A 72,089-nucleotide genomic window follows, 5' to 3' on the forward strand; every position below is an offset into this window, starting at 1 on the left:
AGGTCGTGCTTCTTTGTAGGCTACCTCAAAGGTACACGAGGGGCTTATTTTTATGATCCGATGAAAAATAGGATGTTTGTTTCAACGAACGTTACTTTCCTGGAGGAGGATTATATAAGGGAGCACAATCCACGAAGTAAAGTCGTGTTGCGTGAGCTTTCCAATGAAACGACTGAAACTTCAACAAGAGTTGTTAAAGAGCCTGCTACATCAGTAAGAGTTTTTTTTATAGGAGTTCATCTAGTAGGTCGGTTCCACCTCAAGAGTCGAGGGAACCTCGACATAGTAGGAGAGTTGCGAACTCGCCCGTTCGCTATTTGGGTTTCATGAAAATCCTTGCTATGGTAGTAGATGACGATATTGAGGATCAGTTGTCTTATCAGAAGGCAATGAAAAATGTTGACCGGGATGAATTGGTCAATGCCATGGATCTTGAGATTGAGTCGATGTACTTCAACTCAGTATGGGATCTTGTAGATCAGCCTGATGGGGTAAGACCTATAGGTTGTAAATGGATCTACGAGTGCAAACGGGGTGCTGATGGGAAGGTACAGACCTTTAAGGCTCGACTCATGGCAAAGGGTTATACCCAGGTAGAGGGAGTCGACTATGAGGAGACTTTCTCGCCTATTGCCATGTTAAAGTCGATCCATATCCTCTTGTCCTTTGTAGATTATTATAATTATGAGATCTGGCAAATGGACGTCAAGACAGCCTTTCTGAATGGAAATCTTGAGGAGGCCATTTACATGGTGCAACCCGAGGGATTCATAGCCCAAGGTTAAGAGCAAAAGGTTTGCAAGCTAAATCGATCCATTTACGGGCTGAAACAGGCGTCTCGATCATGCAACATACGATTTGATACTGCAATCAAGTTGTACGACTTTGACCAAAACATTGATGAACCTTGTGTTTACAAGAAGATCATCAATGCTTCAGTAGTCTTCTTAGTGTTATACATAGACGATATACTACTCATTGGGAATTATGTAGGTCTATTGACTCTAGTTAAGAACTGGCTAGCGACCCAATTCCAAATGAAAGATTTGGGAGAGGCTCAGTTTGTTCTTGGTATACAGATCTTTCGGGATCATAAGAACAAAGTGCTAGCACTGTCTCAGGCATCGTACATTGACAAGATGTTGCTCAAGTACTCAATGCAGGACTCCAAGAGGGGCCTACTGCCGATTAGGCATGAAGTCACTTTGTCTAAAAACATGTGTCCTAAGACCTGTCTCTTATACACATCTAGATGTGTATAAGAGACAGACGATATACTACTCATTGGGAATGATGTAGGTCTACTGACTGCAGTTAAGAACTGGCTAGCGACCCAATTCCAAATGAAAGATTTGGGTAAGGCTCAGTTTGTTCTTGGTATACAGATCTTTCGGGATCATAAGAACAAAGTGCTAGCACTGTCTCAGGCATCGTACATTGACAAGATGTTGCTCAAGTACTCAATGCAGGACTCCAAGAGGGGCCTACTGCCGATTAGGCATGAAGTCACTTTGTCTAAAAACATGTGTCCTAAGACGCCTCAAGAGGTTGAAGAGATGAGATGGGTCCCATATGCGTCTGCCATTGGTAGTTTGATGTACGTGATACTCTGAACTCGTCCAGAGATCTGCTATGCTGTGGGCATAGTCAATAGTTATCAGTCTAACCCAGGCCAGGGTCACTGGACCTCAGTGAAGAACATCCTCGAGTATCTTCGAAGAACGAAGGACTACATGCTCAAGTATGGTTCTAGGGATTTGATCCTTACTGGATATACAAATTCTGACTTTCAGACTGATGAGGACTCTCGTAAGTGCACATCAGGGTCAGTCTTTACTCTTAACCTGTCTCTTATACACATCTAGATGTGTATAAGAGACAGCCACTATGGAGGCAGAGTACGTAGCGACTTACGAAGCTGCTAAGGAGGCTGTCTGGCTCAGGAAGTTCTTGACAGAACTGGAAGTTATTCCAGATATGTCTAGGCCCATTACTCTATATTGTGATAATAGTAGGGCAGTGGCGAATTCCAAGGAGCCGAGGAGTCACAGGAGCGACAAGCAAATAGCGTGGAAGTATCATCTGATCCTCGAGTAGGGCATCGAGGGGACGTGATCGTCACGAAGATCGCTTTGGAACACAATGTTGTTGACCCCTTTATGAAGGCTCTCACGGCTACAGTGTTTGAGGGTCACCTACGGAGCATGGGTCTACAGGATCGCTCGCGACTGGACTAGGGCAAGTGGGATATTTTCTTGTACTTGGCATTTATGCTCTACTTTATTGTTTTGTACTAGTTTTATGTACACCCCACTTCGCTTTAGGATAAGTGGGAGATTGTTGTGGTTGATATTTACTTCACATCTTGTTTTATGCTCAGTTGTATGTTTTATTTGCTTTACCACAAACTAATAAACATGAAATTCCTAGTTATCTGTATATAACTCAAGCATGTATGTGGTGACATACAAGTAGATCATGTCTTGAGTGATAACCAAAATGGTCTGTAGTATATGGATATAGGAAGGAAACCTTATCCTGTAACGCTACGGATGCGGCCCATTTTGTGGAATGTTCACAAATGTTTTGACTTGTCACAGATGGTCTGATCCTGATCATTCGTATAGGAGACATGCAAGCGGGGGCGTCCTATACAAAGAGTTTGTATAAGACCTGACCACGAAGTGTTAACATCTCGTTATATAACACCGTTCATAACAGGACTTTACTTCACTAGGATGACCAGAGGTAAGATGACCTCAATCCTAAGTGAGTTAGAAACTCCTACCATTGAGTGTAGTCCTTTGATTTGTATGGGTGCGAGTGGCCAGATCACAGATTCAAACCTACCATTTTAGGGATTCGTCTTATCTGGGAGCTGGGAACTCAGCTACACAAGATGGAATTCACTCCATCCCTGAGGCATGGGTAAGTAGATAGATAGCTCCCTTAAGGGTTGATTCCAGAGCTTGAACGATGTGGCGCCACACACTTTCTCTTGGCCCGAGAGGTGTTCACACATAGTTGGACTATGTTGTATTTTTCATTAGATGAATCAATGGTACTTAAGGAGTGAGATGTAACTACACGGGCAAAACAGTAAATTGGCCCAGCTGTATTTACGAGCATCTATGAAGGGTCATCGTACTCATGATTGGTTATATCCGATGGACACGAAAATATATCTGTGGTAAGAAGAGTTCAGCTATTGGTCTTTAGTTGAATGCTTGACAGTTAATGGATGGTGGATCTCATGGCTAAAGAGTTTAGTCAACTATTCACGGACCATTGGAGTTTGGAACCACAAGTTCATTAGGTCCCCTGAGTAGCTTGGATAAAGTCGAGAATCAGTGTTTGGGTCAGTTTGAAATGTTCAAATTGACTAGAGGGAGTTCGATTATATATGATATAATTGAACTGGTTGATTATATATGATATAATTGACTAAATATATGAGATACATTATTTTGGAGGAATTTAGATATAAATATGATTTATATCATGTGAAGGAGAAATTACTATAGTAGATATGTGATATCAAACTATAGGGTAAGAATATGATATGATTATATTCATAAATTATTAAATTGGTTAATTATATGATAATGGCCTAAAACTTCTCTCGATTGTGCGTTAGTGGGAGCAGCCGTATTCAGTTATGGTGACCGATGAATAAAATGAAAATTATTTTCATTTTGTAAAAAGTTCAAAAAATTTGAAATCGGTGTGAAAACGTAACGATCGCATAGTTTGAGAGCCTATACAATAGTTGCTCATCGCATAAACGATCGCACACCAGCGCCTAAACGATCGCACGCTCGTCCCTAAATGGTCGCTTAGCTTTCATAAACGATCACATAGTGTGCCACATTTTCTAAACGATCGTCTACCTTTTATTAAAGGATCGCTTAGTAAAACCTACACGATCGTATAGCTTCTTCTAAACGATAAGCACATAGCTATACGATAGCTCCTTTTCTCTTCCACTTGCTTATCATCTACACGATTTGGTCTTTCTCCAACTTCTACCAAATTCACTAAAGAACACATTTTGGATTCTCACTCTGAGAATACCGAGGGCTCCATTTGGTGGTGCTGTCCCTTCTGCTGTTGACTTGGTCATGCTTGTTCGTGTTACTGTCGTTCGTGTAGACGATCATGCTGCTGCAGCCGACTTCTTTGTTGGGCGATAGAGTGCGAGTGGAGGTTCTTCTGCTACTTCTGAGTTCAAAGTTTGAAGAGGGTTCTCAACTGGTATGAGAACTCTTTCCTTTGTATTTTTTTTATTGTTCGAAGCATGGCTTTAATTAGTGTGAATTTTCATAACTGTTTGTTAGAATGTATGTGTTGTATTTCGGTCACGATGAAATCGAAAAGATCCGAACGCGCTCGTGGATGCTTTTTGTTAAGAGTTCCTTCACCTATAGATCACGGGCTCCAACGATCCGGACTAACTGATCAAACTTTTTAACCTAGTTAATCAACATTCGTTAACTAACAGAACTGTCCACTATAGCCTGTAGTTGCACTCCCCTCACTGTAGATATATTTTTTGTCCATTTGATGTAACCATCATCGATAAGTTGATCTTTCATAGGTTGTTCGTAACCTCAGATAGGTCAATTATCGTGTTACCCCTGAGTTACATCTTTTCTCCTTAAGTACCACTGTCCTTCTAATGAATAATTGATTTAGGATCTTAATCACTAAATACATTCCCTCTCAAGCCAGCGAGAGGATGGGACCTCTTGTTCAAGACTCGGGATTAACCCTTAAGGGAATAACCTTTCTACTATCCCTAAAATGGTTAGGAGTGAATTTTATCTTGCAAATTCTATGTCCCGAGCTATCTACCCAATCTTATCCTTGAAATGGGAGGCATATTGAGCAGTGCTATTGAGCTTACCTTCACTTATGCAAATCAAGTGACAATTCTGAATAAACAGAAGTTCATAGATAGTTCAAGATTCAGACCAAGTTATGAAGGTCATCAAGAAATGAAATTAATCACTGTTAATAGTAAACAGCGTTAACACATAACAGTGATTATTTTATGGTCAGTCTTACACAATCTCATCATGTAAAACACCTCCACTCACATGTCTCTACATGAACGAACTGATCACATCGTTTATGACACTTTACAACATTTGTAACAATCATAAACCGGGTCGTATTCAAAAGTATTTTCAGAAATAGGTACCCAACCTAATCCAAGTACAATATACTGTTTAGGTTATGTTACTTGAACTTGATCCAATTTATGTCTCCACTAAAAGTCCAAGTATTCATTACAATGGCCAAGGGTTTGTAGTTTATTGGATTTAGAGTTATTAAACAATCAATTCATTCTCATTTAACAACATTTGTCTGAATAAACTTCATATATGTTTATTGTTTAGAAACTACAAGTTTTAGGACATACAACCCAACAAACTCCCTCTTGGACTAAAACTCCTAGTGGGTTACAACAAAGTTGAGTACTATGAGAGAAATCAAAATACAATAAACTGGGCATCTCATACCCATTATTTCTCCCACTTGCCATATTTATTCTACCTGTAGTCCTGAACTCTTCAGGCGACCCTCAAAAATCTTAGCTGGGAGGGCCTTTGTAAAAGGATTAGCAATATTGTGCTCAAACGCTATTTGTCTCACAATAACTTTTCCCTTTAGCACGATCTCAAACCAACATATTCAGCTTCCATTGTGGATTCTACAATGCAGCTCTGCTTAATACTTCTCCATACTATTGCTCATTCATTTAGAGTGAGCACCGATACCAAAGTAGATCTCCTAGAGTCTATATCAGTCTGAAAATCAGAGTCAGTATATCATGTAATGATCAAATCCTTATTTCCATATATGAGCACGTAGTTCCTCATTCTCCTAAGATACTTGAGAACATTTTTAACAACAGTCCAATGTGCATAACCAGGATTGGACCGATACATACTGACAATCCCTACTGTAAAGCATATGTCTGGACGAGTACATAGCGTTGCATACATCAAACTTTCGACTACTGATACATAGGGAACCCGACTCATATCCTCAACTTCTTAAGGTGTCTTAGGACATTGTTCCTTTGACAAATGTATTCCATTCCTAAAAGGTAAATTACCTCTTTTGGAATCCTGCGTCTTAAACCTAGACAACACCTTTTCTATATAAGATGTTTGAGACATAGCTAGCATTCTATTCTTTCAGTTTCGAACTATTTGAATCCCAAGAACATACTGTACCTCTCTAAGATCTTTCATCTGAAATTGGATTGCTAGAAAATTTTTTATATCAATTAGGTATCCTACATTATTCCCAATAAGTAGGATATCATCTACATGAAGGAATCTCAACATGAGGAGATCCTTGAGCGGAAGCGGATGTTCCAAATTCCATTAATTATCGAATATAGAATTTACAATAAACATACAAAAGATATATGCATTTAACATTAAATTACAACATGCTTTTAAACAAGAAACAAGTTCAAGAGAACCCAGGAGTGGTGAGCGCTAGCTATTTTGGTTAGGAGGGATTTTGTAGTTTGGAGGAGGAAGACGATTGAAGAGAAAAGCACTAGAGTTTTTGTTCAATCATGTAGAGAAGCAAGTCTATCACATAGACTCTCTTGAAATCACCTAGTCTTTCAATCGTGTAAATGCTATGATGTGGAATAATAAAACTAAATTTTATTTTATTCCATTTTTCCATAAAACTGCTTAACATCCCACTAAGGTGGTTAGAGAGAAAAAGGAAATTAATTATCATATAATTAATAATTATAAATAAATATGATAACCAACTTATCATATTCTATTTATAACCTATAGTTTTAATATTGCATCATATACAATATAAACTATAGTTTTTTTTCTCTATTTTATGGCATTTAATATAAATCATATTTGTATTAAATTTAACAACTATGAATCTTATTCATAGAAAATATATTTGAATCATATTCAAATATTTGTTCCTCCAATCAAACTATAATGTATCAAATATATTATGTCTATTATATCATATATAATTAAATTCTCTCTTATTAATTTGAACATTTCAAATTAACCCAAAAACCTATTTTCAACAAAATCCTTTTAAGCTACTAAGGGCACCTTATGGACCTATAGTTCAAAGCTCCAATGGTACGTGAATAAATAATTAAACTCTTTAATTACTTTATCCACCATCCGTTAACTGTCAGGCACTCTACTAAAGATCGACAGCTGCACTCTTCACACTATAGATATATTTCTGTGTCCATTGAATATAACCAATCAACAGTACGATGACCCTTCACAAACTGCTCGTAAGTACAGTTGGTCCAAATTACCGTTTTGCCCCTGTAGATACATCTAACTCCTTAAGTACCACTAATTCCTCTAATAAACAATAGATCATAGTCACATTATGACTAAACCCCTCTCGTGCTAGGAGAGGGTGTGCTGCCATATTTTTCAAGACCCGAAATCAACCCTTAAAGGAATAATTTATATACCTACCCCTGCTTTGGGGAAGAAGTGTGTAGTTGAGGTCCCAGCTCCCCAATCAGACGAATCCCCAAAATGTTAAGCTTATTGAGTCGGCGATCTGGCCACTCTCACCCATAAAAATCAAAGGACCACCCTCATAGGTAGGAGTTCACAACTCACTCAGGATTAAGGTCATATTACCTATAGTCATCCTAATGAAATGAAAGTCTTTATTATGAACGGTGTTATATAATGAGACTAAACATTTCATGGTCCGGTCTTATACAAACTCTTTTGTATAGAACATCCCCACTCACATGTCTAATACATGAATCATTAGGATTAGATCATTTGTAGCACTTCACAACATTTCTAACACCTACAAAGTGGGTCATACTTGTAGTGTCACCAGGATAAGGTGTCCTCCTTATCCATATGCTATAAAGTCGTGGTTTGTTCCATAGACCCATACTCTGCAGGTGACCCTCAAACACTGTAGCTGTGAGGGCCTTCGTAAATAGATCGGTAACATTGTGCTCTGAAGCTATCTTCATGACAATCACATCTCCTCGATGCAAATCTCTCATATGAGATAGCATTTTCGCTCAATGTGCTTGTCGCGCTTATGACTCCGAGGATCACGAGATTTAGCCACAGCACCATGATTATCACAATAAAGTGTGATGGGCTTTGACATGTTTGGAACAACTTCCAGATCAGTTAGGAATTTCCTGAGCCAAACGGCCTTCTTAGCAGCTTCACAAGCTGCTACATACTCAGCCTCTATGGTGGAGTCCACGATGCACCCCTACTTGGTGCTTCTCTATACTACAACCCCTTCGTTAAATTTGAACATTGATCCTGAAGTGAATTTTTTAGAATCCCTATCAGTCTGAAAATCAGAGTCTGTGTATCCTATAAGAATCAAATCCTTAGAACCATACACAAGCATGTAGTCCCCCGTTCTCCATAGATACTTGAGGATGTTCTTAATGGTTGTCTAGTGATCATATCCCCACTACATAGAAGATGTTAGGTCTAGTATATAACATCGCATACATCAAACTGCCGAAGACAGATGCATAGGGGACCCGTCTCATTTCATCAACCTCTTAAGGTGTCTTAAGACATTATTCCTTAGATAAGGTAACTCTGTGCCTGAAAGAAAATAGGCTCCTCTTGGAGTTTTGCATCGAATATTTGATCAACATCTTGTAAAGATACAATGCCTGAGACAGTGCTAGCATTTTTTTTCTTTTGATCTTGAAAGATCCGAATACCAAGAACAAGCTGAGCCACTCCTAAATCTTTCATTTGGACTTGGGTCACTAGCTACTTCTTAACTGCAATCTGTAAGGCAACATCATTCCCAATGAGTAGGATATCGTCTACATACAACACTAGGAAAACTATTAAATTATTGATGATCTTCTTGTAAACACAAGGCTGATTAACGTTCTGATCAAAACCATAAGATTTGATCATAGTATCAAACCTTAGGTTCCAAGATCGAGATGCCTGTTTCAGTCCATAAATGGACCGATTCGGCTTGCAAACCTTTTTCTTTTGACCTTGGAGTATGAATCCTTCAGGCTGCACCATATAAATGGTCTCCTCACGATTGCCATTCAGAAAAGAAGTCTTGACATCCATTTTCCATATCTCATAGTCATAATTTGAGGCAATGGATAAGAGGATCCAGATAGACTTCAGCATGACAACATGCGAGAAAGTCTCCTAATAGTCGACTCTCTCTACCTAGGTATAACCTGTTGCCACCAGTCTAGCCTTGAAGGTTTGTATCTTCCCATCAACACCCTGTTTTCTCTTGTAGATCCATTTACAACCTATAGGTTTAACCCCATCAATTTAATCTACAAGATGCCAAATTGAATTGAAGTACTTATAGACTTCATTTCGAGATCCATAGCTTTCATCCATTCATCTCTGTCAACATCCTTCATTGCCTTCTTGTAAAAAAATGGATCCTCAACCTTGTCATCAGCTACCATAGCTAGGGTTTTAATTAAACCCATATAGCGAATAGGTGGGTTCGCAACCCTCCCACTATGTTGAGGTTCCCTCAACACTTGAGATAGATTTGACCTACTAGATGAACCTACTTCAACAACTCTTTTTGAGGTAGTAGGCTTTTCAACAACTCTTGTTGAAGATTCAGTAATTTCTTTGGAAATCTCATTCAACACGATTTTGCTTTTAAGTTTATGCTTCCTTATATGTTCCTCCTCAAGAATTTGTCGATACAAAAACTTTATTTTCTGTAGGATCATAAATAATAACCTCTTATTCCCTTCGGGTAGCCTACAAATAGGCATAACCTTGAATGTGGTTTCAGTTTCTTAGGATTAGCCTTAAGCATATGTGTTGGGCAACCCCAGATCCTGAAATGACATAAACTAGCTTTACGGCCATTCCATAACTACAAAGGTGTTCTGGCAGCACTCTTGGAGGCAACACAGTTCAAGATATAAGTTGCAGTCTGTACTACATAACCTCAGAATGAGTTAGGTAAGGAAATGTAACTCATCATAGGCCGAACTATGTCCAACAGGGTTCAATTTCTCCTATCTGATACACCATTCTGCTGAGGTGTACTAGGTGCTGAGAGTTGGGAAACTATTCCATGTTCTATCAAATAGTTATGGAACTCAGAATCCAAAAACTCTCCACCTTGATCAGATCAAAATGTTTTAATCGTTTTACTTAATGCGTTTTCAACTTCAGTCTTAAATTCTTTGAACTTTTCAAAGGACTCAGACTTATGTTGCATTAAGTAAACGTACCTATACCTTGAATAATCATCAGTGAAAGTGGTGAAATATTCATAACCTCCCCTGGCTCTTACATTCATCGGACCATAAAGGTCTGAATGCATTAACTCTAGAGGTTCTTTAGCCCTATGAACTTTTCCAGTAAAAGGCCTTTTAGTCATTTTACCTTCAAGGCATAACTCACACACTGGTAAAGAATTTTCTTCTAACTCGCTTAGAAGTCCATTCTTCATCGACCTCTCAATCCTGTTGAGATTAATGTGTCCTAATCTTAGGTGCCAAAGTTGGGCATTTTCTGTAGAAGAAATTTTAAGTCTTTTATTTTGAATTATGGTAGTTTTAAATATCTCTAAGTTATTGAGGGCATTTCTTGCTAACGGTCTTAGCACATATAAATTACTTTTCAGATGAGCTTATATATATCAACACCATATTTTATAATAAACACTTTATTAAATGAAAAATGTAGTTGATAATTACATTCAAGCAGAAACTTTAAAGAAATTAAGTTCCTCTTTTAACTGGGAACTACATACACATCATTCAGAATGAAAAATTTATTCTCTAAAGTCAACTGGAGAACTCACACTACCACAGCTGAGACGACGTGTCCGGTACCAACTCACATCGTTATCTCACCGGCACCAAGCTTCCACCATAAACTAATTCCTTGAAATGAAGAGAAAACATGGTTAGTGGCCCCAGAGTCAATAATCCAGGCAGAATCATCATTCTCCACTAAACATGTTTCCAAAACTAGTAAATCACATTTACCTTCTTTGGCCTTCTTCTTTTCTGCCAAATATCTGGGGCAGTTTCTTTTCTAGTGCCCATTCTGGTTGCAATGGAAACACTTTCCCTTGTCAACCTTCACTAGTTACCTACCCGTTGGAGTAGCAAGTTGTGGGTTAGCAGGCGCCTTCCCCTTACCACCCTTCTTATTCTTCTAGACTTAGTTCCAGAGGTCAAACTTTTGTGGAACTTTTTGGATGATGAAGCAACATTTGTTTCACCAACCTTCTTCTCCATGCTTTTCAGCAAAGATTGGAAAGTCTGCAACTCATTGAGTAGAGTTCTAAGGTTGTAGTCAACCCTGTTCATAATAGTGTTGCTAACGAAATGAAGGAAGCTTTCTAGTAACGTCTCCAGAATAATGCTAACTTGGCTGACCTCATCGATGCTCGACCCGTTCATCTCAGCAACGTTGAAGTGGACCATCATGTTGAGAACATGTTTCCAAACAGATGTTCATTCCTTCATCAGCGAGTTGAAGATGTACTTTAGACCGTCGTGCCTAAGTTGCACGGATGGTTGTCTAAACATTCCCCTCAAGGCCTCCATGATCTCGCATGCAGTGATCATGGGCTCATACTTCTTGGTAAAAACTTTGTTAAGGCTGACCAAGATATATGCTCGAGCCTTTTCGTTCACCCATGTCCAGCACTCATACGCTTCTCAAACATTTCGAGCAGCTGTAAGAGGTGGAATAGAAGGACACCCTCAGTAAGGATGAAGCGGAGGTCATTGATGATTAGTATCGTGTTAATGGTGTTTTTCCAACTAACGTAATTTTCGCTAGTCAGTTTATCGATTTCAAGTAAAGAAAGTGTAGCGGTAGCCATAATTTAAATTGCTGAAAAATGAACAAACTTAAATAAGACTACTTGCATTTAACTACTTTTAGAACCAATTAAGTTTTAACAAAATAGTTCTAGTGTACCCTAAGTGACATCTATTTTGCAATGATGCTTCAGTGTGGCAGGACAAAAGTCACCGTAGGGTGATCAAGTGCCCCTTCAATGAAATGAGACAATCTCAACCATCATGAGATAGAAACAACTCCTTGTAACTGAATCTAATAATCACAATTGTTTGGTCTAGAATTTGTTAACATCCTTAATAATTCCGTGTAACCTCATTTTAGGCCCTAGAGTCCCGCCCTAATGAGCCAACCTTAGGGAAAAGCCATTTAGGACAGGAAACTAAAGCAACCCTATCCATTTCTAGAGATGATAAAAAGTTGTGCAAAACTGCCATCCTTTAAGAGGACACCCACGATGCCACGAGGCAATGAACAAAAACTTTATCCAACCTAATGAGAGAGATTGAGGGATATATTGTCACATGTCCTACTCTTATTTACTATGAACATTCTCTCCATTCACCTTGGTATTGACCTACCCAAATGCCACCCGTAAGGGACACTCCCATGGTGCCTCGAGGCCGAAGATAGATCTCATGGAGTGAACTTGTAGGGGTAAAGTGAAGTATCAGAAATAACCTCGAATCTTAGTTAGGATTGTGTATATGCTTATAAAATAACACTTAGTTTATTAACAACAATATGTTTATACAGAGTTTACAAACTACGAGATTACAATGAGATTTAGGACATCATTCCCAACAATCTCCCACTTGTCCTAAAGCTTAGGAAGACTAATGTACAGTATAAATAAAGTACAAAAATACAATAAATTAGGGCATACACTATACCCCAGTAACATCTCCCACTTACCCTAGACAATGTACCGCATAACCCGTAGACCCAGACTTTCTAGATGACCCTTGAACACTTTAGCCATGAGAGCCTTTGTAAACAGATCAGCAACGTGTGTTCCGACACGATCTTCGTGACAATCACATCACCACGATGCACAATCTCCTGAATGAAATGATATTTCCATTCTATGTGCTTGCCTCTTATGTGACTCCTAGGTTCCTTAGAATTTTCCAAAGCACCACTGTTATCACAATAAAGTGTGATGGGCAAATACATATTTGGAATAACTTCCAAATCAGTAAAGAACTTCTTAAGCCAAACAGCCTCTTTAGTAGCTTCACAAGTAGCTATGTATTCGGCTTCCATAGTGGAGTCTGTAATGTATCCTTGCTTGATGCTTCGCCATACTATAACTCCTTCATTTAAAGTGAATAGTGACCATGATGTGGATTTCCGAGAATCCTGATCAGTCTCAAAATCAAAGTATGTGTATCTTGTAAGGATCAAATTCTTATCTCCATACACGAGCATATAGTCCCTCATTCTCCAAAGATACTTGAGGATCTTTTTGACCGCCGTCCAATGATCTATTCCTAGATTGGACTGATATCGACTGACAATCCCTACTGCATAGGAAATGTCTGGTTTAGTACATAACATTACATACATAAGGCTACCAATAGCTGATGCATAAGAAATTCGTCTTATTTCCTCAACCTCTTGAGGAGTCTTAGGACATTGTTTCTTAGACAAAACAATTCCATGCCTGAAAGGTAATAAACCCTTCTTGGAATTGTGCATCGAATGTTTGACAAGCATCTATCAATCTATGATGTCTGAGACAAGGCCAACCTTTTGTTCTTACGATCCCTTATAATCTAGATTCCTATAACAAATTACGCCTCTCCCAAATCTTTCATTTGGAATTGGGCGGTTAGCCATTTCTTAACATCAGTCAGAAAACTTACATCATTCCCAATGAGTAGGATATCATCCACATACAACACGAGGAAAGCTGCTGAGTTGTTGATAATTTTCTTGTAAACACAAGACTAATCAACATTCTGACCAAAGCCATAACATTTTATCACAGTATTAAATCTTATATTCCAAGAAGAGATGCTTGTTTCAGTCCATAAAGGGACCGATTAAGCTTGCAAACCTTTTGCTCTTGATCTTGTTCAAGGAATCCTTCTAGTTGAATCATGTAGATGGTCTCTTCAAGATTACCATTCAAAAAGGCAGTCTTGACGTCCATTTTCCATATTTCATTGTCATAATATGTGGCTATGGACAAGAGAATCCTGATAGATTTTAACATGACAACAGGTGAGAAAGTTTCTTCATATCACTCTCTCAACCTGGGTATAACCCTTTGCCACAAGTCTAGCTTTAAAGGTTTGTACCTTTCCATCTACACCTCTTTTTCTCTTGTAGATCCATTTGCAACCTATAGGTTTTACCCCATCAGGTTGATCTACAAGCTTCCAGACAGAATTGAAGTACATGTACTCGATTTCTTGATTCATGGCTTTAATCCATTTATTTTTGTCAACATCTTCCATTGCTTGCTTATAAGACAATGGATCCTCAACATCATCATCAAATATGATGTTTTGGGCTTCTGTTAAACCCATGTAGCATACAGGTGGGTTTATAACTCTCTCACTACGTCGAGGCAATCTCAACTCTTGAGATGGATGACTAGATGAACTGACATCAACAACCCTTGTTGATCTATCAATCTCTTCAACAACTCTTGTTGACGTCTCAACAGTCTGATTAGAAATCTCACTTAAAACAAGTTTATCTTCGTGGCTTATGATCCCTCATGTGGTCTTCTTCTTAGAAGGTAGCATTTTTCTATACAAACACTTTATTCTCACTTTGATCATAGAAGTATCCACCTCTCGTTTCCATGGAGTAATCTACAAATAGGCACACTTTTGAACGAGGTTCCAACTTTTTGGGGTTTGTCATAAGTACATGGGCAGGACATCCCCAAATCCCGAAGTGGCGTAAACTACCTTTACGACCTCTCACATAACTCAAAAGTTGTTTTAGAAAAACTCTATGAGGGAATGTTGTTCAAAATATAAACTGCGGCCTCTACTGCATATTGATGATATGCAGAAATGCATGTCATCTTAGTCCTTTTATTTAGAATTATGAAGGCTGTTAAGCAGAATATGCGGCGATTATGTTAGGAATTCATGAGAAAATGAGTTTGCATCCATCGGCATTAAGAATCTCGAATAATCCACTATTATGCGTTATTATGTGTTCAATTGTCTATCTTTGTAGCTAACGCATGATGCGGGTGCATACGCGGAAGTCGGGCTATCGCAAAGACGACCGCATGCGGAGAATTTCTCCATCGCAAAGGCGAACGCATACGTTCGACGCATGGAAGTTGCGGCCATCAATCGCATGCGTCCATCGCATAGAAGTTGTGGTTGCTAAGCAAATGCGGTCATCGATGAGAAGTTGTGGTCATCGAGCAAATGCGGTCATCGCAAGGAGATTGTAGCTACATGATGATGACCATAATAGAGGGATGAACGCAAGGTTGGTGAAATGCAACATGAACGCATATCTTGGGAGTATCAAAAGATGATGTTGATATTTCACCTACCACGCTGTTAGCAGCAGAGATTCAGAAAAGGACCATCACGCCGTGAATGTCAAAATAAGAGCAGGTCCATTAATGTTGTCGGCGATCAAGCTCTATAAATTGAAGTCGCTGAGCATAATTTTAGAGAATCTAAGTTTCGACCTTCAGGCGGATCCTTGTGATCTAGACGAAAGTGTGAGAAGAAAGCTTGAGAGTTCTTCATCTCCTTCATCCATTTCGAGTGATGACCGAAGCCTTCGCCGGAGTTAGAGCTCGAGAGAGTCTGCTCCACTGCCCATCCATGGCACCACCGGCAGCCTTGACACACATCTGCTGGAAGCAAGACATTGCTTCCAGCTGGTCCTTTCATTTTCTCTTCTTTCCTTATATTGTATTGTATTACATCATGCTTTAAGAAATTAATACATTTTGTGAGCAATGAATTTCTATAATTTCCTTCGACTCCATCTCCTTCTTCATTACTTAGCATTTTTAACTTTCATTGCATCACTTAGTGAGATTGCTAGGGTATTGCATACTTAGTCATGCGGCATAGGAATATGAAGCATGTAGCAAACCATCGAAAGGTGTGCGTTGCATGAGTGTTATGAGAAAACTTTATTTGCTTAGTGTGAAGCTATAGCAATGCCTGTCTATAGGCAGACGCAATCCTTGTCTATGAGTAAAGTCAGCAACAATTAATTGCCCGGGAGGGAAAGTGGTTGGCCGCATAAAGCAATGTAAGCAAGTATTCACTAGAGATAGGAATAATCTTACGTCAGCTAGGTTTATACGATTACCTTGTCTTATGAGCGTATCATTCATCATTTAGGCATACTCGAGAGAGAGTCTAAAAACCAAATCTAAGACTTAAGAGAGTGGATTGGAACGCATAAGCAAGAATGGAAAACTTAGAGATAAACTCTGTTTGCTATTACACAGCGTATGCACCCTATGGATAGGATATTGCATGCGTCTAGAAGTAGGATACGGTGGTATGCGGTCATCTTGTTTATATGTGGAAGCATCTGAGCAGGAATAGAGACTTAGAAATAAGGCTTCTCGACAATGTCGCATATACATCGCATGCGTCCTAGAAGTAGGCTCATGTGTGTGTAGCATGATCACATAGCTTTGCGCTGGCTGAGGTTGCCCTTGCGGTCAAGTTTAGGGTTGCGATGAAGACATCCTCACATTTTATCTATTTTCCATGCATTTTACTACGCGTCAACAGTTGGCATGTCTCTATCTCTCATTTATATTCCCACTGCTTTGTCTGTTAGTTAGAAGTAGGAGTAGTTTATAGCTTAGAACCCCTATCATTCTTTTATTCATCCGCTACAAACACATCATCGCATACATTTAGCTACAAGTCCCTGAGTTCGACCTTGGATCACCCGAGAAACTTGCATTCGCATTATACTTGGTGAGAGCGCAAGAAAACTTGTGACAAGAACGCATGGTCATCGCATATAAGAGTAACACATATTTTCATTCCAACAGATGACCACCGACGCATGATAGTAAACGCATACCTTAAGACATGCATCGCATATTGCGTTCATCATAATTTTAGCCATCAAGTTTCTGGCGACTAATTTCACGTCACCACCTATCCCCAAAACGAGTCTAGAAGATGAGCATAACTCATCATAGATCGAACCATGTCCAACAGGGTTTTGTTTCTCCTTTCTGATACAGCATTCTTCTGAGGTGTACCTAGGGCTAAGAGTTGGGACATGATTCCATGTTCTATCATATAGTTCTGGAATCTTAAGTCCATATACTCTCCACCACGATCAGATCATAGTGTTTTTATCTTCTTACTTAACTAGTTTTCAACTTTAGTCTTGTACTTCTTGAACATTTCAAGAGCTTCAGACTTATGTTGCATTAGGTATAGATACAATAATCTAGAATAATCATCTATGAAATATATGAAATATTCATACCCACCTTGTGCTCTTACATTCATCGGACTACAGAGGTCAAAATGAATAAGCTCCAAAGTTTCTTTAGCTCTATAACCTTTTCTAGTAAAAGGTCATTTGGTCATTTTGCCTTGAAGGCATGATTCATATATTGGTAAAGAGTTTTCTTCTAAAAAATTTCTAAACCATTTAGAAGTCCACTTTTCACCAACTTCTCAATCCTATTGAGATTGATGTGACCTAATCTTAGATGCCAAAGATGAGCATTTTCTTTAGCAGAAATTCTCAGTTTTTTTATAGTTGTTGCTGTTTTGAACATTTTAGTATTGAGCATAGTTTTTATGACTAACAACCTTAGTACATACAAGTTATTTTCCATTGAACCAAAACCTAATTCCAATCCATTATTAAAAAAACACTTTATTCTCAAATAAGGAAATGGAATATTTTTTTTCAATCAGATAGGAAACAGAAATTAAGTTCCTCTTGATATGAGGAATTACATATACTTTATCCAATAATAGATATAGTTTCTTGTCCAAAAATAACTTAAGCCTACCTACAACAACATCTGAAATAGTGAGAGTACCAACTCTAAGAGTCATTTCTCCAACTTCCAACTATTTCCAGGAACTAAATCCTTGATGGGAAAAACACATGTGGTTATTAGCCCCTGAATCAATTATCCAGGCAGAATCATCATTCTCTAATAAGCACGTCTATAAGACAAATAAATCATATTTATCGTGTTTGGAGTTCTTCCTTTTTTGAAGAGTAGTGGGATCAATACCAGAACCCATATTATAAACTCCAAGTTTCATCTCAGAGGATAATCCTCGTCGATGAACTTCATCAGAGTTGGCAACAATTGCTTTGTCTGTTAGTCTCTTAACATTCAATGTAACTGGAGATTATCTGGGAACTGTCACTAGTGGTTTCATTGTCATCAATCTTGTTTTGCTTGAATAGTGAGAACTTTCGTTCGAACATATCTCTCATTGACTCCATGATCTAATGTGCAATGGCCATCTTCTCAACCTTTTGCCAACACATCAAGTATGCTTGCGAAAAAGTTAACTTGGGCCTACGAATTAGCCTTCATCCACACCTCATATGCATTACAAACATTTCGTGTTGTATCAGGGTTGGGACTTGAGAATAATCCTCATTCAGACAACTTCGAGGTCGTTTACCACAAAAATGTTTTAATGATTCTTTCCACATCACGTAATTAAAATCGATCAAAGTTGAAAAAGGCAACTAACAGAAAATCAATAATTGACATTTTGTTGAAAAAACAAACATATTGATCTATATTAGATTTTAGCATAACTCTTAAAAAAAAAAAAAAAATCAATCAGTTTTAGTAAAATCTAAATGAACCCCATTCAATATCTAATTTGCAATGATGCTTCAGTGATTTAGGACAAAAGCCACAAAGGGTATTCAATTTATCCCTTCACTAAATTGAGATACTCTCAACTAATCATTACCGCAAACAACATAACTTCTTATTCCTATAATGATCAGTCATCATATATTTGGTCAAGAAATCATTAACTTGCCGAATATTTCCCATAAGTGTGGCCCTTCATTTTAGATCCTAGAGTTCCAACCCAATGAGCCAGTCGAACGAAAAATCGAATGAGAACAAAACTAAAGCGATCTTATCCATTTCTAGAGTTTGCCTTGACATTGACCCACTGTACAAACCATCTGAAAGGGGGACGCTCCCAGGGCGCCTCGAGCCATGCAAAAAGGTTTCACAGTGTAAACCAATGAAAAAGACCGTAGGACATGTTGAACAACATCCTCTTCTCCACACTTACTATAAAATACTCTCTCCATTCACCTTGATATTAACCACATGCAAACACCATCCGAAGGGTGCGAAACCGGACTTCCAGGGGCCTCAAGGCCAAGCATGAGTCTCACAGTGTGAATATTAAGGGAGAAATGTGAGTGGAAAAATGACATATCATATACATCTTTTCCTCCCACTGAGTATTTTAACAACCTAGGGTTTAATTTACTTAGGAAAAATACGACTAATTATTTTTACTAAGTGATTGTTTAAGTTTACCCAAAAGTAACACTTACTTTGGAAAATTAAACAATTTTGATTAATATTCATTAAACACTTTAACAAATATTAATCAACAATTGCATGCTTGTAGCAAACTTATCTAATTCACCTTTTCAGGTAGGTTCCTAGGTAGGGGTGTTCCGTTTCTGTCGACTCAAATACTCCAGCCTATCCCGAACCCGCCTTAGACAAAAGGTCCCTTATAGATATATTTGCAACAAATTTAATCTTTTATTGAAATCAATTTAATCCTATTAAACTGGTTTAAAAGATTAATCTAATTTCTAATCTCATTAGAAATTTGTGAACTTAGGTCTATCTCAATCATATTTTAAAACTATTTAAAAAAAAATGATTTTTACCTAGGTTTGCATGCAACTCTTGGTTATTGATTTTAATTTCTAATTTTATTTAATTATAACTCTTATAAAGTAAATGGAACAAATTAAAACCGACATTGCAAGCATTGACATACTTTATAAAATTATAATGCTTATAAGATTACCTAAATTAATGTCATGCATCATGCAATGTTCATTCATTACTAATATATAACTTTTATATAACTAAGTAATGAACCATGCCATAGCATACTTTCCATACAACCATTCAACCTTATATTATAACACTTATAATATAAATGATGCATGAATATGCTATGATGCATGGATACATATAATATAACTCTTATATTATATGATGCATGAGCATGCTTTATGTAATTTAAATCATGCATACTAATATATTATAACACTTATAATATAAAATGATGTATGAAAATAAATGCATAACCTATGGTGGGTTTTAAAACTATATGACATACATTATAGCATATAATATAAACATACATCACATGTATATTAATAATAAAGTTGATGGACTGGGATAGAACATCTCTAAAACGGAAATTAAATGGCTAACTATTACAAAATTTGAGTCCATCGATTCGGAACAAGTGAACCGAGTCTTGAATTGCTCACCTTGAACTACTCCACAAAGAACCCTTGCAGCTGATTGTGTGGCAAACTCCTAATCGTCGAGCAGCGAGGCGTCGAGTATAGACAATCGTTTATATGTGATCGCATAGTTGATGACTATGCATGAGCATGAAAGTCTACGCGATCGTGTAGTAAACAACCATGTGTCGAGTATCACATACTACGCAATCTTGTAGCTAATGACTATTGATGCTTGATTCACCAGAGATTCGAGTAAACAACCATGCGTCGAGTATCACATTCGCGGCCCTTTCTGCCGGTTGTTCCGCCATTCTTGGTGTTCTTTCTGGTTGTTGTTGGCGGTTTCTTAATCTTCTGCTGAATGTCCTCTGAATCTTCGGGTCATAATTTGCCAGAGATTGAGAGTCTGCAAAGAAATCAAAAAAATTACCGTTAGCACTCTATTTTGCCGAAGTCCCCGGCAACGGTGCCAAAAACTTGATGCTTGATTTTATGAAGTGGAAATGTGGATGATATCCATTGATGAAATTGCTTTATGCACTCAAGTTTCCCCAGCGGAATCCAAGTGTAAATTCCTCTGAGTTTCCTGGTAAGTCGAGGGTCGAACACAGCGACTTGTGAAAACAGATTGCGTTGGTAATTTTTATGAAAACTTTGTGGTAACCGAGTAAATAAATTGTTGGTTTGTTGTTGATTGCGTTAATGAGAAAATAAACAAATGCGGCGGATTTGAGAAAAGGCAGTTGTGTGATAGATGCAATGAGTATGCGATGAACGGGTTAAAAAAATCTTTAGCTAGCATTACTTGGGAATGTGTCAGACTATGCGATCATGTTACAACCATACACAACAAGTCATTTCCCAATGTAAATGTGATGCTCCTAAGTCTAGGACGCATGTGTTGAATGCAAAAGTGTCTATAGAGCTTATTACTAAGTCTCTACTCTTGTCCTATGCGATGATGCAAAATGCATGAAAGCAAGGTGACCGCATACAATCATATCCTATCTCTAAGATACATGCGATGCGTTAATAACAAATAGTGCTCATTCCAAAGCGCTTATCTCTTGTATTATGTGTTCTAATCTGACTCTCCCGAGCCTAGATTCTAACCTGACCTTCCCAAGTCTAGATCCTGTCCTTAGACTACCCTCCCGAGTATCTCTATTGGACGAATGAAGCATATATAATACAAGATAATCACAAAGAATGAAGATTCCTTAGTTGTGCTAGCTAAATGCTTCTCAACCCATTCAACTGATTTAGCTATTCATGCGTGAATAACAGAGAGTGAATAGATATAGAGAAGGAAATTCCATTTTTATAAATGAGTTGAGTACAAAATGACAATGGAAATTAAAGGTAGAGAGCTTGGTAGCAATTCCTTGCTGACCGAGGCTTTTACACTAAAATCTCTATTCTGTTCTAAAGATGTTCCCGCTTCCGCAGGCATCGACCCTCTCTTTGTCTTTGAAGCTTCCGGCGCTCTCCCAAGCTTACCGGAACGATCTGCTGGCACAACTTCCTCCCTCGTATTCGCCTTAAAATGAAAGAAAACTATGAACAAAAGCGTGAAAACTGAAGTATGAAATCTCTAACTGCTTAATCTCTTCTCTGAAGAATGCCCTTGGTATTTATAGAGCATCCATAGCGAAATTTGGCTTCTCTCTCATGGTTGTAGAGATGGGACAGCTTTAATTCTTGACTGATGCACCGAATAATTGTCACCGAAAAGCTTAATGTACTTTGTGACCGTTATCGACTGTCATCAGCTTTCTGTCCCATCGCGATTGATTAGCCTTTCACCCAAATGCGCCCACCATGTTGCACTGACCAAGTTGCGGTGATCCTTCTCGGGCGAATGTTTGCGAACACAATCATCGTAAAGCCTTGTGGTGAAGTTGCACTCGACTAGTGATTTCTTATGATCGCAATTCTTGCATTGCGTCAATGCATATTCTGCACAAAAATACAAAAATTAACTGTTCTAATGCGTTGAACATATGTGACTGCAATATTATGAAATTAATGCTTAATGAACGCAAATTAACATATTTCATCAATGCAATCCAACATTGTTTAAGAACTTAGCACTATGATAACGTGCATTTCTGCCCGTTATCAACTATGCGATGAGCATGATAGTCTACACAATCGTTTAGTAAACTACCATGCGTAGAGTATCATATACTATGCGACCGTGTAGCTAATGACTATGCGATGAGCATGATAGTCTACATGATTGTTTAGCACAGAAGGCTACGTCGAGTATCATATACTGCATGATCGTCTACTAAGCCAGCGCCTATGCGATCATGCAGCCAACGCAACACGAACATGTAGTAAACTCTACATGATCACGTAGCATTAGCTATACGATCGTTTGGCAAATGCTATACGATCGTGTAGCAAACTCTACACGATCACATGACAAAATCTAAACGATTGTTTAGCTCTAGCTATATGATGCGACATCCTCCATTTCGTCTTTTCCATTGAAACGCACTGCAACCCTTCTTCTAAAGCCTCACGAGTGATTAAAAAACATAACAAATACAAAGTTGATTGCAAATTAATGCCAAAAAATGCAGGGGCCCATACAAATTAACTTTGTAAATTTAATAGAAAGCCATAAAATTGAGACTTCTATCCTGTAAACATCCATCAATAAACCATCCACAAAGATTTATCACATAAATGCAATACAGATTCTAAAAAAAACCCACTAGTACTGTAAACGAATTCAATACAAGAATGGAATTTGGAATCAGAAACCAAAAACCTGGCTCTGATGCCAATTGAAGAAATCTCGACATAAGGAGATCCTTGAGCGAAAGCAAATCATCTAAATTTTATTAATTATCGGATATAAAATTTATAGTAAACATACAAAAGATATATGCATTTAACGCAAAATTACAACATGCTTTTAAACAAGAAACAAGTTCAAGAGATATCACCTTTGAAGAACCTTTCTTCATGAATCCCTCGAACAATGACGAACAGAACTCCTTCCTCGGGGATCTCCTTCTTCTTGCACGGGCACTACAAATTGAGAACCCTTTGTATTCTCTTTTGGGATTAAAGGATTCAAGCAGGAGGTGTGGGCTTTACTTGAATCCTTGGTAGAGGGAAGGAGAATGAGAGGATTATAGGGAAGTTTTCTCAGAGAACTTTTCTCTGTGTTGTGAATCGTTGAATGAAGATGATTCTCTCCAACCCACTTTGATCACTTGTTAGTTTTCTTTGAGAGAATGTGGGGAGGGAGTTATAGCTCATTCTCTTTTATTAATTTCAAATAAATTAATAAAATAGAATATATATTAACTACTTTATTATATATACACTATATGTTATATCAAATATAACATATAGCCTATAGTTGTATATTGCATCAAATACAACATAAACTATAGTTTTTATTCTCTCTCAACTATACATGGCATTTAATATAAATCACATTTATATTAAATCAATTTATATGAATCTCATCCATATAAATGATATTTGGATCATATCCAAATATTTTATTTCTCTCAATATAAATCATATTTATATTTAATTACATGAATCTCGTTCATATAATCGGTATTTGAATCATATTCAAATTCCTCTCATAATGTATCAAATAAATTATAATTAATTATATCATATATAATTAATTCCCTCAATTAATTTGAACACTTCAAATTAATCCAATGATTAAATCCCTGTTGAGCTACAATGGGGACCTTATGGACATGTAGATTGAAGTTCGAATGGTACTCGGATAAATAAATCTCTTTAATTAAATTACCCAACATCCGTTAACTGCCGATCACTCCACTAAAGACCGACAGTTGCACTCTTCGTACTACAAATAAATTTGTGTCCATTGGATATAACCAATCAACGGTGCGATGACCTTCACAAATTGCTCGTAAGTACACTGGGCCAAAAAATCTGTTTTGCCCCTGTAGTTACATTTAACTCCTTACATACCACTGATTCCTCTAGTGAAGAATAAGTCATAGTCCCATTATGACAAGTCCTCTCGGACCAGGAGAGGGTGTGGCTACTATGTTTAAGACTCGAAATCAACCCTTAAGGGAGCAATTTATCTACTTGCCCCTGCATCAGGGAAAGAGAGAATTTCGTCTTGTGTAGTTGAGATCCCAGCTCCCCAATCAGACGAATCCTCAAAATGGTAGGCTTGTTGAGTTGGCAATTTGGCCACTCTCACCTATACAAATCAAAGAACCGCCTTCATGAGCAGGAGTTCACAACTCACTCAGGATTCAGGTCATGTTACCTATGGTCATCCTAATGAAATGTAATTCTCTATTATTAATAGTTTTATATAAAGAGACTAATCATTTTGTGGTCCGGTCTTATACAAACTCTTTGTATAATATACCCTTGCTTGCATGTGTCCACATGAATGATAGGATTAGATCATTTGTAGCACTTTACAACACTTGTAACACCTACAATGTGGGTCATATCTGTAGTGTCACCAGGATAAGGTACCCAGCCTTATCCATCTACTACAGACCATTTAGGTGTTTATTTAAACAAGATCCACTTGTATGTCTCTAGATACTTGTTTAAATTACATGAAATAACCTTGGATTTTAGTTTATTGGATTGAGTATATGCTTATAAAATAACACTTATTTTATGAACAACAATATGTTTATACAGAGTTTACAAACCACGAGATTACAAGGAGATATAGGACACCATTTCCAATGCTACATACAAAACTAGAAATGCTATAGTGGAGTTTATGATCCTTTTATATACACACGGTTCATCAACGTTCTATTCAAAGTTATAAGATTTGACCGCAGTATCAAATCTTATATTCCAGGATCTGGACGCTTGTTTCAATCCATAAATAGATCTCTTCAGTTTGAAAACCTTTTACTCCTGACCATGTTCAATGAACCCTTCTAGTCGGACCATATAAATACTCTCTTCAAGATTTCCATTTAGAAAGGCAGTTTTGACATCCATTTGCCAAATTTCATAATTATAAAAAGTGGCAATGGACAAGAGTATTCTTATTGATTTAACTATAGCAACAGGTGAGAAGGTTTCTTCATAGTCCACCCTCTCAACCTGTGTATAACCCTTTGCTACTAATCGGCTTTATAGGTTTGTACCTTTCCTGTATAGTTTTTTTTACGCTTGTAGTTCCATTTACAATCGATATGTCTCACCTCATCAGGTTTATCTACAAGTTCTCAAATTGAATTAAAGTATATAGACTCTATTTCAAGATCCATGGCTTTGATCCACTAATCTCGATCAATATCATTCATTGCTTGTTTATATGTTAATGGATCATCTAAGCCATCATCAGGTATGGTGACTTCAGTTTCAGTTAAACCCATATAATGGTCAGGCTATCTCACAACCCTCCAACTACATCGAGGCTCTCTCAACTCTTAAGTAAGATGTGATGGACCAGATATCCTTGATCTATCAACAACTCTTGTTGATGAGCGAGCTTGATCAACAATTTTTGGTTTTCCGTCTATAGCATCTTTTGAAATCTCTTCCAATACCAGTTTTCTCCAGGGTTATGATCTCGTATGTGGTCTTCTTCTAGGAATATGGCGTTTTTTGATATAATTACCTTATCATCTTGAGGATCATAAAACTGACCACCTCTCGTTCCTTTAGGGTAACTCGCAAACAAGCATAATTTTCAATGATGTTCCAATTTCTTAGGATTTTGCACCAACACGTGTGTCGGGAAACCCCAGATCCAAAAATGACGTAAACTAGCTTTACGCCCTATCCATAACTCATAAGTTGTTTCTGAAAAACTTTTAGAGGGAACGTTATTCAAAATGTAAGTTGCATCTCTACTGCATATCCCCAGAACGAGTTAGAAAACTTAGCATAACTCATCATGGACCGAACCATGTCTAATAAGGTTTTGTTTCTCCATTCAGGTACACCGTTCTGCTAAGGTGTTCCTGATGCAGAGAGTTGTGACTGAATCCAGTGTTTTATTATATAGTTCTAGAATTTCAAGTCCGAATACACCCCACCTCGATCTGATCGAAGTGTCTTAAATAGATTTACCTAATTAGTTTTCAACCTCAGTCTTAAATTCCTTGAACTTTTCAAAAGCTTCAGACTTTTAATGAATTAGGTAAATATAACCATACCTTGAATAATCATCAATAAAGCTAATGATCATAACCTCCCTATACTTTAACATTCATCGGCCCACAGAGGTCCGAATGCACGAGCTCTAAGGTTTCTTTAGCTCGAAGACCTTTTCCAGAAAAAGATCTTTTTTTCATTTTTCCTAGGAGACATGACTCACATGGTGGTAAAGAGTTATCTTCTAACTTGTTTAGAAGTCCACTTTTAACCAATATCTCAATCTTATTGAGATTAATATGACCAAGTCTCAAGTGCCAAAGATAGGTACTTTGAGAAATGCGTTGCCTTTTTCTTTGAGTTTTAGTTCTTTTTAATTTATTGTTGGGGTTGATGCCCTAAATTCTCGTAGGGTCCTGTAGTTTATAAACACGTGTATGAACAAATGCTTGTGATGTAATAATATGAGATATTTTCTTCACTGTTGTCTATGAAATATGAGATATTTTATTTGCATTAACCACAACAAATAAACTAAGATCCCTAGTTGTCGTTGTAACTTAAGCATGTATGTCGAGACCTACAAGTGTATCATGCCTTAAATGATAACCTAAATGGTCTGTAGTATATGGACATAGGAGGGAAACCTTATCCTGGTGACACTACGGATACGGCCCACTTTGTAGATGTTACAAGTGTTGTAAAGTGCTACAGTTTGTCTGATCCTAATCATTCATGTGGAGACATGTGAGTGGGGGTGTCCTATACAAAAGAGTTTATATAAGACTAGACCATGAAATGTTTAGTCTCGTTATATAACCTCGTTCATGAAAAAGACTTTCATTTCACTAGGATGACCGTAGGTAACATGACCTTGATCCTGAGTGAGTTGGGAACTCTTGTCTATGAGGGCGGTCCTTTGATTTGCATGGGTGCGAGTGGCCAAATTGCCGACTCAAACCTACTACTTTGGGGATTCGTCTGATTGGGGAGTTGGGAACTCAGCTATACAAGATGGAATTCACTAATTCTTCGAAGTAGGGGTAAGTAGATAGATTGCTCCCTTAAGAGCTAATTCTGGGGCTTGAACGATGTGGCGCCACACACCTTCTCATGGCCCGAGAGATGTCCACACATAGTAGGACTATGATATATTGTTCATTATAGGAATTAGTGGTACTTAAGGAGTTAGATGTAACTACAGGGGCAAAACGGTACATTGACCCAATTGTACGTACGAGCGATCTGTGAAGGGTTATCGCACTGTTGATTGGTTATATTCGATGGACACGGAAATATATCTGTAATGAGAAGAGTGCAGCTGTCGGTCGTTAGTGAAGTGCTCGGTAGTTAACGGATGGTGGATCTCGTGATTAAAGAGTTTAATCAGCTATTCACATACCGTTGGAGCTTCAAGCTACAAGTCCATAAGGTCCCCTTGGCAGCTCAATGGATTCAAGTTGAGAATCGGTTTTTGGGTCAGTTTGAAGTATTCAAATTGACAAGAGGGAGTTTGATTATATATGATATAATTAAACTGGTTCAATTATATGTGATATAATTGGCATAATGTATGAGATACATTAATTAGAGGATTATGATATAAATATGATTTATATTAAACAAAGGAGAAAAGGTCTATAGTTATAAATATAATATGATAAGTTAGTTATTATATTTATTTATAATTAAACAATAATATGATAGATGTGGGTGGTTTCTCCTTTAACCGTGCATGAAAGTGGGAGGTTATGTTCAGTTTTCATAACTGAAGGATAAAATGAAAAATGTTTTCATTTTTGAAATAGATCGCATCAGTTAGTAACTTACTAATCGTTTACTCACAAGAGACTACACGATGAGTCTCACGAGAGACTAAATGAGAGCAAAAGTTTACTAAATAATTGTGTAAACGATCCAGCGAGAGCGAGAGTTTGCTAAATGGTCGTGTAAACGATCTAGCTAGAATAAGAGTTTACTAAACGATCATGTTAACGATCCAACGAGAGTGAGAGCGAGAGTTTACTAAATGATCGTGTAAATGATTTAGCGAGAGCGAGAGTTTACTAAACAATTGTGTAAACAATCTAGTGCCTTTTGCTAAAGGATCGTGTACCTAGCGAGATTTACTAAACGATCAAGCACACAAAGTCTATGCGATAGACAATTCATTTTCCCACTTACTTGATCATATAGTTTGATCGTTGCTTCTTCCATCCCTCTACCAAATCCAACAGAGCCCATACCTCCTCGATTCTCTCTCCGAGAATACCAAGGTTTTCGAGTGGTGGTGTCTGGGAGGTTGCTTGTTCATGGAGAAGATTGTTCCTGTTCTAAGCAACAACGAGAGATTGGTAGGCGTTCTCAGCGACAGTGAGAGGTTGTTGTTCCATTCTTCACGAGAGCAAGAGATCAGTAGAAGAAGAATTCTTCTAAGGTATGTATCTCGTTCCTTTTGTATTTAATTTTTAAAGCATGATGTAATTTGTTAGAAAATGCATAACTGTTATGTATGTTTGTGAATGCCTTTAATTCTGTCACAAGGGATTCGGATCGATCGTGCTTCCACTCATGGGTTCTCTTTGATAAGATTTCCTTCATTTATGTGTTATATATAGCTTCAACTTTAGATGGTTTTAACTTGTATAAGTCACTTTCTAAGTTTGCATAATAAATTTGTACACCTCTTTTTGTAAAGAATGCTTCATTATTACTGAAATTTACATTGCACAAACGTTCCAACAAACAGGAAATAGATATCGAATTTCTTTTACAAGAAGGTACATAAAGATCATTTTCTACATACAGATATCTATTTCCAAAAGTTAACTTAATTGCCCCCACACTGAGATACATTCCTCTGATCCAACTTGGAGAGTAATCTCATCTTCTTCAAGCTACCTCCAGGAACTAGTTTCCTGAAAAGAAAAGCAAATATGATTAGTGGCCTCTGAATCCAATATCCAAGTAAAATCTTCATTCTCCACTATACATGTTTCAATAACTAATAAATCTAATTTACCTTGCTTTTCGTTTTTAGATGTCTTCTCGGCAAGATATTTAGGGTAATTTCTTTTCCAATGCCCATTTTTGTTGCAATTGAAACATTTTCCTTTAGCAACTACCTTCTTCTTCCTTTTCTGTGCAGCCTTCCCTTTTCCCTTCCCAATTTCCTTCTGTTTCTTTTGAATGCCTATATTCTTGGAAAAAGAAGGGCTAGATTTACTCTTAGAAGACGATTCTTTCTAGGGTTTCTTCTTTGAGGTGGAAACAACATTTGCTTCTACCTCTGAACCTTTTTTTCAATAAAGATTCGTAATCTAAAGTTTGTTGAGAAGAGTCGTCAAGTTGTACTCTATCTTATTCATCATAGCATTCGTTTTGAATTGAAAAAAGCTCTTCGGAAGAGACTATATGATGAATCCAACTTGACTCTTCTCATTTATGATGGTTCCGTTCACTTCTGTAATATTGTAGTGAACTATCGTGTTCAAAACATGTTCCCTTACGGAGGTTCCTTCCTTCATTCTGTAGTTGTAAACGAATTTAATTGTGTCATGCATGGTAGATGTAGACGGTTGTCCAAACAGGCCCTGCAAAGAGTCCATGATCTCTCTTGCAGTAACTAACTTCTCGTGTTTCTTAGACAGTACATCAGATAAACTAGCTAAAATATAAACTCGAGCCTTCTCATTAGCTCTGACCTATCTATCATACACATTCTGAACTGTTTGGTTTGCGTTGGGACTAGGGGTTGGAGGACACTTCTCTGTTAAAATGAATCGGAGATCATCTATTACTAATATCGTGTTGATATTTGATTTTCAAGTTCCATAATTATCACCATTAAGTTTTTCTGAAGCTAGCAGTTGTATAATTGTTATTGTCATTGCTGAAAAGTAGGCAATTTATTAGTGAATTGATTAATTCTAATTTTTAATCCAATTTATTTAGCAAATAATAATTTACCCATACTTATTATTCTTTTGCAATGATACTTCAGTTAGTCAGAATAGCCCCCATCAAAGGGCAATCAACTACTCATTCACTAAATCAAGGCATACTTGACTAAATACTAATACCAAAATAAATCTTATCCTTATAGTACTTAGTTACCATTTATTTGGTCAACAACTTTACTAACACTTAGTAAGTGTATTCCCGCCATTTTTGAATTACAGAGATTGGAATCAAACAAGCCCATGAAGGAGAAACAATTGTTTGAAAACGGACCTAAGTAACTCTATCCATATCTAGAGTTCACGGTGTTCCGAATCCTATGTTACAACCATCCGAAGGGATCGTCATGATTAACGACTAGCTAGTGCCACCTAAAAATGACAATAGACGCAACATAGAAATCTCACGGTGTGACCTAATGGAAGAGACTGTAGGATGTGTTGACACACACCCTTCACCCACTTACTATGAACTACTTCCCCTATTCACCTTGGTATTGACCCATGTAAACACTTTTCGAAGGGAGGTTGCCCAAATAGCAACTCGAAGCCGAACATGGATCTCACGATGTGAACTCTTAAAGACGTGAGAGTTAGAAATAATATATCTCATATATTATTAATCTCCCACTGAAGTGTTCTATTTTATAAAATTGGGTACTAACTTGGTTATTTACTGGCTAATTTTGTCCAACCTAAGTCTAGGTAATTTTTCCTAGTATAACTCTTATACCGGGAATTAACCTATGATGTCTAGGTGATAAACCAATTTTATTACCTTACATCACTCACGCATGCTCATAAAACTAGCGTTATTGACTTAGACGCCAGTTTGATCTCCAGGTAAGAGGTGTTCCGTAAACCATCAACTTAAGTACCCCCAACCTTAGACAAGATCTCCCTGGGTAAGTAAACAACTCTTGTTTTACAAGTAATCGATCTATTTTAACTCTTAAAAAAACGATTGAATTGCACTAGTTAACCCTAGGTGAGCATGCAATCTATCTTTGTTATAGTTTTTAAAAGTCGAGATTTATAACAATTATAAAACCCTAGAACATTCATCTATAACATCTTCCCTAATAAAAATTCATGCTTTTAACCCTTATATTAAATTATGAAAATCTAAGCATGCATACTATATACATTATCACACTTAAAATATATAATAAATACATGTCACATGCTTATCCTATGGTAGGGTTTTTTAAAACTATATGGCATACTTTATGCATACGTAATAAAAACAATATCATACATCACATGCATAATAATTAAACAATACTAAAATGGACCGATTTTGGCATTTAAACAAACAAATAACTAAAATTATTACAAAAATCAGCAAGTAGCTCCCTCGAATCGGCCTCAAACCTTTTGAACCAACCTAAACAGGCCAAAAGCCACTCAAACCGGCTTAAAAACTCCAAAAGACTAGGTTCATGCGATCAAACCGGCTCAACCAAGTTGAACTAGACCGATCAATGCACGCTGGAGCAGGTCAACGGCTGGAGTAATCGGGCGCGCAGCTCACGAAGTGGATCGGGCGCCCGAATGGGTCGGGCAGAGGAAAGTCAGGCGCATGCTAGGAGCTCACCGAATTGGGTTGGGTCGAAAACGGGTTTGAAATCTTGTTTCCAGGTTTGGGAGGTTTTTCTTCACCAATGCTCTTAGCCAGCTTCAGTTCTACCACTTCTTTTGAACAATTAAAGGCCTGATTGGACTCTAATGACTCCATAAAAATTATAGACCATTTGTAACACATTAATACTCATCTACATGTGAGCAATTACAATTTCAACAATAAAAAAAATGAGAAAACAAATATCAAAACTGTAATGTATCCACTTTAGCCCACAAAGCATTCATCATATGAAAAACACCCACCAAATGCATAGAACGTTATAAGCCTACTTTGATACCAATTGTTGGATAAAGAAAAGCATCTACAGCAAAAGTACTGGATAAATAACACTCTAATTATATTAAATAAACTAGGATTAAGCATGCAAAGAGAGTTAGAAATACAACATTTGTAGTTTCCACAAGAATCTTCGTTTCTATGACCAATCGACACCACCAGCGGTAAATCCTTGCTATTCTCCGATTGAATAACACAGTTGTGGGACCGAATTTTTAGTGAAAGATAGGGAATTTCACTAAATTATTTGGAGAGTAAAAGATATTTTTGTGGAAGATTATATTGAATATTCAAGGAAGCATTATGTCACGCCCCACAAAACGGTCCTCAAAATTTTGGAAATAAGCCCCTTAGCATCCACCAAGAAGGGCCCAGCAAGCCCATGACACCTCAGGAGATCACGGCAGAACGCCCGTGCGCATCGCCTTAAGTGCGCATACGCGTGCACACCTACCAGACTCGGCGTGCGCGAGGCCCCCCCACACTTAGCTACCCAAAGACCCTTGATGGATTCTATCCGCACAGCGCTTGAGTGCGCGCTCGAACGCGCGGGCCTTCCAGACGTATCGCCCATGGTCCTGATAAGCTTGGAAGCTTTTAGAAAAGCCTAAACAATTCCAGCGCCCACGGGAGATGCCTAGACAGACCGAGACAGTGTTGGGCGGTACTAAAAGTCGACTAGAACTATCGAAAAGACTTTAGACAGTGCTAGAAAGGCCCAAACAAATCTTGATGGCTCTGGAGAACTCTAGAACGTGCTCGGCAAGGTTGGACAACGGTTGGAATGTGCTAGATGAATATGGAAGAGTCTGGAATGTTCTAGAAAGACCCCGATGTATATAGATCCTTAGCGAGAAGCCTAGAAAGGCTGAGATGTATGTAAGAAAGTCCTAGAATAGTCCTCCACCGACCTTCTTAAGTCGGTTAGGCACTACTATAAATAAGCCTGAAGGGCTCATTTGTACATCATCAAGCAATGAGCTCTCTCAAAGCAATATAGCATCATTCTCCAAACTCGCTAACGCCCGCCTACTAACGATCCCTTTCCCTTCGTGCCTTAGACATTTTTTAACCTCTAAAGGCTTACTTGAAGTGTCATTGAAGCCCGATAGCATCCAAGTTTCGCACGCATAGCCACTGAAATCAGTCGGAGCATGACAAGTGGTATCAGAGCAACGGTCTCAAACCTAGATACCCCTTGACAACATTTTTGCGCATATGGCAATTGAGGAGGAACATGTATCCCCTGCTGAACAGGTCATTAAGGGACCAGTCACTCAAGGATGAAAGGAACATCATTCTTCAACCAAGCGCTCGAAATCGAAAGGCTCGGCTGTGCGAGGACACATGGACACTCACATTGTTGCCTTTGAGCAAGGCTTGGAAGATGTTCAACAAACGGTTGGTAGGTTGAGCGACGATTACGATGCCCTTATCCAGGAGAATGTCGAGGTAACCTCAGCGGCCCGTGATATGATTAAGAAGTTTGGCCAAGCGTTCAGGAGAGAGATTAGTGCTCTCACCACCGAGGTGGCCGGCTTACACAAAGCACTTGAAGGTAAATCCAAGAACTTTACTCTGAAATAGATAAAGTTCGAAATGAATGTAAAGCCCCTTGTAACACTAGTGGCCCGACATCCATTAGTCATACTCCCGCTGCGTCTGGTGCGACCGTGCTCAAGATACCCAAATCGGATACCTACAATGGCACCCGCAATGCCACAATGCTTGAGAATTTCTTATTCGGACTCGAACAATACTTTGAAGCTCTAGAAGTATCTGATGATAATGCCCGAATAAGTAATCCTCCTACATTCCTTCGTAATGTTGCCCAACTATGGTGGTGGCGGAAGCATGCCGAACACGAATAGGGATTCTGCAACATTAATACAAGGGAACAGTTTAAGATAGAGCTTCGGAAGCATTTTGTCCCTCATAATACCGATATGGAGGTACGATGAAAACTGAGAAGATTGAGGCAAACCGAGAGTATTCTTGATTATGTCAAAGAATTCACCACAAGATTTATCTAAGAAGGACATTCTCTTCCACTTTAAGGATGGCCTAAAAGACTAGGCATGGGTAGAATTGGATAGGCGCAATGTCCAGAACTTGGATGATGCAATAGCTGCTGCTGAAACACTCGTCGACTACTCGTCCCAAAGCAAGGGGAAGAAGCCTGGTCCAAGTAAAAGTGGGGGAGATAGGCCTCATCAGAGGAAGGGAAGCCTCAAAATAAAGGTCATTCCTCTAAACCCCCTAAGCCTTGTTTCACATGTGATGGGACTCACTGGATAAGAGACTGTCCCAATCGAAAGGCTATGAATGCTCTAGTGGTTAAGTTTAGCGAGAATGAAAATGTGGGAGAACTGGTAGCCATGATGGGGTCACTCCAACAATTAGCCGCTCTTACAAAAAGCTTGACCCCTGATGAGAGTAAGGAAAGTGGCCTCCTCTATGCTGATATCATGATAAATGGAAAGGATGCGATCGCCATTCTGGACACTGACGCCACACACAACTTCATGGACGAGCGAGAAGCCAAGAGGCTCAACCTTAGCCTCGCAAAGGAACAAGGCACCATAAAGGCAATCAACTCTGGCGCTAAACCCATATGAGGCATAGCCAGGAATGTTACAGTAAAACTTGGAGATTAGACAGGTATGATGGACTTTACTGTTGTACCCATGGACGACTTCAAGGTACTCTTCGGACTAGCCTTTTTCAATAGTGCTCTTGCATTCCTTGTTCCCTTCTCAAAATCACTAGTGATCATGGAAGAACATAAACTTCAAGTAGTCCCTTTAAAAAGTAAGGAGAGACCCACCAACATGATCTCAGCCTTATAGTTTAAGCATGGGATCATCAAAGGCCAAAGCTTCATCCTGACCTCGGAAAGAGCCCTCTGTGAGGAAGAGGAAGACGGGGATGGACGAGGTCAGTCCCCTATCCCTGCGTGCATACAACAGATCCTTGATGAGTATCAAGATATAATGCCTGATGAGCTACCAAGGAAACTACCCCCTCGGCGAGGGGTAGACCATGAAATCGAGTTGGAACTAGGAGCCAAACCACCAGCCATGGCCCCTTACCACATGGCACCACCAGAGCTTGAAGAATTGAAAAGACAACTGAAAGAGTTGTTCAATGTGGGGTACATCACGCCCTCGAAAGCCCCCTTCGGTGCCCCAGTGCTTTTCCAGAAAAAAAAAAAAAAAAGATAGGTCTTTACGACTATGTATCAATTATCGGGTGCACAACAAGGCAACAGTCAAGAATAAGTACCCAAAACCCTTGATAGCCGATCTCTTTGATCAGCTTAGTCAAGCCCAATACTTCAGCAAGATCGACCTACGGTTCGGATTTTACCAAGGCAGAATCAAAGTAGGAGATGAAGCAAAGACCACGTGCGTGACTCGGTATGGAGCTTAGAATTTCTAGTCATGCCCTTCCACCTGACCAATGCCCCGGCTACTTTCTGCACACTGATGAACAAATTATTTCATTCATTCTTGGACAAGTTCGTAGTGGTCTACTTGGATGACATCGTGGTTTATAGTCGAACCCTTAAAGAACATATACATCACTTAACTCAAGTCTTTCAAGTACTCCGAGAAAACGAACTGTACATCAAGAAGAAGAAATGCTCATTTGCACAGATGGAAGTAGAGTTCTTGGGACATTGGATTAAAGACGGTAAGCTATGGATGGACATAGCCAAGGTACGTGCAATACAAAACTGGAAACCTCCTTCTAATATTCCTAAATTGTGGTCCTTCCTAGGCTTTGTCAATTACTATAGGCGTTTCATCAAGGGCTACTCTGCTATCGCGATACCCCTCACCAATCTACTGAAGAAAAATGAAGCCTAGGATTGGTCGAAGGAATGCCAAAGAGCCTTTACAAAGCTCAAAGAAACTGTTTCTCAAGAATTGACAATGATACTTCCCGATTTCTCTAAACCCTTTAAGGTACACACGAATGCCTCGGATTATGCCATTGGAGGAGTACTGATGCAAAACAGGCATACAATTGCATACAAAAGCCTTTTCGCAAATTGAATGATACTGAGCGGCGATACTCTGTCCAAGAAAAAGAGATGACGGCCATTGTCCATTGTCTAAAGACATGGAGACATTATCTGCTAGGTAGAAAGTTTACAATAATGACTGATAATATTGCTACCAACTATTTCCAGACACAAAAGAAACTGTCACCAAAGCAAGCTCGAAGGCAAGACCTCTAAGGTCGAATTAGACTATAAGCTCGAATACAAGCTATGCAAGACATACGTGATGGTCGATGCCCTTAGTAGGAAAGCGATGCTCGCCACTCTCACTAGCATACTTACTAATGATTTCATCAATCGCATAAAGAGAGGTATGCAACAAGATCCTTTAGCTAAAGATCTACTCAAGTTAGCAAAAGAAGGAAAAACTCGGAGGTTCTGGGAGCAGAATGGCACCCTTGTCACCCTTGGCAACCGTCTCTTTGTACCGAAATGGGGGAATTTGTGGAAGGTTATCCTCAAGAAGTGCCATGATTCATTATGGGTTAGACACCCGGGCTTAGAAAGAACGCTCGCCCTTGCCCAAGATAAATATTACTGGCCATGAATGAAGGATGACATAGAGACGTATGTGAGGACTTGTCTTGTTTGTCATCAAGATAAGATAAGACAGCAGCAACCTATGGGCTTACTAGAACCCCTGCCCATTGCTGAAAAACTGTGGGAAAGTATCACCATGGATTTCATCGTGGCCCTACCTAAATCGAAGGGGTTTAGAAGTATAATGGTGGTAGTAGATCGGTTCAGTAAATACGCCACCTTTATTCCCTGCTCGACCAATGTGAAGGTTGATGAAGCAGTACGACACTTCTTCAAGAATATTGTGAAGCTATAGAGAATGCCCAAGAGCATCATCAGTGACTGAGACCTCTGTTTCATGGGCAAATTTTGGTGAGAACTGTTCAAACTAATGGGGACGGACCTAAACTTCTATCCCCAAAACGATGGACAAACAGAGAGAATTAATGCACTGCTCGAAACATACTTAAGACACTATGTTAGTGCTCATCAGAACAATTGGCGGGATCTTCTTGACATTGCCCTATTCTCTTATAATCTTTAAAGGAGTGAATCCACCGGGAAGAGTCCATTTGAGATAGTAATGAACCGTCAACCCAATACTCTAAATGCCTTAATAGCTGCTTATGAAGGACCAAAGCCTTCAGCTTACAAATTTGCCAAAGAGTGGAGAGAAGAATAAGACATCACTCGAGTATATCTAGAAAATGCCGCTTCACGCATTAAGAAATGGGCGGACAAGAAGAGGCGTCCTAAAGAATATCAAGAGGGAGATAGAATGATGATAAAATTAATGCCAAATCAATTTAAGTCCCTATGGAAGGTGCATAAGGGGTTGGTCAGAAAGTATGAAGGACCATTTCCCGTCATCGCTCGAGTAGGGAAGGCCGCTTATCGAGTAGAGTTGCCTCCTAAGCTCAGAATTCACAATGTCTTCCATGTAAGCATGTTGAAGCCTTTCTATGAATACACGGAAGACCCAAGCCGAAGCAAGTCTACTCGAGCTCCGACGGTTGTAGTGACCAAATATGATAGGAAGGTTAAAGAGATTATGGCCAAAAAAAGAGTAAAGAAAAGAGGGGGTTCCCAACTATACCAAACACTTGGTGAAATGGCATGAATTATCTGAAGATGAAGCCAGTTGAGAGCATGAGGATCTGCTATGGCAATTCCTAGAAAAAATTGAAGAATATAGAAGAGGAGCAAAGATAATGTTTGCGAATATAAGTGGGGGAGAGTGTCACGCCCTGTAAAATGGTCCTCAAAATTTCGAAAATGAGCCCCTTAGCATTCACCAAGAAGGGCTCGGCAAGTCCATTACACCTCAGGAGATTAGGGCAGAATGCTCGCCCGCATCGCCTTAAGCATGCATACGCGTGTGCGCCATGCCAAGCGTGCTTGCCAGACTCAGCGTGCGCGAGGCCCCACACACTCAGCTACCCGAAAACCCTCGACGGATTCTATCCGCACGCTTCATCTGCGCTCAAACGCGCAGGCCTTTCAAACGTATCGCTCACGGTCCCGACAAGCCTGGAAGCTTCTAGAAAAGCCTAGACAATGCCAGCACCCACGGGAGACGCCCAGACAGACTGAGACAGGGCTGGGCGGTACTAAGAGTCGACTGGAACTATCAAGAAGACTCTAGACAGTGCTAGAAAGGCACAGACAGATCTCGATGGCTCTGGAGAACTCTAGAACGTGCTTTTCAAGGCTAGACAATGGTTGGGACGTGCTGGATGAATCTAGAAGAGTCTAGAATGTTCTAGAAAGACCTGGATGTATATAGATCCTTAGCGAGAAGCCTAGAAAGGCTGAGATGTATGTAAGAAATTCCTAAAATAGCCTTCACCAACCTCTTTTATTCGGTCTAAGCCTTAAGTCGATTAGGCGCTACTATAAATAAGCCCGGAGGGCTCATTTGTACATCATCAAGCAATAAGCTCTCTCAAAGAAATATAGCATCATTCTTCAAACTCGCTAACGCCCGCTTACTAACGATCCCTTTCCCTTCGTGTCTTAGACATTTTTTAACCTCTAAAGGCTTACTTGGAGTGTCATTGAAGCCCGATAGCACCCAAGTGCCGCATGCATAGCCACTGAAATCAGTCGAAGCGTGACAATTAGCTTTTGCATAAGCCACTTCAAAACCCACTTAGTTAGTGGGAAAATCCAACAATTGGATTTTTCTACTAACTAATTTTTTATTAAAAAATTATAATAAACCAATTGTATTTGACAAATATGAAATACATTTTTCATATTTTAGAAATTATTTAATTAAAATAATTTTAATTTAATAAACTAAAAATTAAATATCACATATGGAATTGACTTTGATACTTAATTTTGATTGATCACATTAATCAATTTTTAAAACACTTTCATGCTAATATTTTATTTAAAATCTTATATAAAAAAAACTCTCCAAAATAAAATAATTATTTATTTATTTAATTGTAAATTAGATCTTATATAAAATAAATGTTTCCTAAAGGCCGAATTTGAACATTTCAAATTCTCACTTCACCTAATTCTTCAATGTTGTCCATAATGAGCTAGCAATGAGACCTGATGGACCTACAGATCATAGACTCCAACGATCCGAGACTAACCGGTCAAACTATTTAACCTAGTTAATCAACATTCGTTAACTAACAAAATTGTCCACCATAGCCTGTAGTTGCATTCTCCTCACTGTAGATATATTTTGTGTCCATTTGATATAACCGTCATCGATAAGTTGATCCTTCACAGGTTGTTCATAACCTTAACTAGGTCAATTATCGTTTTACCCCTGAGTTACATCTTTTCTCCTTAAGTACCACTGTCCTTCTAATGAATAATTGATTTAGGATCTTAATCACTAAATCCATTCCTTTTCAAGCCAGCAAGAGGATGGGGACTCTTGTTCAAGACCCGGATCAGCCCTTAAGGGAACAACCTTTCTACTATCCCTAAAATGGGTAGGAGTGAATTCCATCTTGCAAATTCTATGTCCCCAGCTATTTACCCAGTCTTATCCCTAAAATGGGAGGCAAATTGAGTAGTACTATTGAGCTTACCTTCACTTATGCAGATCAAGGGACATTCCCGAATAAACAGAGGTTTATAGACAGCTCAGGGTTCAGATCAAGTTATCTAGATCATCAATAAGTGAAATTAATTAGTGTTAATAGTAAACGGTGTTAATACGTAACAGTGATTATTTTGTGGTCAGTCTTACACAATCTCATCGTGTAGAACATCTCCGCTCACATGTCTCTACATGAACGAACTGATCACATCGTTTATGACACTTTACAACATTTGTAACAATCATAAAGCGAGTCGTATTCAATAGTATCTTCAGAAATAGGTACCCAACCTAATCCAAGTACTATATACTGTTTAGGCTATGTTACTCGAACTTGATCCATTTTATGTCTCCACAAAAAATCCAAGTATTCATTACAATAGCTAAGAGTTCGGAGTTTATTGGATTTAGAGTTATTAAACAATTAATTTATTTTCATTTAACAACATTTCTCTGAATAAACTCTATATATGTTTACTATTTACAAATTACGAGTTTTAGGACATACAACCCAACAAGCCCAATTAAATAACACTTATTTAATTTTAATTTGCACAATAATTGAATAACTATTTATACATTAAACCCAATTTAATGTATATATTTAATTATCATATACATCTCATGTATATGTGCAATACCTCTCTATTAATTAATTCTTTGTGAATTTAATTCACTTGAATTAATTAACTTGAATCTTACCAAATATTACTTTCCAATTTAATTATAGATCATATCCATAATTAATTATATATTAATCACATTAATATAGAGTTTCCTCAAATTAATTTGAAAAATTCAAATTATCCCTCTTAAATATTCTCTAGTGAGCTAACGAAGGGACCTAATAGATCTGTTGATCAGAAGCTCCAATGATATGAGATTAATTAGCTAAACTCATTAACCAAATTAATCAATATTCGTTAATTGTGGGTACACTCCACTAAAGACCACGGTCGCACTCTTCTCACTACAGATATATTTCTATGTCCACGGATATAGACCAATACCAGCAAGTTAGTCCTTAACGAGTGTTTGTAACTCCAACTGGGTCAAATTACCATTTTACCCTTAGGTTACCTTTGACTCCTTAAGTACCAGTGCTCCTCTACTAAACAATTTGTTTATGGTCCAACCAATAAATAGAAACCCCTCTCGGACCAATGAGAAAGTAGAGCCTTTTGTTCAAGTCCCAGAGACACCACTTAAGGGAACATTTATCTACTTACCCTTAAGGCAGGAATGAGCGAATTCTATCTTGTATTATTACGTTCCTAGTTCCCTACTCGGTCTTGTCCCCAAAATGTAGGAATATTGGGCTAGCGATCTAGCCACCCTCACCCATACAAATAAAAGGACAATCTCTCGTGAACAGGAGTTCATAATATACTCAGGAATTAAGACTAAGTCACTTAGGTCATCCTATTGAAATAGAAACATAACTAGTCAATAGTGTTACATTTAGTGGTTACTAATTCGCGATCCAGTCTTATGCAACCTCATTGCATAAGATACTCTCACTCGCGTGTCACCTACACGAACGTGTTGGATTATTACATTTGTATCAAATACAAAGTGGGTCGTATCCATAGTGTTACTAGGATAAGGTACCTAGCCTTATCCCTATACTATAGACCATTTAGGTTGTATCTTGAGCATTGATCTCTGTATGTCTCCACATACAATTCAAGACTTATAAAACAACCTTGGATATTAGTTTATTGGATTTAGGTTTATTAAGACAAAATAGACAACAATACAAGTAATAACATTTATTGAATTAACATCCATAACTTTTTATTGATGACAGACAATTAATAACATTTACTATCTATGAGTTTTAGGGTGTAAAACTCAACAAGAGTTATCTTGTTAGTCGATTGAACAAGCCTACCATTTTGGGGATCTGCTCGAATAGGGAGTTGGGAACAAAACTGCACAAGATTGAATTTACTTCTTCTCGTCCTTAGGAAAAGTAGATAAATTGCTCCCTTAATAACTGATTCTGGGTCTTGAACATTGAGGCTTCAACCTCTCACTAGTCCGAGAGGTGTTAGTTTATAGTTGGACTATAAAATGTTTGTTCATTAGGGAAATCAGTGGTACTTAAGTTAAAGGTAACTACAGGGGTAAAACGGTTGACTCAACTATAGTTATGAGCGATTTTTGAAGGGTCGGTCGATTCACTGTTGATTGGTTATATCAGTGGACACATAAATATATCTATAGTGCAAAGAATGTAGCTATCGGTCTTTAGTGGAATGACGAGAATGATTAATTTAATTAAAGAGTTTAACTAATTAATCTCATATCATTGGAGCTTCTACTCTATAGGTTCATAAGGTCTCCTTCTTAGCTTCTAAAGGATAGATAAAAGGAATGATTTGAATTATTCAAGTCAATTGATGAAACAGCATATTAATGAGATTAATATAATATAGCTAATTATAGATGTGATCCATAATTAAGAGAAAAATATTTAAATAAGATTCAAATATTAAATTCTTATGAATTAGAATCATGAAGAATTAATTAATTAATTTTGAAAGGTGAAGACAAATAAACATACAATGTTTATTTATTTATTAATTAACTATATATATTAAATTGGATTTAATATATATGGTTATTTAATTTGTATGTTATTTAATTGAGTAAATGTTATTTAATTAATTGGGCTTAAGGTTAAACTGGGAAAGACTTGGAGAAGGGATTCATATAAATATCTCTTTATGGCCAATTTAGGGGATGAAATTTCATTGTGAAAAAAACCTAGCCTCCAATCTAGATTTCCTCTCAATTTTTTTTTTTCTCTAAACCAGTCTCTATTATTCTTCCTCTGATAGAAACTACTCTTCTACCCTTGGATTCCTAGAGAATAACAAGGTTGCACTTGCGGTGGTGTCCTTTGTTTATTGAAGAAACGTTCTTGAGAATATGGAGAGGAAAACGTGAAGAGTTCGAGATTCAACAAAAGTTTGTTGCTTTATCCCTTTGTTTCTTCTTGTAAAGCATGCTTCCTATAATGTTTATCCATTACTATTTCTGTTTTCTTTGTTGTTTTTGTTTCCTTAAAAACTGAAAAATAAAATACAAAGCAATCTCATGCTTCCGGGGAATTCGATTCCCTTCACCGTACAGGTGTTGAAGCGCTGGCTATTTAAGAAGGCCTCCATTTGGCAGTTAGAATGGTATTATCTCAATTATTGGTGTTGTCAGATTCTTTATTTAGATGCTCAAATGCACTATGGGGGTCTATGTGGACTTGGCTAATTATGTGGCTGATATTAAGAAGATTCAGCTTCTTTCTGGTCCATTACGTGCCCTGTACTTCCAATACCAACGTACGAGTTGGCTAGGATGGGATGCTCGGGATCAAGTGCTTTGTGGCATAATTGTTTCCCTTTGAGGATTCTTTTTGTATCCAAGAGATGTTTCTTTTCTTGTTTGTCAGAGTACTTTGTAATTTCTGTTGTTACGTTTGTTTAAAAGAATAAACTGCATGTAAAATCTTTCTAATAGAATACACCCTATTTTTTTTATTTTGTGTCTAACAAGTTCACAAATTTCCAATTTTGTACATAACCAAGACATTGTTCTAATTCTACCCCCTCCAAAAAAAAAACATAAACATAATTAAAAACCATAAACTTATTCAGTATAACATTAAATTTTATTAGACATAAAATTGTTATAGTTAAGAAATGGCAAATACATCAATGGCGCTTTTAGACACTAGGAGTGCAACAAAAAACCGAAAATCTGAAAAACCAAATCAATTCATTGGTTTGGTTTATTTTTTAGTATAAAATTGGACATATTAGTTTGTATTTGGAGAAAACCAAAATGTATTGGTTCAGATTGGTTTTTTATTGGAAAAACCAATCAAAATCGGACTGAACTGAGGGTAGATATACCATTAAAAAATAAACTCTAACATTAGGTTTCTTTTAGTGTTTTAATTATTATGGTGCATATATATTTATTGTTTAGAAAAAGAAAAAAGACCAATTATTATGAAGTGTTCATATTTTTTATTTAGCAAGTGGCAAGAAAAAAATAAAAAGATGTCCAATTTCAATTTATAAAATAAGAAATGAACCCAATTTTAATTTTAAATTAGCAAAAATGAGGTCATTTAAAACAAAGTTGGGAATAAGAATTAAAATTTGAAAGAAAAAAAAGAAAATGTAAAAAATTGAGAACCAAACCAATAATAAATTGAACCAAATAAAAATCGGTCTATTGGTTTTTTTATTAGACATCGATTTGGATCTGTTTTTTATAAAATCGATTGGTTTGGATTGGTTCTTGGTTGACCCCAAAACCGACAAAACCAAACCAACTATCACCCCAATTAGACACAATTGAATGGTATAAAATTTAGGGACATTCTAGACAATTTAAAAGTTAAAAAATCTTCAAGTCATCAATTAAAATTTACAAACCTATAAGATAAGAAATTGAAAATTCAAGAATTAAATTTGTAATTGTAATTTAATAGGTCAAATAATTATCCCGATCATAATAATTATATATGTCATCATTTGCTCAACAAATTGATAATTCTACTTTAAACATGTGTATTATTAGCATATTTGTAATTAACAAATATTGAAGTGGATATTCTAACTTCGACCTCAAAAGAATAAAACGATACTATAACCATTGAACTATACTAATGTTTGTTAGATATATATCAGCTAAACAAATATCGACTAAGACGAGTATTGAAATGGGTTTGATGATATTATTTAAACGGTGAAAATAACAACAATACAAAAAGAATTTGAAAACTTAAAATGGTCACACTAATTTATTGAATAAAACATTTAGGAATAAAATAAAAGTAGATATTTTAAACGTTTTAAAGTAAACTAGAAGAAAATAAAAAATAAAAAAAAAAAAAAAAAAAAAAAAAAAAAAAAAAAAAAAAAACTAATGAGGGGAAAGAAAATAAAATATAGTAATTGACGGAGTCAAAAGGGGAAAGGCCAATAAATAGACAAAATTTATAGACCCAAAAGAAATTGAATTTTCATAGCAAAGACTTTTTTTTGGTAGAGACAAAATAATACGAACAAATCGAGGTTTCCATATGGAAATACAATGGCTGACTTTGGCAAACGTTGTGGACCCCATTCCCCCACTCGGATTGCACGTGCGAGCCCAAACAAAATATTCGTGAAATTCCAAGTTTACCTTTTTTCTTCTTTTAATTTTTTTTTACCTTTTTATGAGTAATTTTGTGTAAATATTAGTGATATTTAGACTCTTAGTTTAGCTCCTCTTATAAATACCTATGCATGTTTTGTTTGGTGATGGTTTCGTTTTTTTAATTTCTATTTTTTAAAGATTAAGTTTATTTTCTCCTAATTTCTTATCATAATTTGCATCTTTTTTAAATACAGTTGTTGAATTCTTAGTCAAATTCCAAAAAATAAAATAAGATTTTAAAAGCTACTTTTTTGTTTTCAAAATTTTGCTTGATTTTTTAAATGATAAGTAGATAATAAATAAAAAAAATTGGAGGTGGAAATAGTGTCTACTAGCTTAATTCTAAAAAATAAAAAACAAAAAACCAAACAAATGGAATATTAGATATATGTTCGACAAATAAGCTGCATAATGAAATTGTTGATGGAATTGTAGGATATGGGAGATCGACGTCTAGATCATGTGCAAAATTCAAAATTTTCCAATTGATTGCATATGCTTGTTGAGAAGGATAAGGAGTTGTAATCTATGTATAGTTATATGGTTAAAGCATTCCTAATCGGAGAAAGTATTTAGAGAAAGGAAAGAAAATACGTTACAAAAAGTACACAAATTTTGAAGAAAAATGCTATCTATAGTAAGTTAGAAATAGATATATAATATGAGGAAAATTATTATAAATAGAAAAATCTCAATAATATTTATAATTTATTGTAAAATGTTTCAAAAGTGTTTGTACTTTCGAAACGTTTGGTTATAAAGTGTAAATATTTTTAAATATTTTTTTATATTTAAAAAGTTCAGACTATATACAATCTGCATTTAAAATTTATTTTTCTAATATAATGTGTTTTTATAATTAAAATTTCTATTTACTACTTTTAAAATGTATGAGAATAAAAACTAAGTTTAAAGAATATTAATTTTTTGAATAAAAGCTAAGATAATATTAGTTGTTCTAAAAATACATAATATTTATTTATTATATGGATAAATTTTTTATATATAATTAAAATTTATTTTAAACTTTACGTTTTCAGATGAATATTTCTAGTACTACAGTAGCCTAATATTTATAAAAAATAATCAAACGAGACTCATATAATAAAACAATATATTATATAATGACGAAGGAGAAAAAAAAAAAAGAAAAAGAAAAGAAAAAGAAGAGAGAAAAGAAAACAATGATGAAGATGAAGGAAAAGAAAGAAAAGCAAAGCAAAAAAGAGGGCACAATGTCAGTAAACAACTAACAATTGGGTGGAAAAAAGAAGAAGAAAAAGAGAAAAAGGAGCACTAAAAATCAAAGTCAATAAGGGAAAGCTCTGCCCCTCCTTTGGTAATAGGCTTCCATTTCCTCTTCCTTTTTTGCGATTTCTTTCTTTTCCCACCGCGTGGACTTACCCCAACTCAACTACAACGGTTACACAAAATTTCATCGATTCCTTCTTCATCACAGCCTTCCTTTTTTTGCTTTTTTTTCTTCCCAATACACTGATTCTTTGTAATTATTCAATAATTCAGCTTCTGGGGTTGTTCTATTTTCTCGTTTTCTTCCAATTTTCGACCACTTGTGGATCGGTAAGCCGACTTCTGAGCTACCCTTTTGGTATTTTTTTTTTATTGTTTTTTTTGTAATTCCCTTGACTTTTTGGTGTTATTGGGATGTTTTTTATCATGGGTCTTTGGCGTTTGATTGATCGGAATTGTTTTTTTTTTTTTAATTTGCAGTTTTGTAGGATTCTGTGATTTTTGCTTTCCCTTTTGTTGTGGGAATCTTTTTTGCGGGAGAAATTTAGGAATTTCTCTTCTGCTATTGAGGTGGATGATTCTTGAAAGGGGAAAGAAGGTGAAGTGGGAAGAATAAATTGTATGGATAACTTATGTTGCTTCAATTCTGTCTATTCTCAGGTAGTAATCTCTCCTGACTTCTCCTTTGGCTGGTTTTATGTTAAATTCATTACGGTATGTGTTGACTTCTGTTGAACTTTGTGAGGGGGTTGTTTCTGAGCTTGATGAGTTATATGATCTATCTTTGAGCTACGTTGAGGTCTCTGGGTATCTTTTATACCGATCACTCATCAGTCATCATTTGGACTTGTTCTTGATTTATTAGATAAAGCTGATCTTGTTACCTTTAGAAGGAGCTTCTTGTTTAAGTTTGTTTCAACATGGTAACTAACTTTATGGGTTGGGATTATGAACTAGTTCTGTTCTTGCTTTTATGCAAGTTTTCGTTTTGAATACAGCACGACCAATAAAAGTGGTTGTCTTCTCGCAACAATGTTTGGAAGAATTGTCAACTTCTCTTTCTTCCTTGAGGTTCAAAGTTGCCAATACTTGCTATTTGTTTGTTCATTTAAGATTATGCAATTTGATGAGTAAACCGGAAAAGGTCAGAAACTCTTTATTGTTAGTTTCTCGTTATTCATATATATCACGAGGGATTTGGTTCAATGATGACATCCACAGTCCGAAATCCAACGTTTTTGGATTTTTCTTTGAAATGAACTTTTGTTTTATCTTTTGAATGTGGAAAAAGATCGGAACATTTCACTAGCAAATTGCATCCGTGAGTAGCACCCCAATATTGCCAGTTATTATTAGGCACATTCATATTGATATTACTGATAATGAAATAAAAACTATGGAAGATTTATTTTGAATTGGAATTTCCCTTTGTCTTCAGTTTGTAGGAGGACGTTCATCATGTAGCTCTGGAAAGGGCAGGGGCAATCTCTGCCCTGCCAGGTATGGGTTTAGCCTAGTAAAAGGCAAAGCAAATCATCCCATGGAGGATTATCATGTTGCTAAATTTATTACTGTGCACGGTCGTGAGCTAGGCCTTTTTGCTATATATGATGGACATTTAGGAGACAGCGTACCCGCCTATCTACAGAAGCATCTATTTCCTAATATACTGAAGGATGTAAGTTCTTCGCTAGGTGCAATTATTGTTCCATCAAGATTGCAATATATTATCAATTATCAGCTGTCACTACTGGCAAAACTCATTTGGGAATAACATTAATTCGTTCAAAAGTTTGGATGTCTATTTTTATCCCTCATGAATGCTAGTTAGGAAGGTGTTTACTGACATCTTGGCATGATATCTTGTGATTGCTTCAGGAGGAATTCTGGTCGAATCCCGGCAGCTCTATCTTTAAGGCTTACGAGAAGACAGACCAAGCAATACTCTCACACAGTCCTGACTTAGGAAGAGGTGGATCCACTGCCGTCACTGCAATTTTGATAAACGGTCAGAAATTATGGGTGGCTAATGTTGGAGATTCGCGTGCAGTCCTTTCAAAAAAAGGGCAGGAAGTGCAAATGTCTATTGATCACGAGCCAAACACTGAGCGAGGAAGTATTGAGGACAGAGGTGGCTTTGTCTCTAACATGCCAGGTCTGGTAATGTGATGCATTGATGTATCCTCATGAATGCAAGTGTTCATACCTTAGCAGACATGCATTTTTCTCTTGTCAGCTCTCTTAGATGCAAGTGCAATGTGACCGTGTTGCATGAATGCTACTAATTGTTTTTGTTTTTGAGAATGCACGTTATGTTGTAGGTTCAAGCTTTTTTGTGTCATCTACTCAGAAAACTGAATATCTAATGAATTTTCTAACATCAAATGTTGTTAAATATGGTGGTGGTCCAGACACTCACAAGGAAACGATTAATGGCCATTTGATATTTGCTGCAAACAATGTTAAAAACTGCTTTCGAATTAAATGTTTCATCGGTTTTTATTTAAAGAGTGTTTCTACTGCAAACATTGTTTTCAGATCTTTGAAATTCACTCCATGTTCTCGTGATCTTTTAATTAGATAAATTCTTTCTGTTCTTCTCCGTGCATATTGAGAATGTGGTTCTATGTGAGAATGTGGGGATAACCTCTCTCTCTCTGTGTTTATTCCTTTTCTTTTCTTGTTTTTGTTTTTTTTGTTTGTTTGTTTGTTTTTGTTTTGTTTTGTTTTGTTTTGTTTTGTCTTTTTAAGTTTTGTTTTTATTTTTTAAAATGAGAAAGCAAGCTTTCATTGGAAAAAAAAGGTAAAAGAATGCAAGGACATAAAAAAGGAGCCCACAAAAGACAGATACAACACAAAGGAATAACCTCTAATCAAGCAAAACAATACCTAACAAGTGATTACAAAAAATACCTTCGTATTGATGTCTACATGGAACCCTAGCAAGGAACTAAACATTGTTAGGATGATGCTCTAGCCCTCTACCGGTCCTATTGTTCCTCTTTCCCCAAAGCTCCAACACGATAGTGCACACATACTAGTCACAGAAACTTTGTAATGTTTGATGACATTTGAAGGTGAAAATGGCTAATGTCAAGTCACTATTGCCTTCTCTAATCTTTCTTGATTCTAGGAGATGATACTTATCATGATTCCTCTGGATGCTATTTCAGCATGCAGTCTTCTGTTAACTCTATGATTAATGATCAGCCAATGTTCGATATCTCCTCTTAAGGTACATTTATTGGATGTGAGACAGAAACTTAGAAAACATTGACCATCAGATTATCTTGAAGTAGCGGATATGATGTGTCAGACTGTAACACTTGCCCTTCTCTGCACTTTTTTGCCAGCGAAAAGAAAATTGTCACAATTGGAAACAGGAAATGAGAAATCATTTCTACCTGTTGTCATAGAAAATCCTAAGTAGTCTCCTAGAATGAACTTTTGCATTTGGTAACTAAATTAGGGTGTGGCTTTGGAAGTGTTCAGTAACTAGAAAATATTCGTGAGTGTTTGGGCCAGTATTTGTGCACCTCGACTAATCTCATGGGACAACCCACCTGACCCTACAACTCGTAGGATATTAAATCCTAGGTAGGTGGCCATCAATGTCTTCTTTTGTTAATGCTTTCATTAACAAAATCTACTATTTTAAGAATGTTTTCTAGGATGGGAGAGGAACAGCAGAAGTTACTAACTGCACACTTTCTTAAAAGATTGAGACCAAAAAACAGGTTATGGGACTGGCTTCAAATGGTTTAGCATCAGAGTTGTTTTGTAGTCAGTGATGCCACATCTTTCGCTCTCCTTTTTTGTTTCCCTTTTCAATTTTTCATCTTTTCCGACATTTGGACTTCTAGTCTCCATCTGAAGTGGTGTTATAAATATCCAATTCCTCTTCTAGTAACTTCTAGATATATCCTGAATCGCACATGAAGGTTAAGAGCCACATTTATTCACAAAATCTTTTCTCTCTTATGGGAGTTACGGTTAATGATGTCATACAGTCTGAGCTTGCTATGATTTTAATTGTTTGACTTCATAATAATTCGATTATATTTTATGTCATGTTAGGAGATGTTGCAAGAGTGAACGGGCAGCTTGCAGTTTCTCGAGCATTTGGCGACAAGAACCTCAAGACACACTTGCGATCTGATCCTGATATAACGAATGCCGATGTTGACTCTGACACCGAGCTTCTTATCTTAGCAAGTGATGGTCTATGGAAGGTGATTGCTTCCCATCAAACTGCAACAAGTATTCCATTTTGAATGTTTTAAGTTTCTCAAAAATTTGTGATATTCAGGTCATGACAAATCAAGAAGCCGTGGATATAGCAAGAAAAACCAAGGATCCCCAGAGAGCAGCAAAGCAATTAGCAGCAGAAGCACTGAAAAGGGAAAGCAAAGACGACATCTCAATCATCGTGGTTCGTTTCAAAGGGTAAAACTCGTGTTGAGCTGAAGTTTGTTACCATTACTTATGTATTAGGGGGTGTTTTACAATCCATGGCAACTCTACAATCTTTAAGCCATCCCCAGTACGAAGAATCTAAAGAAAAACCCGTATAAATTTCGATATCTCTGCAAAATATGTTTAATCTCCCAGTTCTCCCCCAGCAGAAAGATTAAGAAAAAAAGGCATCTCTGTAGTATAATATGATGTTCTTGCTCTAAATTGGTGCAGTTTGATCTTTTTTTACATGATTTCTCTTTTATCTGTAGATCCATGTATACCTTCATTTTTCTGTAACTTTTTTTGTGAACTTGTGAAACAGTTTGGAACTGTAGGTTTGGCCTTTGGGGTCTCCATGGAACAGCTGCATGAGATGTATGCAACTATTGTAATAGATTGATGAGCTTTTTGGTTGATATATTTTATATCCTTGAAAATAAATTGTACTTTGATTTAGGCTCCCTTTGTTATTGGGGTAGAATCTGCAGTTTCAGGCCATTATATCTTGGATTCCACTGTCTCATTTCTTCTTTTATTCTAGTTATCACTAAAACATTACATTTCAAAAAGAGAAGTGACTCATTTCTTCTTTTATTCTAGTTATCACTAAAACATTACATTTCAAAAAGAGAAGTGACTTGAAACTATATATTTAACTTATATGATGAGATATTAAATGCTCATCTAATTTGGGTTGGCTACATCAATTTAGCGTAGGTTTGGTGGAAGTTGAGGAAATTTTAGAGCTTCATTTATTTGATTTGGTAAAGAGAAGTGTTTCACATTTAAAGCACAATATGTGAGCTTAATATGAAGTATTTTGTAGGGTGCAAAAGTATAATGTTGATGTTTATTTGATAATGAAGTTTTAAAGGTAATATTTTAATCTCTGAGGTTTGAAAAATGATTTTAAACGGTCTCCAAATTAATTTGATCGTTAGTTGATTAATAAGAAAATGATATGACAAATTTTAAATAAGGTATATTATATTTTTCATTTTCTTTTTATTTCATCCCTTTCTCTTTCTTCTCTCCCATTCTCTCTTGCCTCCTTCCTTTTTCTTCTTCATCTTCCTTTGCCTTTTGGTAAGTTTTGAAAAATTTAGAGATAAAACAGACACTAATCTCACTCTTCAGGGATCAAGTGTATGTTATCTTTTTATATTTTGTAATTATAATAGATCTTGTTAAATATGTTTCTAGTTTATGAGGTTTGTAAAAATAGTCGAAAACGACTTAGGTAATTAGTTGACTAACGATGTAATCGTTAACTTGATAAATCTAATAACTTAATATTTTCTCTTTTTCTTCTCCCTCTTTTTTCTTGTCCTTCGGGGTTTAAAAGATAGTTTATAACTTAATATAATGGACCATTTTAAACTATTTTTTAAACCCCATTGACTAAAAATGTCGTCTTTTTTTTTTTTTTCAAAATCTCAATAACTAAATAGATATCTAATTTAAGTGCCTGCTTGCTTCGCAATCCACATTTTGTTTTATGTAATTCTGTGAATATGTGTATTGCAGACAATCCAAATTTTGTTTCTGAAAATTGTTTCTGAATTTTGTTGTCCAAATAATGTAAATTCTCAAATCAACATTTTTATATTTTTATTATATTCAAAATTCGAATTTTAATATTTAAAATGTAGAATTATATTAAATAAAAAAAATATATTTAGAAAATTAGTATACACGGTGTTATAACTCAATTCAATTTTTTTTAAAAATTAAAATATTTATTATGTAATATATTATAAATTAGGTTAAATTCCAGATTCAGTCCCTATAGTTTGGATAAAGTTAAAAGTTAGTCCATATGATTTTAAAATTTAGATTTTAATTCCTATGGTTTGACATAACTTCATATATAGTCTCTATGGTTTGTTAAATCATTTTAAATAATTCTTACGACCCTACCATAGGGACTATTTATGAAGCTTTTATCAAACCATATGGGTAAAAGTAACTTTTACTGATATAAACTTGGCCGTCTTAGTTAGTCTATCGACTACTACCCAAATACCATCATATTCTGAGGGCATCCTAGGCAATCCAAACAGGAAGTCTATTGTCACATGCTCCCACTTCCACCCAGGCACAAAAATTTATTTCTTCCATAGAGATTGTCTCTCTTTTGTGTTAATTTCTTTGACATTCTCTCCTTCAATTTCTTCAACACAAGCGCTCGCACACATCGCTTAAAACAACATTTTCAAGATACGATGTTAATGGTATATGAATTATATTTAATTTGGTCTATCAATTGTATAATAAATATTTCATATTTCATATGTTAATTGATTGATATACCTAATTTAGAAAGAAAAAAAGCATATAAATGTTTAGATTTAATTTTCAAAAACTAAAATAGTTACTAAACCGTACTTTTTAATTTTTGATTTTTTGTTTTTGAAATTTGTGTTTGATTTTCACATTTTCTATGCCGCTATTAAAGTTCCTAGCCAACTATCGGTTGCTGCAAGCACTCAAACAATCAGCTAATTAACACTTTAATTATTACTAAGTGAGTGGGCAAGGTGTTGAAAATGGGATTAATCTACTAATTGAAAACAAAAATTGGAGAAATCCACTTTCATTAAATAAAAAAAGAGAGATATGCTAGCACTCTTCAGTAATAGGGTTATTATCTCTAATCATGTTATTATCAATCATGAACGTTGTGGTAGAAGCTTTTTTTCTCCCCATGTTAATTTTTTACATTAGTTATAAATTGTCTAAATGAGGAATTACTAAGGGATAAGATATGTTTAGTGGTGTTAAAGGAAACTTTATCACAAAAAGGTATGTAATTAGGTATTTTTTGCAAAAATAGCAAACACGAAGCCAAGCCCATGTATAAAATTTATAAAATGTCACAAATGCTCTCACTGTTGATATATATTTGATATATCTAGTACACTACTATAATTCCTCATGTATCAAATATAATCAAAATTGGTTTTCTCCAAAATTTCAACTTCAAGAACATCATGTATCATCCTCCTGTTCATTGCCTCATATAATGACTATGAGATATGGCAAATGAACATCAAGACTACCTTTCTGAATTAAAATCTTGAGGAGACTATTTATATGGTGTAGTACAAGGGATTCATAACCCAAGTCCTAGATTCTAACCTGACTTTTCCAAACCTAGATTCTATCCTTAGACTACCCTCCCGAGTATCTCTAATGAACGAATGATGCATACATAATACAAGATAATCACATAGAATGAAGATCCCAGGTTATGCTAGCTAAGTGCTTCTCAAATTTCAACTCTCGACGGTGTAAATCTGCTTGTTTCTTCATGCGGTTTTGAGCAATTGCTAGGTGTTCTTTGAGTGCGTTTAAGGCCAAGTCCCTGTCGTGAGACGGAAGATGTCCCAATTGAAGAGATGGCTCTTGTTTCGTAAAAACTGGAAAATATCTTAATGAAGAGAGGCCCCAAACCACCTCTTCTAGCTTTAAGATAATTTAATACATAATAATAACAATAATTTATTTTACAAATCAATAATTCATATTCTCATTTCTCACTGTTGATATATATTTGATACACTTGGTTACAAAATAACTCCCTATAGAGTTAGTATTTTGAATTCAAAATTCAAAAACCAATTTTGATTTAATTTAATTATATTAACCAATTAATATAATTAAATTATATATTATATCTCATATAATAAATAATCTATAGTATTAATCATAAGACCTAAATTCTAACTTCTTCCAAACTATAGGGATAAAAAAAAATTCAATATATCCTATAAATTATATATTATTACAAAATAATAATTTTACAAATTTTTTTTTAACATAAACTATGTTTATAATTATTGTTTATTATCAACTAATATTTTAATAGATAACTACAACTAATTTGCAATGGTTTAAATTAGAATTCAATTTCTAAATTCTGCTACCAAATACATATCTGAAAACATGAAATATAATTATGTTTTCATTTAACCCTTTGTCTAATTTTCAAATTCTCTATCAAATAGAACCCTAAACTTCGACTAAAAATGTATTTTACTCTAAATGAGAGAGTGTAGACCGATTTATATATCAAGTTTGACTAAGATTATTTAGAAAATGTTCAAGGATACAATGTATGAAGAAAATTGGGCATTTGGGTGATGATAACTATTTAAATGAGGGCTAATTTTGTACATGTCTATAGTCACCATTTTTTTTTTCACAAATGGTCAAAAGTTTTAGGAATTTTCATAAAAATCCAAGTACACTTACAATTTAAACCCTTCAATCAATTCTAATGTGTAAACAAATAAAAAATAAATAATTAGAAAAATTTTCCATTTCCTTAATTATAGGCTCCATTTGCCTAATTTTTTCTCCACTTACAAATTTTTCAACCAAATTTTTGGAATCTCCATTTGTACAATTTTCTCTCCATTTGACACTTCATTTTTGTTTACTTTCCCTATGAATGGTTCAATAGTAGAAATCTCATTTTCTACCATTTTTATTATATCTTTTGAGAAATATGTTGAATAGATTTTACTGATTCCTTTGTTCTTACAAATTTACCAAAATACATCCCTATTTGTTTTTGGTAACCATTCAATGTTCTTACTACTTGTTTATGCATTATCATGTATTTATTGTATATCTATTGATGTAGTTGATTATAAATATTAGTTCATATACGTTTGATACATGAATTACCGACTTAAACTCACTGCTCGTAGGCAATCAGAGCATGTACTAGCAGCAAAGAGAGTCGTCCAACATTGACTGCAGGGACATACAAAACATATTTGGAACGGATCAAATAAATGTCTAGAAAGTAGAGGCGAATGGATATGACCACGAACGAAATTTCAACAGAGATGACTTGATTAGAACTCCGTGAATCTGACGACACGATGACAAGCTTTCTTAGACAAGCTTGGTTGACCAACCTCCATTTTAGATTTGCTCAAGTTTTATTTCGGGGTTTATATACTTTCTACTATGTACTATATCTACTATGAGAATGAAATATATATTTTCTACATTTTGTTTTCAATTTCAAATATATATGAGTTTATTTCAGATCATTTGTTATCTCATCTATCTTAGTTTATGTACTATATGAGTTTATATACATTTGCAAAATAATTAAATATACATGTGTATATATGACAATTTGAAATATATTTCAATAGAAATGTGACTATAATTAACCCATATAATATATATCATATAACAACTTTAAATATGTACTTATTCTATATAAAACTCAGATATTTGAAACAAGTCTTTTTGTATAGATACATAAAAAGATAAAACATAGATGAAAAATAAGATTTATAACTATAAATTGCATTAAATGAAATCTACTTAAATTTAGGTATTCTAAATCTTAAGTCAAAATATGAAATCCGTAAATAAGGAAACTTTGTAATTAATTGGACAAATTAAGGAAAAACAAAATTTCTTAAACTCAATGGAATATAATTATGAAAAATCTTGTATTAAATGAATGAAAATAGAAATTCATAAATGTTGTTTTATAAAATCAAAATTTTAAATTATGTAAATTAGGAAACAAATCAATATTAAAAATTTCCTAAAATTAAAATAAAAGGGGTAATTTGATCCAAAATTATAACTAAAAACTCTTAACGAAATGTTTCAATTGACATTTATGAAATTTATGAGGTGGAAATAATTTTCATGTAAAAATCTCTCTCACCTTTTGTAGAAAGCCCATAAGACCAATTTCGGCCATTACCATCAGGTTTTAAACATAAAACTATCAACTGTGGGTCGAATAAGACATAGTAGCATTTTTCAACGTTTTGGAGGTCGATTTGTTGTCTCATTGAGCTAAAATTTTGACAATGTATTTTTGGTAAGAAAGCTTTCAATTTGAGCAGTATAGATTTTTTTTTGTAGAGATGCTAGTAGAGATGTCCACGGGGCAAGACGGGGTCGGGAGACTATTCTCCATCCCCGTGAAACTTCTCACGGTGATCGGGGGGTGGGATCTCCTGCGGGGAATTTTTTCCAGTACTTTTTTTTTTCTAAGAAACCAATTAACTTAAATTACTAATGTGAGTAAATTTTAATTAAATAATTAATTTTATCACTAAATTGTTTATTATAGTTAGTTTTATATGATCATTTGAATTTAAAGATAAATTACTCAAATTTTGGCCTAAAAAAGCTAATTAATTTTTTAGTAAAAATAAATAAATATAAATTAAATTATTCACAAATATAATCTAAATTTAAATATCCAATTTAAACATATTACATTGTTTTTCCAATAAATAATCAAATTTGAAATTTCAATGTATTATTTATATAATAATAATAATAACATAAGATTAGATAACTATACTAAATAAATATGTAAAAACTAATCGGGTCGGGGACGGGNCCATGGGAAAATTGAACATCTCTAGATGTCAGTAGGTAGTTGGTTACCACTTCAAGCGAGATCTTTCGAATTTATTTTTTTCTATTGTTGTCATTTGATGTCGAGGTTTATTAATCTTAAGATATCAATTGTATATACCTCTAGTTGTGATTAGAGAGAACTCGTTGTAACCCATTATTGATTATAGTAGAGATTTTGGTTTCGCTCGTGATTTTCTTCATTCATTGTCTCTAAGAGGTATTTCCACGTTAAAATTGTTTGCGTAAAAATATTTTGTTTATCCAACCATTAGGATCACTTGTCTTCCTATATTATATCATGCTATGATAGATTGACTTGTTTAATATTTGAATAATTGTCATAAGAATTTATGAAACACGTGATAATATTCTCTTTAAAATTAGAACATCAATTTTAAATATTTGATTTTTTTTTTTGGGAAAAAGGAATATATTAATCCTTTAAATGTAACACGAGGTATGGTTTTCAATTCAATAATCGATTAAGCATCGTGTAGTGAAATAACAATTTCAGAAAATTTTCTAAAAAACAAACAAATTAGGGTCTATTCATTGTTTGTTTGTCAATAATTTTTCAACCTACTCTCCATATACCTAAAAGAGCTTTTATTATTATTATTATTTTTAATTTGACCACTAAATATTCAAATCTTCTATCTTTATTTGTGAGTGTTGCATATATATACACATGTATTTTAGTTCTTGCACATGTTTTTCTACAAATAGAATTGTTAACCCTAAAAGTACTTATACTAATTTGTCACTAGAGTTTCATTTTAAAATTATTTCATTTTTCACTTTTTAGTTTTGAAAACTAAGACTATTTTCTCTCTTTTTCACAATATTTTTCATCGTTCTTAATTGCAAGAGTTGAATTCTTAGTGGAGTTTGTTCCTAGCTTAGTTTTCATATCATTTTATTTATGAAAGGTAGATTGGTGATGGGTGTGAGCATATTATATTTTGAATGATTTTAGGTAATTGTTATGTTTATAATTGTTTATGAAGATTGAACAAATTAAAGTTTTGTTCAAGATTTTTATGAGATGTGTCGAAATTATGAAGTAGTTGAAAGCTGTGTTTGAGATTTGTTTTGAATGTTGGGATGATTTTTTGGTAAGTTTTATTTGGATTATTGATGGCTTCAATAATAATAGTGTTAATTACTCAACTTTATGTCATTTTAGTTTGGTGCTTTCAATGTGCAATTGGAGTCCCAAGCTAAAATTAATGGCAATAATGCCCCTCAACATATATTTTTGTGGACTACTTATGTAAACCCTATTCTCTAGTAGAGTACTCCTTTTATGCAAACAAAAAAATACTATGAAATTTTTTTTTGTTGATTAAAATGTTAGGTCAAAATTTTTGCTTTGCAAAAGTATTATTTTTGTATTAAAATTAGGGGTGTTCAAAAAATTAGATGACCCAAAAAATCTTATCAACTCAACCCAATCCATACAGTTTGGGTTGTGTTGGGTTTAAATAAATTAATATATATATATATATATATATATGGGTTGAGTTGGGTTCAAATAAAAAAAAAAAAAGTATATGATTTGGGTTGGTTTATAGATTCACCTAAAAGAACCCAAATCAACCGGAATCAACCCGAATTTATTGTTAATTTTAAAAAGTATTTTTTTTACTTACAATACTACATATATTGATTTTAATTTGATTTAATATCATGAGTTTTTTAGATAATTTATTCTTCAACAACTCCTTAAAATAATTTTTTAGCACTTTGATTTCCAGAATACAAATTCAAATTGAGTTGATAATCTTAAAATAATATATGAGAGTAATTAAATAATTTTTTTTCATATTAACAGTTTACTTATTTTTACAACAAAAATTTAAATAAATGAGCCGAGCATTTTGATTTTCATAATACAAATTCAAATTGAGTTTTTTTTTATCTTAATTCAATATATGAAAGTAATTAAATAAATTTTTTCATATTAACATTTTACTTATTTTACAAAAAAAAAAATTAATAAAAGAATCAAACAACCCAACCAATCCAACTCAAATATTTCATGGTTGGGTTGGGTTGAGTTCATTATTTAATAGGATATTTGTAATAGATCGTAAAATAAAGAAAAAAATATAAAAGTATATAACCTCTTTAAAATATTTGCAAATATGAAAGTGTTGACTAGTCAATTTTTGAATTTTTTCTAATTTTCAATTTTGCCCTCACTAAGAACTATGAGACTGAGTTTCATACCCAAGACTTGAAAATACTAATTCATAAGTGACTTAACACTAATAAGCCAATTATCAAGTTTGATTATTATAACGAAACATTAAATATAAATAGCAAATGAAATTGGATTTAAAAGAAATTATTTTTTTAATCCACAAATTTGTACCATTTTTAGAAACATTTCTTAGAAGTTTGAAATACAAAACAAGAATAGTTATTAAACAAATTTATTTCTCAAAAAATGAGAAATAGGAACGATATCAGATAGGTCAATAGTTTTTTTTCTTTTTATAGGACTTTAAAAGTATGATGTCTATCAGAAATAAACTCGAAAAATGACATAGATGGCCCAAAATGAAGGACACAAATTGAAATATTTGTGTATTTGTGTACCGTAATATTTGTTTACAAAATCAAACGAAGAAGAAAGGTTTGGTTTGGTTGTTCACTATTTTTATGGAAGTGCCCTTGAGAGGTATTGAAAAGAAAATTGACAGTAAGAATGCTTGGAACGGACAAGGAAAGGGACAATAAGGTGGTTAGTAGCTACTATTGATAGAAGCTACCACTGATAGCATGTTATCGGTCATAGAAGCTAACATTGATAGCACGTTATCGATGATAGAAGCTACCACTGATAGCATGTTGTAAATGATAGAGAGCTATCATTGATAGCATGATGTCGGTGAGATCATTGATAACATCTTATTGGTGATGTTATCAATGAAAGCAACTATCACCGATAACCATGATACTAGTGATATTAATGATATCGTTAATAGAAGTTAGATGAAATCTATATATGAGTTTCTTTGAAAGTTCATAACTAGTTATAGAAGTCTATCATTGCTAGCCTTAAGTGTTAATATTTCAAGGTTGATTCTATTGATGAAAGTCTATCAATGATAGCGAGTGATGGCTACTATCAATGGTAACCATGATAGAATATTATTAGTAATAGCTACTATGTTAATCTTTTAAAGTTGATACTTGATAGTCATTTATGAAAGTCTATCAATTATAGCCACTAATAGTTTTCCATTAGTAGTATAGCTCAATCTTTCAAAGTTGTTGGTTTTCTTTCAATGTTGATAATTATTTAAAAGTATGTCACTAATAGTCATTGATAACCTTAGCTGTTAATATTTCAAGGTTGATTTCAATTAATAAAAGTGTATCAATGATAGCCACTAATAATTTATAGCAAATTAAAAGATAATATTTCAAGATTGTGTTAATATTTCTCAAATTGAAAACTACCATTGATAGATGCTATCAATGATAGCAGCTAATAGCAATCATTGGTAGCTGCTATCAATGGTAGCTTTCAATTTGAGAAAATCGGGAAGAAGTGAGCAAAATGGTAGCTAGGCATGGACTTTTTAGTCTTTTACCATTTTTTGTTCTATACATGCAATTATTTTATCCTTGTACTACATATTCACTTCGTAAAGTAATTATGAAGTGAATTCTTTTCATTAATGTTTAATGTGAAGGAACTCATTTTAAAGAGATCCTTGAGCGGAAGCAGATCGTCCAAATTCCATTTTGATTGAAAAACTAAATTTACAATAAATATACAAAATATGCATTCAAAGATAAGTTACAACATATTTTTTACAAGGAAAAAAAATGGTTCAAGAGATTATACCTTTGAAGAACCTTTCTTCGTGTAAATCCCTCGAACAATCACGAACTCGAACACATAAACAAACTTGAAGACCCTTTTCAAGAATTCTCGAACCAATAAGAGATACAACCACTGGGAGCCTTTGGTAGTCTCAAGGTGAGAGTCTAGGAGTGGTGGGCTCTGACTATTTTGGTTTGGAATGAGTATTTGAGTTTGAAGGAGGAAGATGAAGATTGAAGCGCACACACAGAATGTTTATGTGATTCTCTCTATCGTATAACAAACTTCAATCGTGTAACTTGTTAGGTAGTGTAAGGAAGAAAAAAAAATAAATTCTTTTATTCCATTTGCCATAAAACCACTTAACCACTCACTAAGGTGATTGGAGAGAAATTAGGAATTATTATCCAAAATAATAAAATAAATATAAATAAATATGATAACTAACTTATCATTACCATATCTTATTTATATTAAATTATATGTTATATAAAATATAACACATAATCTATAATTTTAATATTGTATCATATACAATATAAACTATAGTTTATTTTCTCTATTTTATAGCATTTAATATAAATCATATTTATATTAAATTTAACAACTATGAATCACATTCATAGTAAATATTTTTGAATCCCATTCAAATATTTATTTCCTTCAAATAAATTATAATGTATCAAATACATTATAACAATTATATCATATATAATTTAATTAATTTAATTATATCATTGCTATTGAGAAAGCGAACGGTCAGCGCGAAGGTTTTTAAATTTGAATGGAAATGAAATTTTTAGTCAAAATAAAAAACTCATTGGATCGCCCTCTGAACGATCAAAATAAGGTAAAGCTTGAAGATAAGTTTTGTACTCTATTAATTTCTCAGTCCCTCTAGTCGGGTGAGCGCCGGTCTGGTCGAAACGTCAGACTCAATAGAATTTGATCAATCCTTTGTTCCCTGGAGTTTGATCCCCAAGAAAGAGAGAAATGGCTGTGATTCAAAGCTGTAAACATCTGTCTTCTCAGTGGGAATACCCGAATAAACATACTCAGGTACAAGATATATAATTAAATTCCCTCTTATTAATTTGAACAATTCAAATTAATCCCAAAAACTGATTTTTAACTAAATCATTTGAGCTACCAAAGGAACCTTATGGACTTGTAACTTGAAGCTCCAACAGTACATGAATAATTAATTAAACTATTTAATCACATTATCCATCATCTGTTAACTGTTGGACACTCCAATAAAGACCGACAACACACTACAAATATATTTCTATGTCCATTGGATATAACCAATCAACAGTACGATGGCCCTTCACAAATTGCTCGTAAGTACAGTTGGGCCAAATTATCGTTTTGCCCCTGTAGTTACATCTAACTCCTTAAGTACCACGATCCCTCTAATAAACTATAGATCATAGTCCCACTAACTAAACACCTCTCGGGTCAGGAGAGGGTGTGACACCACATTGTTCAAGATCCGGAATCAGCCCTTAAGGGAGCAATTTATTTACTTACCCCTACTTCAGGGAAGGAGTGAATTCCATCTTGTGTAGTTGAGTTCCCGGCTCCCCAATCAGACAAATCCTTAAAATAGTAGGTTTGTTGAGTCAACGATGTGTCCACTCTCACCCATACAAATCAAAGGACCACTCTCATAGACAGAAGTTCAAACTCACTCAGGATTAACGTCATGTTACCTATGGTCATCCTGGTGAAATGAAAGTCTCTATTATGAACGGTATTATATAATGAGACAAACAATTCGTGGTCATGTTACCTATGGTCATCCTGGTGAAATGAAAGTCTCTATTATGAACGGTGTTATATAATGAGACTAAACAATTCGTGGTCCGATCTTAGACAAACTCCTTTGCATAGAATATCCCGGCTCGCATGTCTAATACATGAATAATCAGGATCAGATTATTTATAGCACTTTACAACAATTGTAACATCCACAAAGAGGGTCGTACTCGTAGTGTCACCAGGATAAGGTACCCAACCTTATCCATATTCTACAGACCATTTAGGTTATCACTTAAACATGATCCACCTGTATATTTTCACATACATGTTTAAGTTACAACGATAACCTTGGATGTTAATTTATTGGTTTGTGGTAAATGCAACTAAAATATTACATATTTTATAGACAAAGTGAATAAAAATATCATATACTATTAATCACATAAGAGCTTGTTCATATAAGGTTTACAAACTTTAGGACCCTACGAGATTTAAGGCATCAACCACAATAATGATGATAGAAAATTAATAAAATCTAATTTAATTAATCGATTAAATTACAATTAATTTAGTTCTTGCAAATTAGTTTAGAAAAATCACGCAAATGACTTAAATTGAGCATGTAATAATGAAAAGTCAAAAGTAAAATGTAAAATCATGAAACCTAGTAACAAATAGATACTAAACTCAAAACTCAAGAGTATAAAAATAAGGATATTTGTAACAGATAGTAAAATAAGAGAAAAATTTAAAATTATATAACCTCTTTAAAATATTTACAAATATAGAAGTGTTGACTAGCCAACCTTTGAATTTTTTATAATTTCCAATTTTATCATCCCTTGTCTTGTCTCATTGCACACTTTCTTCTTCTTCTTCTTTTTTATATTATTATTATTTTTTATTGCTTCTTCCATTTCTTTTTTTATATTCTTTCTTTTCTTTTCTTTCTGCGATTTTTGCTTCTTCTTCTTTTTTTTTTTAAAAAAAATCTTTCATTTCTCTAGTTTTTGCTTCTTCTCTTACTTTTTTTTTTTTTTTAATTTTCTTTTCTATATCCGATTTTTGCTTCTCTTTTCTTCATAAGAATTATGATGTTGAGTTTCGTACACAAGACTTGAAAGTATCCAATTCATAAGTGACTTAACACCAACAAGCCAATCATCAAATTTGATTATTATAACAAAACATTAAATATAAATAGCAAATGAAAATGGAGTTGAAAGAAACTACTTTTTTTAATCCACAAATTTGCACCATTTTTAGAAATATTTCTTAAAAGTTTGAAATAAGAAATGAGAATAGTTATTAAATAAGTTTATTTCTCAAAAAATGAGAAATGTGAACGATATCAGATAGACCAATATATATATATATTTTCGTTTTATAGGGCTTTAATAGTATGATGTCTATCAGAAATAAACTTGAAATAATGGCATAGGGGGCCTAAAATGAAGGGCACAAATTGAAATATTTGTGTATTTGTATACCGTAATATTTGTGTATTGATAATAACAATTATTAGTGATATTAGTGATAGAACTTAGATATATATATCAGTCATATTCATGTATTAGTGATATCGAATTTTCATAGATATCATTGGTATAAGTCTATTAGTGATAAAAGTTTATTAGTAATAATCATCATATAACTTTCTCAATAATAGCAACTGATAGCTTTGAGTGTCAGTCTTTCAAAATTGATAGTCACTAATGAAAATCTATTAGTGATAATCCCTAATATTTTCTATCATTGATAGCTTAATCTTTGATGGTTTTTTCAACAATTATAGAAGTTTATCATTGATTGTCAACTTAGTGAATTTAATTAATAAAGTTGAATCTCGAACTAAAGTGTAAATGGAATGCCTAGAAGTTATCATCGATAGCATATTATCAGTGATAGAAGCTATCAACGATGACATGTTATTTGATGGTAAAAAGGAATGACAGAAGTTGTCTATGATAGCATGTTATCAATGATAGAAGCTACCACCGATAAATACGATATAAGTGATATCAGTGATATCGGTGATAGAACTTAGGTGATATCCATATATCAATGATATTAATAATATAAAAATCAATTTCATTTGATGAAAGTCTATCATTGATAGCTACTGCTAAAAGTTATCGGTAATAGCCATTGATTGAAGCTATCAATGATAGCCATAACTATAAGTGATATCCATATATCGGTGATATGAATTATATCAATAAAATGAATGTTGTTAATGATTGGAGATATGAGTTAGGTAAATATCAGAGATAGTCACTTATAGACCTCTTATTGATAGACTTCTATCACTTATAGCTTTAAATATCAATTTTTGAAAGATGATAACTTCCTTTCAAAAGTTGATAACTACTTATAAAAGTCCACCATTGATATTCACTTATAGCTTTAGGTGTTAATACTTCAAGTTTGATTACAGTTGATCAAAGTGTATCAATTGAAAAGTGATATTTCAAGTGTTACTATTTTAAGGTTGTATTAATATTTCTCAAATTGAAAACTATCACTGGTAGTAGCTAACATTGGCTATCACTGATAGCAATTATCAGTTGCTATCAGTGATAGTTTTCAATTTGAGAGAATCGGAAGAAGAAGCACAAAATTTGGGTTGCGTGTGGGTTTTTTAGTCATTTACATATATAGCTATCACTGATAGCTGCTAACAATGATATCTATCACTAATTTTGTATCATATCCTAGTATGTTTATCATTGTTCTACATTTTTTATTATTTTGGGTCTGATTGTTATTTGTGCAACCAACCCATTTAATAAAGGCTATTTAGGTTGAAGAAACTCACAACCCGAATATTGGGTTGGGTCCAAAAAGTGTTTTAACCCAATCCAACCTAACCCACAAACACCCATAGTTAAAATTTTAGGTTACAAAGCCCATAATTAAAAAAAAATACTAAAAAACACTAATTAAACTCACTGGAAGATCTTCAACAAAATGGTTTCCAATTTTCGAATAGATATCTTTCGACAAGGTAACTTATATGCAGACAGTGTCCATATGTCATTGGCCATTTGTTTCTTCTGACGTTGTATATACGTGTCGAGTGTTAGTGTGTTCTCCCGATGAACAGTCAAGATGCATTGAGACATTGTCTCCTGATGGGTTATTCATGTGACACACTCCTGACATCTCTTATGTCGTCGGAAGAGTAGTTGCTGATGCGTTTTTTTAGTTTATGTCAATGGTTTCTGACATCGAAAAATGTTAATTTCTAGTTGTGACACGAAGTAAGAAATTTAGAGGTGGTAGAGGTGTTTATAGACTTAACTTTCAAAAACTACATACCAAAAACAAAATCGTTATCAAATGGGCCCTAAGACATTTACTTACTTTGGTTAAGTACAACAAATATAGGGTATGAAGATTTGAATCTCTGAATTCAAGAAAAAATAGTACATGTCAATTACTGTTGAAGTATGCTCCATTTTTAATAGGTAATTGCAACACTTTTAGGGTTAATAATTAAGTGTATAGTAACATTTTTAAAGAATTGCAAATATAGCAAAATCTATCAATGACAGACTCTATAAACGATATAGTCTATCAGTGATACACTTTGAAAGTTAGATCTAAATTTTACTATATTTACAAATTTGTTTAAATTGTACTATATTTACTAATATTTTGAGTCTTGATTGTTATATTTGTAACTATCTATTTTTTAACACGATAGTGAATAAAGAGATTCGAACTAGAGACCTCTTAGTTCTTTTAGATAAGTTGGTTAGTTGTATGAACACATACACAAGAAATTCAACCTTTTTCCAATTGAATGTTAAGTGAAAATTAATTGTAAAAACTCAACAGTTTTTCTTGAAATGATTTCGAGTTGTGGCTCTCTTGGAGTCTTAAAAAATGAAAAAAGCATATAATATACCAAACTTGTGTTTTAAAAAAAACTAATATTAACAATACAAAAACATATATTAAAAACAATGAAAACGTTTAGTTTAGATCGCTACACTCTCTATATAGTACTATATTGATGACTCATATATAAGACGATAATCTTAAAATATTGGCCACATTTTTCTAATGCCAACGTTATTTAATTGGCCAATTCATAATTTTATGCAATGACCACATCTTGTAACTATTTAATTCTTGATTTTTAGTTTCGAAATTTGTGCTTATTTTACATTATTTTTAATCTCGATTTTCATATTTTCTATATAAATATATGATTTCTTATCCAAATTCTAAAAATAATAACAAGTTTTTAAAGACTATACATATACATATATATTTTAGGTTTGTTTGGTAGCAATTTGATTTTTAGTTTTTTGTTTTTTAAAATTAAGTATATAGACATTACTTCTACTTCCAAAATTTCTTCATTTGTTATCTACTTTTTTACTGGTGGTTTAAAAAACCAAATCAAAATTTGAAAACTAAAAAAAATAATTTTTAAAAATTTGTTTTTGTTTTTGAATTTGACTAAGAATTCAATATTGTATTTAAGACAGATGCAAATCACTAAAGGAAATAGACTTAATTTTCAAAAAAGAAAAAAAAAACTAAAAACAAAATAGTTATCAAACAGGACATTAGTTTTTAAAATTTGGCTTTAATTTTGAAAACACTTCTAAAAAGTAAATAATAATAAATAAAAAATAATAATTGAAAGTGGAATTTATAAGTTTAAATTTTAAAAATAAAAAATAAAAAATAAAATAATTATCAAATTGAGATGTCATTAGATCAATACAAATGGCTTTGAAAATCAAACATTTATTAGTATAACTATTGATGCGTTTATGTGCGTTTCATGTTTTCAGCCATAGTTATTCCACATATGGATTTTATTTTATTTTATTTTTTATATTTTTTAAGTTACAATGATGCTTTATCACTCATGGTTGTACTTTTATAAATATCTTCTTAATTCTTAGATTTTGATCATAAATTTTATGATGTTACACTTTAAGTTGGATTTAATTTAGTTCTTAAATTTCTGCCAATTTAGACAATAATTTAATTTTTGGTTTTTAAAAATTAAATTTATAAAAATTCAGTTCGCATCTTACTTGCTTTATAATATACTTTTTATCTATGTTTTAAAAAATCAAGTTAAAATTTTGAAAAATAAAAACGTAATTTTTAAAAATTTGTTTTTGTTTTTAAAATTTTCCTAAGATTTTAACTTTTGTACTTAAGAAAGATGTCGAGTATTGTAAGAAAATGAGAGGAGATAGGTTTAATTTTAAAAAACTAAAAACTAAAAACGAAATAGTTACCGATCAGACCTAAATATTATACTTTTAATATTTAAATTTTGAATTTTATTTCAATTTCATCGATAAATTTTAATATTTACATTTTGACCACAAATTTTGACTAAACAATCACTTTGATGTTTGGCTAGCATATGATTTTTCTTATAATTAAATGCAACCAAATAAGAAATCTCTCTAGACCTTTTTAAAAACTAATGCAAAATTTATTTACAACTTAACCATCAACGAAATTATGTTGTTTTTATGAAAACTAAATTTTAGAAACAACAAATTCAACCCTTTTTTTGTTTCTATTTTATGTTTTAAATTCTTAAAACAACAAAATCATTTTTTTATATATTTAAAAAGCCCCCCCATTAATAATCAATTTTTTACTTTAAAAATCATAATATGTAACGTATTTTTTTTTATTTTTAATTTAAAATGTTAGAGAATAAATAAAAAAATATTACCAAACAAGTTTAGGTGTTTTCCCTTAAATGAGACCAACTCGAAACCCCATTTGTTTTTACTAAACCATTACTGATCAAGAGTTTTAAATGTTATTAAACGAGCTTTAAAAATGAACAAGTCTAAACCCATATTTTTCTTGATAAAAATACCTTTTTCGTTCCTAGGTAGTTCAGATTTTAGTTCATCCTTAGATTACAAAATGTTAAGTTTTGATTTTGGTTTCAATTTAGTCCTTAGATTCTAAAATGTTACAATTTCATCCTTGAAATTTAAGTTTTGTTTTAATTTAATCACTAAGTTTTAAGATTTATACTTTTAATCTCAATTTTTTCATTCACTTTCCATCATTAGCGTTAATGTCTATTAATTAATTTAAAATAATTATGAAGCTAAAATTTAAATTTGACAAAACTCAAAATGTTAAAAATGTAACATTTTAAAACCTAAGACTAAATGAAAACTAGACTCAAACTTTACTAACCGAAATTTACTTTTCAAGAAAAAGGTAATTCAATTATGATTGAATTAAGCTTATTTTGTCAATTCAGATCTAAATTAAAATTTATAAAAAGTATAAAAGAGTCAATAAATAAAGAATATGAATTGTAAATAATTCTAAAAGTAAACAATTTCCAAAGAAACAAAAAAAGGGATATAGGTTTAAAAGGTTATATAGAAAACAAAAAATAGAAAAAATAAACCAAAAGGGTAAAAGAAAACAGAGGAAGCGATTTCCCGTTGCCGTTGGATTACTCTCTTCTCTCCTTTTTCGCTCTGTTTAAAACAGAGCAACCCTTCATCGGAACTTTATAGAGACGACCACCATGGGTATAGCCGAAGCTTCTCCGACCACCATGGCTCCGCTTCTTCTACGGAACCTAGCCACCTCTCTCTTCGTCTTTGCCGATAAATTCCTCATCAATTTGTCAAAGAAATACAAACTTCTCGAGATTATTCACACCCTACTAATCTCCTCCTTCCTCTTTTTCCTCCGTTTGCTTCCTTCGCTGTTTCCTTCGATCCACCCGGTTTCCGATGATCGGTACCCTCTAAAACCCCCGAAAACTGGGAGTTATGGTAGCGGCGGAATCGCAGTCGGAAACGGTAGCGGAAGCGGCGATTTAGGGATTTCTCGTGCGCTAACGCAATTGCTGTCGATTATTAGCCACGTTCCGGTCAGTTCTCGGAAATACGAAGTGGTTCGATCGTTGGCGGAGAAGTTGATTGATGAGAATCACAGGGAAGGGATTGAGGAACTTCGTGAGGTCAATCGTGTGGTTCTTTCCGCCGCCTTCGGTCGGACTATTGGTCAGATTGAAGCCGGGATGATAGAGCGAGGGTTTTGTCAGGACGATAACGACGGTGGTGGTGGTGGGGGGTCTGTGGGTGGACCGGTGGAGTTCGGGTTGGGTCAGGTTGTGAGAGCGGTTCGGTTGTTGGGAGAGTCGGCTTGTAGCCGCTTCGGGAGGGTGAAGGAGGGGGCGAACCAGACCGGAAGCTCGATGGAGAAACTGGCGGCGGAGGTGCTGTGGTTGGCTCAAAAAATGGCGAGTTGCGGTTGTCGGAATGAGGTTTGTAGGCGGTGGGCTTCGGCGGCTCAGTTGGGAAGACTCTCCCTCTCGGCGGAGCCGCGGCTGCAGGCCTCATTGGTTAAAGTCGCAGGTATTATTCTTTTCTTTTATTATTATTTTTTTTTTATGGCTCGTAAATTTAGTTACATTATCATATTTTATTTTAATTTTGTTATAAAATAAAATAAATTTATAAGAACACACTGGGGGTTAAATTGGGGAAATTACCGAATTTTCTCTGGTTAAAAAATATAACCTTTTCTCCTTTCTTTAAAAGACCTACCACGTGAAAATACCATTCTACCCTTAATAAATAAATATAAAATTACAACTTATCTAACACATATCTTAAATTAGAAAATTCAATCTTTTGTTTTCAAGATAAAAATCTTTATGTGAAGGTCACAACTTCATAGAAATAATCTTTTTCTCTTAAAGGACAATTTCTTTCTTTTCTTAGAGTTTTAAGAGAGGCAAGTATGTTAAAAAATAGTATTTTATTTTTTTATGTTAAAAAATAGTCGTTTGTCTCTTAAAGTTTAGTTAATAAGTAAGTCTTTTATCTCGTGAAGTAACTTCACAAGACAAAACTTACATGAAACAAACGTGATAGTTTATCGTTTGTCTCATAAATTTATAAGTTATTTTATAAGACAAAAGATAGAAATGAACTTAACTTTACGAGATAAAAGATTGAGTTTTGTCTCTAGTAAAGTTGAGTTCATTTCTGTCTTTACAAAACAAACTTACAATATTACGAGACAAACGACAAAGAGTGTTTAAGCTAATTTACAAACTTTCCATTGTTGGATTTCGAGACGGATTATCACATTTTTGTAATGTATTTGAATTTTCAAATTATGATGAGCCACGACCACAGTTGCCTTGCCTTTATATGAAAGTGAAACGCTGTCTGAAGTAATTATCCCAAACTCCAAGGAATATGCGATTTCAGAAGTTATCTAAATTTAATTATTCTTCTGTTTAGTTTTACCAATTCAAATTTTTTAGTCTCATTGGATAACAATTTAGTTTTTAAATTTTTATTTTTAAAAAATAAGTTTATAGAGTATTTCTATTTTCAAATTTCTTTTTTTGTTATCTATCTTTTATCAATGATTTAAAAAATCAAAAAAAAAATTTGAAAACTAAAAAAATAGCTTTTAAAAACTTATACGAAAGTTGTAAATCATGATAAAAAAAAAAAAAAGAAGAGAAAATAGGTTTAATTTTCAAGAACCAAAAACCAAAAACCAAATAGTCATTTAACTACTTTTGTTTGCCTCTTGTTATCTTCTTTTGCTTTTTAATTGTTTATTTAATTTTTAAAAAATTTATATTTTCATATAAGCCTGAACTACTTGACGGTGAGATTTTTTTCTCTTAAATCTTTGTCTCAATACTTGTAGTAAACCCTTTGGAATATACTGATGAACATATTACACAAACATGAATCACTAATGGTCTCATTTGATAAGCACCTCATTTTTATTTTTAATTTTGTTTTTTTAAATGTTGGTTCTTTTAATCTATTGTTAGGAATTTTTTGAAAAGCGAACCCAAATTTTAAAATTTTAAAAAGTATTGTTTTCATAAATTTGTTTTTACTTAGACTAAAAATTCAAATATTTGGTTAGGAAACAACTATTTTGGTCTATGTACTTTCAGATTTGTTCAATTTCCATCTTTGTGCTTTTAAATGTCCAATTTTAATTTATTTTCAATAAATTTTAAATTTAGACAGGTTGTTGTTTGATTTTTTTCAAAAACTTTTTGTTATATATTAATAGCTTTTCTGTAAATTTTGAAAATATATTCCCGTTTTGTACTTTATTACATGAAAA

General features: G+C 34.5%; 2 protein-coding genes across 4 annotated transcripts in view; both read left to right on the top strand.

The window, feature by feature from the left end:
• The first annotated feature begins 46,483 nt into the window (after positions 1–46,483).
• LOC120069079 (probable protein phosphatase 2C 9) lies at positions 46,484–51,382 on the top strand. 3 transcript variants are annotated; one of them, XM_039020755.1, is made up of 6 exons: positions 46,484–46,798; positions 47,129–47,182; positions 47,907–48,146; positions 48,347–48,623; positions 50,546–50,700; positions 50,778–51,382. In XM_039020755.1, exons 3-6 carry the CDS (start codon positions 48,009–48,011, stop codon positions 50,916–50,918), a joined length of 711 nt encoding a protein of 236 aa, XP_038876683.1. In that variant the 5' UTR covers positions 46,484–46,798; positions 47,129–47,182; positions 47,907–48,008; the 3' UTR covers positions 50,919–51,382. The 3 variants fall into 3 exon arrangements, with proteins under 3 accessions (XP_038876683.1, XP_038876681.1, XP_038876682.1); XM_039020753.1 differs by lacking the exon at positions 47,129–47,182 and adding an exon at positions 46,949–47,128 and having other exon boundaries at positions 46,657–46,798; XM_039020754.1 differs by lacking the exon at positions 47,129–47,182 and having other exon boundaries at positions 46,665–46,798.
• Positions 51,383–69,354: 17,972 nt separating this feature from the next.
• The window catches only part of LOC120069090, a 4,264-nt gene continuing 1,529 nt past the window's right edge, over positions 69,355–72,089 (top strand). Inside the window, exon 1 of the mRNA XM_039020776.1 lies at positions 69,355–70,336. Within this exon, the coding sequence (XP_038876704.1) occupies positions 69,499–70,336 (838 nt within the window). The 5' untranslated portion in view covers positions 69,355–69,498. The remainder of the gene's footprint in view (positions 70,337–72,089) is intronic.

Source organism: Benincasa hispida, unplaced genomic scaffold, assembly GCF_009727055.1.
Source record: "Benincasa hispida cultivar B227 unplaced genomic scaffold, ASM972705v1 Contig207, whole genome shotgun sequence".
Classification (NCBI taxonomy): Eukaryota; Viridiplantae; Streptophyta; class Magnoliopsida; order Cucurbitales; family Cucurbitaceae; genus Benincasa; species Benincasa hispida.

Coding starts and splice junctions, on each gene's coding strand:
- LOC120069079 (XM_039020753.1), top strand. CDS start 47,090: ATGGATAACTTATGTTGCTTCAATTCTGTCTATTCTCAG. Junction 47,129..47,906: donor TCAATTCTGTCTATTCTCAG/GTAGTAATCTCT, acceptor CTTTGTCTTCAG/TTTGTAGGAGGACGTTCATC. Junction 48,147..48,346: donor TTCCTAATATACTGAAGGAT/GTAAGTTCTTCG, acceptor TGATTGCTTCAG/GAGGAATTCTGGTCGAATCC.